Raw genomic sequence first — 72,089 nt, 5'->3', positions numbered from 1 at the left:
GTTTCATTTTGGTACCCTCTATTATGAGTATTACTCACTTGGTACCCTCTATTATGAGGTCTTATTTTTCAAAATTAATTAACCTTGTTAAAATAAAAATAATAATAAAAAAACCAATTAATGGAGGGCAAACTGGTCATTAAAAAAAATTGATGACTAGAATTGACTTGAAGGTACCAGTTTTAATTGATCATCAAAATAGAGGGTACCAAATGAGTAATACTCATAATAGAGGGTACCAAAATGGAACTTTCTCAAAACACTGGGTATTAAACAAGCAAAATCTCGAAAATAAACTCTTAATTTTCCTTTTATTTTTCTTAAGGTTTTAGTCTCTAAAAACTGTTTTAAGAAAATTGCCTAATTTTTCTAAATTAGGAAAACCGTTAAAAATTTCCCATCTTGACTAGTTAATCTTTCTGAAGTCAATTAATCAAGTTTACTTACTAGAAAAATAATTCACTCAATTATTTTCTCAAAAGATAGGGTTTTAAACCCTCTTTTAATTTATTAACTTATTAATAAATAAATTCTTTTATTTTTTGAAAGAATAAAAATTCCTTAATAAAAATAATTCTCACTAAACTCAAAGTGGTATTTTAGGTCAAAATATGTTTTCAAGACTTGCCAAGTTTTTATCTTGCAATAAGAAAATTTTTACTTTTTACCTTAAGTTCCAAAATCTCATTTTTGCACTAAGTGTGAAACCCCTATTTTTCACATTTTTAACTGCATACTTTGTTAGTTCATAACTTGAAATTTACTTACCCAATTATTACCAAAATTTTCCAATTCCATTTTTTGTATGCCTTTTAGGTCTTTGTAAAATCTTAGGTCAAAAGGAGCATTTTTTATTGGTGAAATTATTTTCCAACAATGAGGTAAAAATAACCTTATTTTCAAGTCCTTATTTTTTCCAAACTTTGACACTTAATAACTTTCAAACCGTTCAGTATTTTCTTACCAAATTTTATAGTGGAATACTAGGTTATGCCAATAATATTTCCACCAAATTTTAGAAAAAAATGGGTTCATTTTCCTTATACAGTGGCTGTCCAAACTTGGTCCCGAAATTAAGAATACAAAAAAACAGTTTTTTACCTAAACTTTGAAATAGCATAACTCACTCATTTTTAAACATTTTTTAGTGTTTCAAAAGCTCAATTTTATGTACTCAATCTCAAAAACATCACAATATAATTAAATTTTACAAAATAAATATACAATGGATGCTTGACCCCTTGGAAGTCACAGCTCAAAACATGTATTTTGTTTTAAGGTTTCTAACAAAACCCTTGGGGGTTTTGGTCTCTATTTTCAAAAATCCACACACAAGCATCACAAAAATTCTAAAACAACTACCATAACCTTATTACATCACCAATAAGAAACTTTAAGCATTAACTATACAATATAATGCTTAAAACTAACAATCATACAATAACAACCATAAAAAGTAAACTTTTTACCTCTTTGTTGTTCTTGCTTAAGGTTTGGATCTTCCTATTAGTTTTGGCTCCTTCAAAAACCTTTCAAAACCTTAACCAACTCCACCCAACAACATAGATAATTAGCTATTTGAAAATCTATGGTTAAAACTTTACAAAAGTCTAGTTTATTGAAACTTTACCTTAGGGAAAACCCTTCCTATACCAAAACTTAAATGCTTCCAAGCCTCCTTAGTGCTCTTGAGGTTGAAGATGGAGAGAAAACTTGAGAGAGTTTTCAAAAAGATGATAGTGAAAGTGAGAGAGGGTGTGATCGGTTTTGGGGGTTAGAAGAGCTTACACAACTCTAAAAAATATCATAAAAACACTCAAGTGTTTTACTATCCACTTGGTGCCTTTAACCCTTATAGTTAAAATGGGATTAAACTTAAAACCATTTGGTCCACCCAAATAATTTCCCACATGGCTGGCCACCCTTTTAATTATATATGTATCGTATATTTTTTTATATAAAGGTTAATAAATATTTCCTAAGAAGAAAAAATCCAATTTGACTTCCTATAACCTTTTTCACCCTTATTAAGTTTTAAACACAAAACCGAACTCATAATAATTAAATTAAATGTCTCTCACATTTAATTTAATTAATCACAATAAAATTTAACCTAAGTTCCATTTATGGAATAAAATTCCCCAATTCGGCAAAATTAAGCATTTAACACAAAATGCCCTAAAATTTCCATTTTCTCTTAGGTTTATTATTTTTTACCAAACTTTAATTTTTATGAATTTATTTTATGCCCAAAATATATTTGCCATAGTTTTTCATTTTATTTTCTGAGATTTTTACCCGATCCGGATTTTCGTGTCGGTCCAAGACCGAAAGTCTTATCTTGACTTTTAAATCACAAAATTCATAATTTGGTTAACAATAACTCATGGAATAATTTCCAAAAAAATATAATATTATTTAAAATAATACTCTTCACTCAGGGAAAAAATCCCGACCCGAGTCGTTTAAAGGTACCCAAAAACGCAGGACGTTACATGTATTCCGCTGATTAGTTGAACTGGTTGGATTAAGATGATTATATGCACTTGTTGCTTTTCATATTTTTTGTTTATGGTTTTCTTGCTGGGCCTTGGCTCACGGGTGCTACGTGGTGCAGGTAAAGGCAAAGGAAAATTGGACCAACCATGAGTTGGAGAGCTTTTGGGGCGGAGTGTACATCGTCAGCTGCTCGACCGCCACGGCCGAGGGAAAGTTACAGGAATAGAGCTCTAAATTTGTATTTTTCCATTAGACTGGCTTTTATTGTATCATCTTTTGGGAGTTGTATTTACCACCTATACCATGTTTTTGGGATCCCATGTACCAAACATTTGTTTTAATGAAAATTAACCATTTATGATCAAAATCTTTTAACCCTAACTTGTTAGTTGACTTTAGAATCACATTTATGTTCAAATGACTTGATTAGCAAGTCTTGCACTATTTTAAAATACACAATGTAACAGTCTTGGTTACCCAAGGCATTACAACTTGGTATCAAAGCGGTCTAGGTTTAAGGGTTCCTGGAGACTGGATGGGCATGTACACTTGCTGCTAAAGACAAGCTCGACTTAGGGTTTTGTAACTACATACAAGTGATTGCATGCTTAAATGTTTAAAAGAAATATAAATGTGTTGTTGCATGATTAGTAGGGAGCATGAGATACTAATAGGGCCTGACCCTTGACTACTATGTGAATATGATGATGCATGCTTATTAACATTGCTACTGTATGTGAATACATGTTTAAATGCTTGTTTGCAACATGATTGCATGTCGTTGGTTGAGTTTCAATGATGGACCATGGAAAGAATGTTAACCTGTCATCATTGCCTAACTGTCAAGTCGTTGATTGCATATAGACTTGGATAGATTTGCGTCCAAGGTGATCAATACAACTAACCGACACTAGGTTGAGGCTTGAGATGATGAGCAGGGCCAGAACCCTCCACCAGTCCCTGAGAACTGACAGCAGATACTTGCTGATATACAAGCCAGGCTACAAAGTCAGGAAGAGCATATTCGCCTTTTGAGACAGCAGGAGTGCTGCACCTATTGTACCACCTGCTGTGGCACCAGTTGTATAGCCACCTGAGGTTGGGAACATGTGGGAGCCACTTTATGAATGATTCAAGAGACAACATCCTCCAACCTTTGAGGGAGGACCAGATCCACTGAAGGTTGAACAGTGGATGAGTATGATCACCTGCATCCTGGATTTTATGAGGGTGGAAGGTAATGACAGGGTGGCCTGTGCCACCTATATGCTTAGAGAGAATGCCCATATTTGGTTGGAGGTGGCATCACAGACTCGGGATGTTTCTACTTTGAGTTGGGATGGGTTCAGAGATCTGTTCAACCAGAAGTATTACAACGTTTCCATTAGGGTAACTAAGGTGAACGAGTTCATGGGATTGGTATAGGGCAGCATGGCAGTTACTGAGTATGCCCTGAAGTTTGATAGGCTGGCGAATTTTGCACCAGACTTAGTGCCTACAGATGCAACCAGACAGGACAGGTTCGTTCGAGGGCTTAATGCTATGGTAGCCCGGGATGTGAGGATTACATCGGTACCTGGGCAGACAACTTATGCCCAGGCTGTTGAGAAGGCTCTTACTGCTGAGGAGGCAGAGAATAAGATATGGAGGGAGAATGCTATGAGATAGGATGTTCGTAGGGCAGTGCCTCCATATACAGGGTTTGGTAGGGGCGGAGGCCCCAGTGATCTGAAGAGGAAGACCCCTGACACCTCGACCACTGCTGATCCTGATAGGAGGGGTTGGGGTGTTTAGGGTGGCCGCTAGGGAGGCCGGAGAAATGGAGGAGTTATCTAGAATGTACAAGATGCAGGAAGAGCCATCCAATCGAATATCGGGCAAAGGCTTGTTACCTGTTCGGGGTGGTTGGACACCTCACAAAAGACTGCTCAGCACTGAAGAAAGAGGAACTAGGGAAGGTGGAAAACTTGACTCGAGCTCGAGTGTTCACCTTGACACAGGCAGAGGCCGAGGCTAGTCACTCGGTAGTGATAGGTTAGCATTCTAGCGCTGGCTCTTCATATACTTTATTGATTGACTCTGGTGCTACACATTCGTTTATTTCTAGTAAGGTAATTGATAGATTGTGTATACCTAGTGAGTACTGCACTGCGGGGTTTGGGACTATATTGCCTACAGGGGAACTGGTAGTTTCTAGGATATGGATTAGAGCACTGCCAGTGATGGTAGATAGTAGGGAACTATCAGTAAATTTGATTGAGTTGGGTATGGACGATTTTGATATGATTTTAGAAATGGATTAGTTAGTCAAATGTGGGGCTACTATAGATTGCAGGAAGAAGATGGTGACCTTTGAGCCTAAGGGTGAGGATCCCGTTGTTTTTGTGTGTGCTATGCATGGACCCCGCATGCTCATGATATTAGCATTGAGGGCTAGGGACCTATTACAAGGAGGTTGTATAGGTTTTCTAGCTAGTGTGGTGGATACCACAAGAGTTACACCAGTGGGGCTGGGTGAGACCAGATTGGTATGCGAGTTCTTGGATGTGTTTCCTGAGGATTTACCAAGACTGTCGCCGCACAGGGAGATTCAGTTCGTCATCGAGTTGGCACCGGGTACAGAGCCAGTGTCGAGGGCACCATATAGGATGGCTTCGGTGGAACTGAAGGAGTTAAAGATACAGTTGCAAGAGCTTCTAGATTTAGGGTTTATCAAACCTAGCTTCTCGCCATGGGGTTGTAAAGCCCAAAAATCCCTAATAAGGTTTAGGACCTTTATTAGGAGGCTGAGAGGGCCATAATTGATTTATTATGTCATTAAATGATTATATGCATGTTTATGTGAATTATATTATAATATGATGATAAATGCATGCATATGGGTCCATTTTTAATTATAAGGGCATTTTGGTAATTTGGCCCATTGAGGGCGTAATTGTATATTTTCATGCATGTGGGTGAATTATGAATAACACCACATTATATGTGGATTTGTTCAAGCCATTCGGCATGAGACGATCTTTGAATGTAAGTTATCGGTCTAGCCATAACGCGGTTAGTTTCGGGGCTCGAGGTGAGTCTCGGGGTAATTTGGTGATTAGAACATTACTGGGAATTAAAGGGTAATGGGATGTGATTTATTAGTATTTGAGAATATTGGGAATAATGGGAATTGGAGGACGTTAATTATGATTAGCAGGATTAGATGGGAAAGGACTATTTCACCCTTGGGGGCTGTTAAGGAAAGAAGATAAGCCTAGGGGCATTTTGGTCTTTTTACCTAAAGGATATATATAAATTTAAGAAGTTGTTGAAGCTTAAGAAAAACAGAGTGTTTCCTTTCCTCTCTCTCCCTGATTATCTTCCTCTTCCTTCCTTTGGATTTTTGAAGCTCAAGATGAGGGTTCAATCTCGGGAATTAACGCTTAAGGGTTTAGGCTTGTGTTCAGCCATTGAAGAGGATTCAATTCGAGTTTAAGGTAAGGTTTTAGTTCAATTTTCTGGTTCCTTACTATGTTTTTTGGGTTATTTTTAAGGTTGGAGTTTTGATCATAGGAATGGGAATTTGGTTAGGTTTTGATTGGTTTAAGGCTTAGGCTTTGTTGGTTATATGATGAACAAGTTGTGGTAATAGTTGGCAACTTTGTTTTGTGGAGTTGGAAGTGTTTTAGTGAAGTTTTGAATTGAGTTCGAAGAGGGAAAACGGGGGTTTTTGGCTGGGTTTTGGGTGGGGTCGCGGCTCTGTTCTAGAGCGTCGCGGCCTAAGCTTGATGAAGAAGCAAGTGGGTGCTGGAAGGCCATTGGGCCGTAGCATGGGGAAGGTAGGGCCACAACGCATGTGGGTGGCTGAAGTGCAGGCGCCTCTGTTTGGGGAGGCAGACCACGGCATGGGAGAAGGCTGGCCGCGGCCCTTAGTGGCATTTTTGGCCAGAAGTGTGTTTTCATCGTGGGAATTCAACCTTAGGCCTCGAGATCGTTCCTACTACCTGCTTTAGTGGGATTTGATGTCCCCAAGGCTAGGTCTTGGTCCAGGAACCTTTTATTAATTGATTTTATTGATGGAATCTCATATTTGGTTATGACTAGGTGACCGCTAAGGGATCAAAGGATTGATCGCTCTCAAGGGTCGTTCAATTATTATTTCTCGCTTGAACTAGAGGTAAGAAAATTGCAGCCAGTATGTGATGCATGTGATGCACGAGAAACATGTGGTTAGGGCATGCCATGAAGGTTGAATATGAGATTGATCAGAGCTTAAATCTCTGTGTTTGTGCATGATCCTAATTATGCTAGTAATTATTAAGTAAGCATGTTGAATGCCCTAAATTTGGATATTTGACATATGATATGTACCTGGTAGCATTGCTTACTTGAGTGTAGCACTGACTTACTAGTCAGAATCGGCAATGGTGTCAGAATTGACCGTGAAGCTGTGACTTACTAGTCAAGCTCGACAGCAGTACTGAGCATTGGTCGTATGTTATTGACCTATGAGTCAGGAGCAGCATAAGCGTCATGAACGCAGAGCCGAAAAGATTAGATCTAATCGACATCTACATTGAATGACTCATCATGAGCATTAATGTCGGACCGACTTCAAGTTCGATGAAAACTATAAGCGCTTGTCTAGTTTATGGCTAGTCACTCAGAGCCAGGGCCATAAGGCCCAAGTGACTACATCGTCCCATGGCTAAGGTTACGGAATCCACACTAGTGACTCCTTAGTCACTCATTTGGTTTAAGTTAGTGACTTGCTCATCAATCACTCATCTAAGGGTGCAGATCCCATGTTAGTGACTTACTCCTCAGTCACTCATTTGATTAGGGCTATAAGCCCCAGCATGGTTATCGAAACCTCCAGTGTTAATCACTCATTTGTTTAGGATTGACTTGTTAGTCATCCACACAGGAGGGCAGGGCTCACAACCATCATTATTTGAACTTATTTGCATGCGTGATTAAGGCTATCATTGCTAAGCATGCACATTATGATTTGATGATATGTTACTACTGTTCATGAGCATATTGAGTTTTCTTGCGGGCTTCGGCTCACGGGTGCTATGTGGTGCAAGTAAAGGAAAAAGAAAGTTGGACCATCCTTGAGTTGGAGAGCTTAGGTGACGATGTGTACATGTGCGGCTACTTGACCGCCACTGTCGAGGGTTGAAAAAGGAACTAGGGTTAAACCCTATTTTGCCTCTTAGGTCGGCTGGTTGTAAATATTTTCTTGTAATTAACCTTTAAATTATATTTTTGGGATCCCAATGTATACAGTAAACGTTCTAGTAAAACGTTATATCTTAACCAAAAAGTTTAACCGTAAATCGCTAATCATACTTAGTTGCACGATTATGGCCAAATGACTCGATTAGCGAGTTTAGCATTGTTTAAAAGGCACACAGTAACGATCCCTGGAGTTTAGGGCGTTACAACTTGGTATCAGAGCGAGCCAAGGTTAAGGGTTCCTGAAGACAAGCTTGGCATGTACACTCTTCACTAAAGATATCTTCACTTAGGGAATGGTAACTATTTCTGTAGTTATGTGCTTAATTGCTTAAGTAGAATGCAAATGCTTTACCTGTACATTGTATTAGGGAGCATGAGATTCTGATAGAGCCTGGCTCTTGACTATATGATTACCTGCTCCATGAATATATATAATTGTGATATTTGCATGCTGGAGTTTGAGGCATGGTAGGTATGTTGGAAGAGCATGGATTACGATTGATGTATTAATGTTATGGGCAAGTTTCTAGCACTACAGTGGTTTGTGAATGTAGTGTGGTAAGATTGATCCCGTGGGGAAAGCTCTTATTATGCTCATCATGTTTAATGGGTCAAGTTATGGACTGTTGATTCAGTCAGCAAGTATGTATCCAAAGGCAGATAATGAGGCCTAATGGTGGTTATACTGAGGCTAGGAGTTTCAGCCAGGGGTTGAGTTCTTTATCTGCCCCTCATAATTTCCAGCAGGTGCTTACACATGTGCAATTAAGATTGCAGAGGCAAGAGGAAGATATCAGGTGTTTGAAGCAATAGTGAAACCTGCTGGGGAGCACCTCTTCCTTTGCTATGCCAGGAGTGGCACTAGTTTTGGCTCAGCCTAGGGTTGAGAACAAATGGGAATTTCTCTGTGGAAGATTTCAGGAGTATTACCCTCCAGTCTTTGAGGGAGGCCAAGATCCATTCAGAGCTGAGCAGTGGATGGGCATGATCAGTTCCATTCTTGATAGTATAGGGCTGGTGGGTCACGATAGGGTGATCTGTGCTACATATGTATTGCGGGATGATGCCCGAACAGGGTGGGAAGTAGTATCCCAAACGAGAGATACAGTTGTGATGGACTGGAAAGAATTTAGGCAGCTGTTTAATGAAAGGTATTACTGTGATGCAGCCAAGACTGCTAAGATGAAAGAGTTTATGAACTTGGTCCAGGGCAATGCAACAGTAACCGAGTATATTAAGAGATTTGATGGGTTGGCCGAGTTTGAGTTTGACATGGTACCCATAGATGCAGCTCGAAAGAAAAAGTTTATTCAGGGATTGAATCCAAGAATAGCTCAGGGCATTAGAGTTGCCCCAGTGCATGAAATCTCTACCTACGCTCAGGTGGTAGGGAAGGCTCTTGCTGTTGAGAGCACAGGAAATCAGATTGGGCTGGAGAGTGCTGGAGAGCATGGAGCTTAAGCAGTAATACCTCCATTTATTGGGCCAAGCAAGAAGAGGGAGTGGAGGACCCGCCCAGAATGCAATCGATGCAAGAGGCGTAATCTGGGAGAATGTCGAGCAGAGGCATGTGTTCTTATGTGACATGGTTGGGAATTTCAAGAAGGATTTCCCAAGACGAGCGAAGGATGAGCAAAAGGGGATTGACAACTCGACTCCAACTCGAGTGTTTGTTCCAATGTAGTCAGAGACTGAGACTGAGACTAGTTCCTCATGGGTGGCAGGTCAGCTTTCTAGTTCTGATTTTTGTATTATGCTGACTGGTTTTGGTGCCATGTTGTTTCTTTGTTTGTTGCATATAAAGAATCATAAAGGTGATATGCAGCTCACATGGTTATGTTGTGATGGGAATGTGATACTGTATTGGTGATTTTAAGAGATGAGTTAGGTTATAATAAAAAGGACTCATCAGTGGTTTTGATAAAGTTGGTTATGGCTGGCTTCGGTATGATCTAGGATATGGATTGGTTTAGCAAGTGTGGGGCAATGCTAAATTGCAAGGAAAAGAATAGTAACTCTTAAGCTTGAGAGTGGGAAGCCTTATGGCAGTTGGCAGTGTGCATGGATTTTGTATGCTGATGACATCTGTATCTAGAGCTAGACATCTATTGCAGGAGGATGCATAGAACTCCTAGCTAGTGTGATGGATACCACTTAGATTGTGCCTATGGGGTCAGGACAAACTGGATTAGTCTGTGAGTCTCTGGGTGTGCTTCCAGGGGACTTGTCAGAGTTACCTTTATATGAAGAGATAGAATGGTGATTAGATTGGTGCCATGAATGGAATCAGATCTAGGGTATTGTTTTAAATGGCTCAGCAGAGTTGTAAGAATTAAAGACTCAGTTATTGGGTAAGATGATATTCTCCAAGGTGGATCTTTGGTCTGGTTAGTATCAGCTGAAGATCAAGGAGAAGGATATGTAGAAGACTATTTTTACATTAGATAAGAGCACTGGGAGTGCTGGATGATGTTCTGAGAATATGGTTAACGCTAAGTTATGTTTGGATGAATCACATAAACAGAGTATTCAAGGATTATTTGAATTGAATTTGTGAATGTATTGATTGACGGTATTATAGTATATTCTCAATTGGAGATTTTCCAAGGTCAAGGAACGCCTTAGGGGCAGGAGTTTCCTTGGACGGGCAGAATATTATATGTACTTTGTGAAAGAGTTCTGAGTCTTCTTGTAGATCAGGACCAGTTAGTAGGTTGTTATGACACCTCAGTGACAGGAAAAAAGGGATTGCCTATGCATCATGTTGGTTAAAGGATCTGACCAGAACTAGAGTAAAGTTTCTAGTGGGTCAGGTGTCCAACGGTGTACTTGAGTTTACTCTTGTAGAGAGGATTAAAGGGAAATAGTTAAGTGAACCACAGATAGGAAGATTGAGTGGGAAGTCTTATCTAAATTAGCTAAGGATTTTGCAGTGTCAGGTATGGGCTTATTGTGGTATAAGGATCAGATTTGGGATCCGATGGACATTGGGATTAAATGGGAGATTCTGGATGAATCACATACTACTCTCTTATTCTCTTCATCCAGGCATCATGGAAATGTAACAGGATATGAAAGCTTTATATTGATGGCCTGGGATGGAGAGGGACATAATGGAATACATGGCAAAGTTCTTAGCCTGTTAGCAGGTCAAATCAGAGTATCAGAAACTAGTAAGGCTATTGTATCCTTTGAGTATTTTATAGTAGAAATAAGGAAACATCGCGATGGGTTTCATGGTGGGGCTGCCCACAATAGTGAGTTAGCGTGATTTGATTTGGGTCATTGTGGACCAGTATTTAAAGTGAGTTCACTTCTATCAGTAAGGACAAGTAACACAGCTGATCAGTATTCAGATCTCTATGTGAGAGAGATAGTTCACCTTCATGGAATCCAAAGTCTATCTTATTAGATGAGGACTCAGTTTTTTACTTCCAAGTCTTGAGGAAGGTTGCAGAAGGCCATGAGTATATAGATGGAATTCAGTACAGTTCATTATCCTCAGACTGGTGATAAATCAGAGAGAGAGAGAGAGTTATTCAATTATTGGAAAGGTACCTTATGAGATGAGGTATGATAGAGAATGTTTATCACCTGTTCATTGGAATGAGATTGGTGAGGTGTTGATTTTGGATCCTGAGGTAGTTTAGGGGGACAATTAAGAGTATTAGAGGTTAGAGCTTGGATGCTCACTTCTCAGAATAAATGGAAAAGTTTTACTGAATTGAAAAGTAGGAACATAGAGTTCCCAGTAGAAGATTGTATCTTCCTTAAAAGTATCACCATGGAAAAAGGGTGAGGAGTTAAGGGCAAATTGAGCTCTAAATTGATATGGCCATTTGAATCCTAGATAGGATCAGTCAGGTTGCCTTTGGATGGGCCTTAGTTTTGGCACTGTCAGTTGTATACAGTGTATGTTATATTTTCATGTTGAAGACATGGGTTGGAAGGAAACTCATAAGTTGAGTTATGAGAATTTGGAGATTGAGGCTAAGTTATCCATTAAGGAGTAGCCAATTCAGATATGAGACAGAAATAATAAGGTTCTGAGGAACAAAGTTATACCTTGGGTTAAGGTAAAGTTTTAGAGACAGTGAGGTCGAGGGAATGACCTGGGAAACTGGAATCAGTTCTGCGGAATTCTTATTCCGGGTAGTTCACATAAATTTTGAGGATGAAATTTTTGTAAGGATGGGATAGTTGTAATGCCCCAAAATCCCTAATAAGGTTTAGGACCTTGATTAGAAGGCCGGGATGGCCATAATTGATTTATTATGTCATTAAATGATTATATGCATGTTTATATGAATTATATTATAATATGATGATAAATGCATGCATATAGGTCCATTTTTAATTATAAGGGCATTTTGGTAATTTGGCGCGTTGAGGGCGTAATTGTGTATTTTCATGCATGTGGGTGAATAACACCACATTATATGTGGATTTTTTTCGAGCCATTCGGCATGAGACGATCTTTGAATGTAAGTTATCGGTCTGGTCATAACGGGGTTAGTTTCGGGGCTCGGGGTGAGTCTCGGGGTAATTTGGTGATTAGAACATTACTGGGAATTAAAGGGTAATGGGATGTGATTTATTAGTATTTGAGAATATTGGGAATAATGGGAATTGGAGGACGTTAATTATGATTAGCAGGATTAGATGGGAAAGGACTATTTTACCCTTGGGGCTGTTAAGGAAAGAAGATAAGCCTAGGGGAATTTTGGTCTTTTAACCTAAAGGATATATATAACTTTAAGAAGGTGTTGAAGCTTAAGAAAAACAGAGTGTTCCTTTCCTCTCTCTCCCCGATTATCTCCCTCTTCCTTCCTTTGGATTTTTGAAGCTCAAAATGAGGGTTCAAGCTCGGGAATTGAAGCTTAAGGGTTTAGGCTTGTGTTCAGCCATTGAAGAGGATTCAATTCGAGTTTAAGGTAAGGTTTTAGTTCAATTTTCTGGTTCCTTACTCTGTTTTTGGTGTTAGTTTTGAGGTTGGAGTTTTGATCATGGGAATGGGAATTTGATGAGGTTTTGATTGGTTTAAGGCTTAGGTTTTGTTGGTTATATGATGGACAAGTTCTGGTAATAGTTGGGAACTTTGTTTTGTGGAGTTGGAAGTGTTTTAGTGAGGTTTTGAATTGAGTTCGAAGAGGAAAAACAGGGGTTTTTGGCTGTGTTTTGGGTGGGGCCATGGCTCTATCCTAGATCGCCGCGGCCCAAGCTTGATGAAGAAGAAAGGGGGTGTTGGAAGGTCGTTGGGCCACGACATGGGGAAGGTAGGGTCGCAGCGCATGTGGGTGGCTGAAGTGCAGGCGCCTCTATTTAGGGAGGCGGGCCGTGGCATCAGGGAAGGCTGGCTGCGACCCTTAGTGGCATTTTTGGCCAGAAGTGTGTTTTCATCGTGGGAATTAAACCTTAGGCCTCGGGATCGTTCCTACTACCCGATTTAGTGCGATTTAATTTCCCCAAGGCTAGGTCTTGGTCCGAGAACCTTTTATTGATGGATTTTATTGATGGAATCCCATATTTGTTTATGACTAGGTGACCGCTAAGGGATCAAAGGATTGATCACTCTCAAGGGTCGTTCAATTATTATTTCTCGCTCGAACCATAGGTAGGAAAACTGCACCCAGTATGTGATGCATGTGATGCACAAGAAACATGTGGTTAAGGCATGCCATGAAGGTTGAATATGAGATTGATCAGAGCTTGAGTCTCTGTGTTTGTGCATTATCCTAATTATGCTAGCAATTGTTAAGTAAGCATGTTGAATGCCCTACATTTGGATATTTGACATATGATATGTACCTGGTAGCATTGCTTACTTGTGCGTGGAACTGACTTACTATTCAGAATCGGCAATGGTGTCAGAATTGACTGTGAAATTGTGACTTACTAGTCAAGTTCGATAACAGTACTAAGCACTGGTCATATGTTATTGACCTATGAGTCAAGAGCGGCATAAGCGTCATGAACGCAGAGCCGAAAAGATTAGATCTAATCGATATCTGCATTGAATGACTCATCATGAGCATTAATGTCGAACTGACCTCAAGTTCCATGAAACTATAAGCGCTTGTCTATTCTATGGCTAGTCACTCATAGTCAGGGCCAGAAGGCACAAGTGACTACATCGTCACATGGCTAAGGGTACGGAACCCACACTAGTGACTCCTTAGTCACTCATTTGGTTTAAGTTAGTGACTTGCTCATCAGTCACTCATCTAAGGGTGCAGATCCCGTGTTAGTGACTTACTCCTCAGTCACTCATTTGATTAGGGCTATAAGCCCCAGCATGGTTATCGGAACCTCCAGTGTTAATCACTCATTTGTTTATGATTGACTTGTTAGTCATCCATATATGAGGGCAGGGCCCACAACCTTGATTATTTGAACTTATTTGCATGCGTGATTAAGGCTATCATTGCTAGGCATGCACATTATGATTTGATGACATGTTATTACTGTTCATGAGCATATTGAGTTTTCTTGCTGGGCTTCGACTCACGGGTGCTATGTGGTGCAGGTATAGGCAAAAGAAAGCTGGACCATCCTTGAGTTGGAGAGCTTAGGTGACGATGTGTACATATGTGGCTGCTCGACCGCCATGACCGAGGGTTGAAAGAGGAACTAGGGTTAAACCCTATTTTGCCGCTTAGGTCGGCTGGTTGTAAATATTTTCTTGTAATTAACCTTTAAATTATATTTTTGGGATCCCAATGTATATAGTAAATGTTCTAGTGAAACATTATATCTTAACCAAAAAATTTAACCCTAAATCGCTAATCATACTTAGTTGCATGATTATGGCTGTTTAACCAAAAAATAGTTGTTGATGACGTGGCAAGAATTTTCGACGCGTGGCAGAGATGCTGCTCGCCTATCGACCAAAGGTATTTCCATATGCGAAGTTCAAGTTTTATATACGACCAGCCTGATCGTATACTCTGTTTATTTATGAATAAATCTGTACAGTTGTAATGATATCCAAGAATATCTCTTCATTATAACCTGAAGATCCATTTATTAAGGAAAGATATGAGTAATTGATTCATGTAACCCTCCTTGAGCCTATAAATATACAAGAAATAGCTCAAGGGGGGATCCTTTTGATCTTTTTCTGAATTACATTATTATTATCCATCGTTTGTATTTTTTTCTCATTCTAAGGTCTGTGAAACTCAAGAACCCTAGTTCTTTGATCACACCTTTGAAGCTCAATATTAATAATAGTATCAAATGGACGTAGGTCATTACCAATCATTGGGGCCGAACCACTATAATTCTTTGTGTTCTTTATTTTCCATTAGATTGTTTTCTCAAGCTTTGTACTATTTTCCTGTCGTTTATCTGACTCCGTGTCGTTGATCAAAATGAGGGTCAACATTCTGGTGCTTTCATTGAGAGCTTGACAAAAGATCTAATGGCGAATACTACCAAGAAGACTAGACAGGCTATCGCTGCACCATCCCAGCCTCCTCCCCCAAATGTGGCTGAAGACGAACCTCATTTGGAGTTTGATGAGGAGGAGTTGGATTCTGAGACCCTGAAGACAACACTGGGGGTGCTGCAAGATGAGTTGGCCAATCTGAGAGCCAATTTAGAGAATGCTACCGAGATAATGGCATCACAGCAAAGAGAGATAGAGCGCCAGCGCCAGGAGCTAAGCGAGCGACAGGCGAAGATGGACCGTCGGCAGAGGGATGCCATGGCAGCCCTTGAAGCAGCCATCCAGCTGGCTAGGAATCAGGCTGCGCCAGCCTCCCAGCCAGATCAGCCATCAAATGGGCCACCTCAAAGGGGTCCCAATCCTAGTCCTCCGCTCCAGCCAATAAGCCCTTAGAGGCCGGAGCAGCCACCTATGCCTCAGGATGATGTCCCACCTAGGGATCCTAAGACGCAGCCTCCGTCTCAGGCTGGTCGAGGCAATCCCCCACGCCCGAGGCAGAATAGGGCCGGGCAACAGCCCCGCAGCCCTAGACGCCCAGAGGGTGAAGAGTCGCATCCACCGAGCAGGGGGCAACGTCCTTCTTCCAACAGGAGGAATTCAAAGACAGGCTCTGCGGTCAGGGGCCCCCCACGGCATGACAATGCACGAGGACCCACCGACCAGCGCAGTCCTCCCCCTAACGCTCGGGAAATGCCAACCTAAGGAGGCAACAGAGGGAATAGTCGGTCGCACCATAGCCAGCCACGGTTCAAAGATGGCCACGGCTACAATGAAGCCGACTCAGGCAGAGGAAATGTTGGCCGAAGGAACGAAGAGAGAGGTGGAGGCAGGAGCCCCCCACCTAGAGAAGACTAACCAGCAGGTCATAATGCTGGGGGGCAACCTAGGCAAAATAACGTCTTTAGTCGGCTCAGAGCCAGCGAGCAGCAACGAAGAGACGATGATTTGAGGGATGTACTCAACGACCACAGAGAAAGGCACGATGAGTACATTCCCCCACCATCAGAGGCCCTAGCAATCCCAGAAGCTGTTCAGGCTCAAATCGATGCCCTGAACCAGGTTGTGCAGCAACTGGTCGGGGGGCGAACATCACACATTGAGTACGATCGGAGGAGAGGTACCCCTTTCGTACAGAGGATTGCTGTGGCAGAAACCCCCAGTAAGTTCAAGATGTCGACACTGCCAAATTTCAACGGGTATGGAGACCCAATATCTCATGTCAACAAGTTTGAGATACAAATGGACATTCAGAAAGTCTCTGAAGATGCTCGCTGCAGGATCTTCCCAGCGACACTTTCTAATGCCTCCCAGGAGTGGTTCTTTAAGTTCCCTCCTGCAAGTATAGTATCCTGGGAGATGTTCCTGAAGGAGTTTTACGAACAGTTCTATGGGGGTCATGTGCACCCCACTAAGGCGAACCAACTGGTCAAGATACGCCAGAAAGAGGGGGGGCCCTTGAAGGAATACGTTCAGCGCTTCATGCAAGCTACAACTGGAGCCAAGACTGTGGGTGATGAAGGCAAGATGATGGCCCTAACTGCTGGGGTTAGGCACCATTCTCCCCTCTAGAGTAGCCTCAGAAAGCATGGGGTTAAAAGTACCCAGGAGTTTTTAGATCGAGCTGATCGGTACATCAAGCTCGAGGACGTGATTGCCAATGAAGGGAAATCACCAGCAAAAGACAAGGGGCCCAAGGAAGAACTCGCCAAAGCCGCCAATGGGTCAAAGCCCAATGGCAACGGGAATGGCAATGGTAAGAATGGTGGAAAGCGGGCGAGCAACAAACCCTCGACCTCCGAGAGTAAGCACCCCAAAGGTAATCGGTATGAACCGAGATTCACCAATTACACTGCCCTTGTTGAAAGCCATGCCGAGGTCTACTAGGCGACCAGCTCGAGCGTGCCCTACAAACGACCCGCACTAATAAGGAAAGATAACTCCAAGAGAGATTCAACAAAGTTCTGTCGTTTTCATAACAACTACGGGCACGACACTAATGAGTGTAATCAACTGAAGGACGAAATTGAGTTCCTGATAAGATAGGGACATTTAAGAAGATATGTACGAGCCGCAGGAGGTTCTCAGCGAGAAGCTCAAGGTGGCAACGAGTCGGTGCCTGCACGCCAATGCTTGCCACCTTTACAGCCAGCTGCCGTGGCAGGTACCCTACTCACCATCTGCGGAGGCCCATATCTTGCAGGAGATAGTGGGAAAGAAAGGGAACGATATGCTCGAACCCTGCTCCACGACCAGGACATCGAGATGATGAGTGTTGAGGATCGAGCACCAAAAAAGGCTCGAACATAGGAGGAACTAATCACCTTCTCTGATGACGACGCCCAACATGTGCGATTCCCACACTCCAATCTGATGGTCGTGGACGTATAGATCGCGAACATGATGGTGAAAAGGGTGTTGGTCGATACAGGAAGTTCGGTCAACATCCTATACAAGTCCTCACTGGAAAGGATGAAGTTGTCCGTGAAAGACCTGAACCATGCAACCAAACCATTTATGGTTTTTCCGGAGAAGGGCTCACCCCAGTAGGGACGATTAGACTCCCAGTCACAGCAGGCACTACACCTGCTAACAGGACATTACTCACTACTTTTATAGTAGTGATTGTCCTTCAGCGTACAACGCTGTGATAGGGAGACCAATTCTGGTCAACCTGCAAGCTGTCACTTCTATATGGCACCTTGCAATGAAATTCCCAACGGACGCAAGGGTAGGATGCGTGTTGGGAAACCAGAGGGAAGCGAAGGAGTGCTACAATGCCTCGGTCACCAAGGAAAAGAAGGGTGTATCGAGAGATGCCACCGGAAAGGGGTTGCAAATGGCAACTAATGATCAAGCCCACTCAGGTGATAATCTCACCAAATAGGGCATTGCCCAAAGTGAGGATAGAGACTTAGATCCTCGCTTTGGGAATTTTGAAGAAGAAGTGGGACCCATCGAGGACCTTGAAGAGGTCCAACTCGATGAGGAAAATCCGACCAGAGTTGTGAAAGTCGGTAAAAACTTAGAGACAACAACAAAACAAGCACTGGTGGAGTTCTTAAGGATGAACCAGGACGTCTTTGCCTGGTCGCACAAAGACATAGTCGGAATAGATCCTGCAGTCATCAACCATGTCCTGAACATCGACAAAAACTTTCCACCAGTGCAACAAAAAAGAAGGCTACTCGACAAGGATAGATCAAAGGCCTTGAAGGAGAAAGTCGAGAAGCTGAAGAAGAATGGGTTCATCAGGGTGGCATTTTATCCATCGTGGGTCTCTAATCCCGTACTAGTGCCCAAGCTGAATGGCAAGTGGCATACGTGCGTGGATTTTACAGACCTAAATAAAGCCTGCCCCAAAGACTATTTCCCACTCCCGAGGATCGACCAGCTGGTCGATGCCACTACAGGGCATGAGATTCTCTCATTCATGGATGCATACTCTGGGTATAATCAAATCAGTATGCATCCCCCTGATGAGGATCACACTAGCTTTCGAACTGATACATGGCTCTACTATTACAAGGTGATGCCCTTCGGTTTGAAAAACGCTGGTGCGACTTACCAGAGGCTCGTCAACCACATGTTCAAGGAGTTGATGGGCACAAACATGGAGGTTTACGTCGACGACATGCTGGTTAAGTCAAAGAAAGTAGAAGGGCATGTAAGGGATTTGTAGGAATGCTTCAACGTCCTGAATAAATATAGGATGAAGTTAAATCCCCTTAAATGCTCCTTCGGAGTAGGATCAGGAAAGTTCATAGGATTTATAGTTAACTCGAGAGGAATTGAAGCTAATCCCAAGAAAATAAAGGCCCTGATCGAGATGAAGTCGCCAGTGAAGATTAAGGATGTCCAAAGCCTGACCGGGAGGATTGCTACTCTCAGTAGATTCATTTCAAAATCGACAGACAAGTGCGTCCCATTTTTTAATCTACTCAGAGGCAATAAGAAATTTGAATGGACAGATGAGTGCGAACAGGCCTTTCAAGCACTAAAAACGCATATGGCGCAACCACCCATCCTGTCAAAGCTGGACGATAAAGAGACTTTGTTCATCTACCTGGCAATCACGGACTACGCTGCTAGTGCTGTTCTAGTAAGAGAAGAAGAAGGTGTGCAGAATGTTGTCTATTATGTAAGCAAAAGGTTGATCAGAGCAGAGTTGAGGTATCCCCCCATTGAAAGGTTAGCCTATTGTTTGGTTTTGGCCTCTAGGAAGCTGCGGCCTTACTTCCAAGCTCATCCAATTATGGTCTTAACTGACCAGCCTCTTCGACAAGTCCTAAAAAAACAAGAGGCTGCAGGAAGATTACTAAAGTGGGCAGTCGAACTAGGGCAGTTTGACATATCTTACTTGCCGCGAGCAGCGATAAAAGGACAAGCCTTGGCTGACTTCATCACCGAATTCACAAAGCTCGTGGGTGGCGAGCAGACCGAAGAGCCCAGCGAGCCTGAGTGTCAAATCCAAGCACCCTCGTGGAAATTGTTTACAGACGGTTCATCCAACGAATCCCACGCAGGAGCAGGAGTGATATTGATAATGTTGGAAGGGCATCGATTTCACTGTGCAATCAGATTTGACTTCACTGCTTCTAACAATAAGCCGAATATGAAGCATTACTCGCTGGATTGCGATTAGCCAAGGATATGAACATAAAAGTGCTTGACACCTATAGTGATTCTCAGCTGGTGGTAAATCAAGTCTTGGGAGAGTACCGGGAGTAAGCTTTGAAGATGGTCGCCTATCTGAACAAAGCAAAGGATCTGTTAGCCCAATTCGACAGATACACTCTCCAGCAAGTACCTCGCGATCAGAATTCCAATGCGGACGCTTTGGCAAAGTTGGCAAGTGCGAAGGATGCTGATACTCTGAACATAGTGCCAGTCGAGCGCCTATTGGCACCAAGCATCCAAGTAGTAGAAACCACTCTGGTCATCCAGATGGCAGACACATGGATGGCACCATATGTAGAGTATCTGTCAAGCGGCGTGATACCAACAGACAGAAACAAAGCCAGGACCCTTCAGCGTCAAGCTGCTAGGTATATCCTGGTCGATGGGATCCTGTATCGAAGGGGATACTCCATGCCACTCCTCAAATGTATTACAAAGGAGAAAGCCAAAGAGTTGATGAAAGAGGTGCACGAAGGTTTTTGCGGGGACCACGCTGGAGGGCAAAGTCTGTCAAAAAAGATCCTAAGGCAAGGCTATTTCTGGCCAACCATGAATGAAGACTCAATGGAGTTCGTGCGAAGGTGTGACAAGTGTCTGAGATTTTCTAAAATCCCACGAGCAGCTCCCAATGAGTTAAAGCAAATGCAGAGTCCATGGCCCTTCGTAGTTTGGGGAATAGATCTAATCGGATCTTTGCCTACAGGAAAAGGTGGTGTAAAGTATGCAGTGGTTGCCGTCGACTACTTCACCAAATGGGCCGAGGCTGAGCCACTCGCAACCATAATGACCAAGAAAGTGCTTAACTTCGTAATCAAGAACTTCATTTGTCGCTATGGATTACCAAGGAAGATAGTCTCGGATAACGGCACCCAGTTTGATAGTGATCTATTCACGGACTTCTGCAAACGGCATGATATTATCAAAAGCTTTTCTTCAGTCGCCCATCCCCAAGAGAATGGGCAAGTCGAAGTAGTTAACAAAACGTTGAAGGATACCCTAAAGGAAAGACTTGAAGAAGCTAAGGGAGCATGGCCAGAGCAGTTGCCTAAAGTTCTTTGGTCGTACAGAACTTCCCACCGAACAGCAACAGGTCATACCCCGTTTTCCTTGGCGTACGGGTATGAAGCTATGTTGCCTGTCGAGTTAGATCCACCCTCGCACCGCAGATTGACATACGACCAAGACTCTAACAGCCAGCTATTGATGGAATCCCTAGATTCAATTGATGAGAAACGTGAACAAGCTCAGCTCTGAGTAGCTGCGTACCAGCAAAAGGTCGCCCGGTATTTCAACTCTAAAGTGCGAGAAAGAAAATTCAGTGTTGGAGACCTCGTACTCTGAAGATTTTTTCTAAACACCCGCGACCAAGCTGCTGGAGTACTCGGGCCTAATTGGGAAGGGCCATACCAGATTGATGAGGTCCTTCACCCAGGCACTTATAAACTTCCACGCTTAAACGGAGATCTCGTTCCTCGTTATTGGAATGGAGAACACCTGCGCAAGTATTACCAATGAACAATTCTTCTTAAAGAATTGGTTTGTATAAATTTTACTTTTTACAAGTTTTGAAAAAGTGTAAGATCTTATTGATCACTCGAACAGACATGTTTAGTCCATTTATTACGAGAAATAAAAGGGATTGTGCTCAGCCAGTCATTTCTTACCAACTATTGTATTTATTACAAGTATTTGCTCATTACGTGTGTTGTTTTGCTATATTATAATTCTAATCATATTCCTACGAGCAGTAATGTTCGAGTAAGTTCTGGTCAAGGCAAGTGACCAAGGACCTAAAGCTCCTCGATCACTACAGGGGCATATAAGGTACAAGTAAGCAAAGCATATCGTTAAAAGGTATGTAAACACATGAGCAAAATAAGTGAAAGCATGCTAGGGCACTTAGAGTATTTTTCAAGATTTTGTTATTTTGTTAAATCAAACCAAAGTGTTATGCTAAGTTAGGTCATGCGAACAGATGTTATAATAATATGCAAATATATTATAATATCAAAACGAATCCTTTTACACCGCGAGCAGTCGCTGCTCGGATGTAATTGTTCAAATAAAAGTAAAAGCTGCCCATGCAGCAACGAAAAATATATTGTCTTTACATCACGACCCGTAGGTCGTGTAGTTAAAAAGATAAAATATAAATAGAAAAAGCTTAAGCAGTCGGAGGATCTTGAGGAGGGCCTTGATCGACGACGCATGCAGCCTCGTTGTCTGCCCCATCCATCCCAGCGGCCAGCGAGATTTCAGGGGAAGCAGGAACCCTTGACCTTTCTTCCTCGACCAGCTGAGCAGCGCAGCGAGCAAGCTCGGCATCTCTCGCATTCTTGGGAAGGTAGTCGAAGTTGGCACCCTGGTTATGCTTCCAGAAATCATAGAAGCATCGAAGAGTGGCACTCTTGTACCTTTCCAGGCTGTTGGAGTTGACTTTCTCCAACTCCTCAATCCGACCCTCCAGGGTAATGTTCTCCTGCCTGCTCGCAACCAAGTCCACCTCGAGCTGTTGGGCCGCGTGAAAATTGAAGCGGTTAGACTCCTCAAATTGGTCCCTCTGCTCACGAGCTTTATCAAGAGACTTCTGCTTCTCCTCCAACTCCTTAGCCAGTTTAGCCTTTTCCTCAAGCACCACTGCCAGCTGTTCAGCATATTTTGCCTCAGTAACTTTAAGTTCATCCTTGTGTCATTACTCCAAAGTCCTGGCCTGCTCAGTGACAGCACCCGAGCGGATACGGTCGGCAGTGAGGGTCAGCATGGCCTGCAGTCGGAGTAGAAGTTAGACTAACTATAAAATAAAGAAGGCATGTTTCCGTAGAAAAAGATGACTTACACTGGTGAACTCGTTCAGGGCATGGTTCAGGATCAGGTCAACATCCATCGCCTCTGTCACAGCCATTGCCTCTCGGCAGCAGTCATGCTTCACAATCTTAGCGACCCTCTCCTTGACCAATTTAAAGGCGCGACCAGTCATGTCGTCCCCGGTTAAAGCAGGATCGGCCTGCTGGGTTTGGTCGGTCAAGGCCGCGGGGGGTGGAGTCGATCCGGTTGGAGCAGGAGGAATCTGCTGCTCGCGAGGAGAGGATGGAGTTGTGGTGGCGGAGGGCCTATCCTCCGGAGGTCCTGCATTGCGAGGCTTCTTCGCCTGAGGCGCTTTGCTGCTTTCCCCGTGGTGCCTCTTGCTTGTCTTCTTTTTGCTCGGGGGAGCCGCGGCAACCTCAGGAGTGCTGTAAATATCGAACACATTTACGGAGTCCATGTCTGAAAAAGAAGCAAAATATCTAACAGTGAGATAGCATAAATGACTAAGTATATAACATCAGGAAAAGAAATAAAGAAAGATTACAAAGTCAAATACCCAAGCTATTATTACTGGTCGCTATCCTATAGACTCTATTAGTCTTAAACTCACTCTCTGACATGAAGAAGTCTGGGCCTAAATTTGGAGCATATTTAAAATTGCCGTCCCCGTCGAATAGGTGACAGGGAATTGGAAAGCTATCTAAAAGCGAAATAACTGTACCATTCTCATCTGAGGACTCGTCCGAGTGTTCGACAGGCTCGATGGCCTTCTTCTTTCCCTTCCCCAGGTGGATAGAGGGCCTCTCTGCTGGAGGTGTGCCAGCAGGTTCCCTGATCGTGACCCCGGTCGGCCTCCTTCGTGGAGGCGATGCTGGTGGTTGCTGCTTGGGTTCCTCTTCAGCTGTGGCACTCCCTGCAATTGACTCCCTCATGTCCTGATGAGGGGCCAAGAGGCCAACCAGCCTGAGATTTGCCTCTGTAACCAGATGCTTGACGCTTTTTTCTACGTCAGTCATGCTGGCTAGGAGCGCCGATCTCAACTCCATGTCCAGAGTTGGGTCTGGTCGCAGTCATGGGCCTGGAAGACATTAACAGTTTAAGAAAATGTGGAGGAGAACACTAAGTGAAGAAGTAACAGCTAGTGATACAAAGGTTTTACCTCCTTGAGCAAAGGCCAGGTTGTCTGCGATCATGTCAGTTGTGAGGAAGTACTCCTGGTAGTACCTCCCCACATTTGATATATGGGTGGTGTCAGTCAGGAAGGTGCGACCGGTTTCCTGATGACAGAAGTGAAAAAACCCCGTGCCTTCTTGGTTGGGATTAGACTTGAGATCGAACAAGTAGTTGACCTCATGAGGAGTTGGCACAGGCCATTTCTTGTGGATGTACAGGATATAGAGTGCAGCGAGCATCCTATATCCGTTTGGGGTTATTTGAAAAGGGGCAACTCCGAAATAGTTGGCCACCCCTTGGAAAAATGAGTGAAGAGGCAAGGTAACCCATGCCTCGATGTGAAACCTCGACCAGACGCTAAAGGAGCCTCCGGGCAGGTTCGCCCTTTAGTCTTGGTTAGATCGGATTAAGGTCACACCCGTGAGACCGTACTTCTTGATATAATTAACGATCATCCTGATCGTCACTCTGCTCTCAGGAACTAAATGCCACTCAACATTTGGCTGAATGGAATGTCGGGGTCGAGCGTGTCTTTGGATGTTGGGATCGAGAGCATTTTCGGCTCGACCACTGGTCGAGGGAGTTTCAGCCCGAGGAGCAGGCTGATGTGAAGGAGTGGGGGTTTTCTTTTTCTGAGCTTTGGTTTTGGCACGAGCCATACTTTGAGTGAGGACGGGTGAAGTGTTTGGATTGACACGAGAGAATGGGATGTCAGGAATCAGTGATGATGGTTGCTCTTTGTCCTCGAGCAGTTGAGCCAATAGGTCATCGTCTATAGGTCTTTCTCCTCCCCAGGGATCTTTCACGTAAACTGCGAATAGAGAAAGGAGGAGATAAGACGCACAGCCTGGGAGCTTATGTTGAAAGTTGGAATAACGTTGCCCGTGTCTACGACCAGCAGCATTCTAACGGAAACACTAAGTTCTATGCGAGCAGTTTGAAAAACAGATCAAAAAGCGGAAATAATTTTTTTTTGGAAAAAAGCTTTTTCGACTCTGAAGGGGTGGGAAAACCCCAGTTTTTCAGCTAGCTTAAAAATCGAATTTTTACTTCGATTTTACGCCCTAAACTTTCGATCTTGACTATCAAACTGGCTCCTAACTCCTACAGAGCAAAACTACACTACCCTGTCAAGCATCAATCAACATCCCCACAATCCTCATGCATTTCTACCCAAGAACACAAAATTCAGAACTCAAAACAGTCGTATAGCAGTATGCATGGTATGTCAAAGGGCTTGAAAGTTGAAGAAATTTACCTAGATGAAGGTTGGAGGTTCTGAAATGAAGCGACTTTGGACGTGTGAACGGAGGATCCTTAGAACATCGATGAAAGATCTTCGAAACTTTTGAGCTCTGAGATGGAGTTCTTGAAGGTTCTTGGCAAGAAAATGGCTAGTAAAAAGTTAAAAGGTAAATTCGGGGATTATTTATAATGGCTGAGATATGTTGAAAATGGGTAATCATGAGTTACCTTTTTCAAGGCATGGGGGAGTGTAATAGCCGTCAGAGGGATTACTTGGAAACCGAAAAGGCGTGATTGGACGTGATTAGATCACAGTGCACGAGGGACTAGAGCTGTAAATACGGGCCAGGCTTTTGAGCACGGCACGAAACCGGCACGAGCCCGGGAGGCACGAGCACGACACGGCACGAAAAAATATGGGCTTGGGCCAGGCACGACACGAAAAAATATGGGCTCGGGCCAGGCACGGCACGACACGGGCTTAGCACGGCACGACAAGCCCAAAGGCACGACACGAAAGCACGAACAAACTAGCCCGAAAGCACGACACGATAAAAAACCCGATATTTTGACATTAATAATCATAATAAATTTTTATTTGTCAATAATTAATAAATTAAAATGATAATATATGTCTTATTTTTTTTAATGTTTATATTTTTATAATTATATTAATTTATTTTAAGATTTGTTAGATAAATTTTTAGCATTTATTACGAGGTATTAAAATTCTAATAATTATCTTTGATATAATTTTGTGTAAAATATTGTTAAAAAGTATATAAAAATATCTAAAATTATAATTTAAACAAAGAAATGTATTTGGTTTGGCGGTAAGTCCATTGATGGTGAAAGAGGAGGTGGAGTGTTCAATTCTCCATCCTCACATTTTTTGGCAAAAAAAAAGTGGGCCTAAAAGTGGGCCCAAATTTGGGCCCGAATATAGAAAGTGGGCCGGCCCGAATAAGGAAAGTGGGCCGGCCCGACTTGGGCCCGGCACGAGCACGGCACGACATGGGCCGGGCCCATGGGCCGTGCTGGGCCTACTCTTTCAAAAATGGGCCGGCACGAGCACGGCACGAATTGAATATGGGCCGGGCCGGGCCCGGCCCGAATTTACCGGAGGCACGAAAAATGTGGGTCGGGCCGCCCACATTTACAGCTCTACGAGGGACTCTGACAGATTTCGTGGGGCATACGAAAAGTTAGTTTCCTAAGTTTACTTATTGCTGGTCGCAATAAATAAACTTGGGGGGCAAATGTTTATCCAAAAAATAGATGTTGATGACGTGGAAAGAATTTTCGACAAGTGGCCGACACATGGCGGAGATGCTACTCGCCTATCGACCAGAGGTATTTCCATATGCAAAGTTCAAGTTTTATATACGACCAGCCTGGTCGTATACTCCGTTTATTTATGAATAAATCTGTACAGTTGTAATGATATCCGAGAATATCTCTTCATTATAACCTGAAGATCCATTTATTAAGGAAATGTATGACTAATTGATTCATGTAACCCTCCTTGAGCCTATAAATATACAAGAAATAGCTCAAGGGGGGATCTTTTTTATCTTTTTCCGAATTACATTACTAGTATCCATTGTTTGTATTGTTTTCTCCTTCTAAGGTCTGTTAAACTCAGGAACCCTAGTTCTTTGATCACACCTTTGAAGCTCAATATTAATAATAGTATCAAGTGGACGTAGGTCATTACCAATCATTGGGGCCGAACCACTATAATTCTTTGTGTTCTTTATTTTCCATTAGATTGTTTTCTCAAGCTTTGTACTATTTTTCTGTCGTTTATCTGACTCTGTGTCCTTGACTAAAACGAGGGTCAACAATGGCCAAATGACTCGATTAGCGAGTTTAGCACTGTTTAATAGGCACACCGTAACAGTCCCTGGAGTTTAGGGCGTTACAGGAGTGCTCCGGTTTTATTTGTGAAGAAGAAGGATGGGACTCTTAGGATGTGTATAGACTACATGGAATTGAACAAGTTGACCATCAAGAACAAGTACCCCCTACCAAGGATCGATTACTTGTTTGATCAGCTGTAGGGAAAGACGATATTCTCGAAGATTGATCTTCGGTCTGGTTATCACGAGCTGAGGATCCAGGACGAGGATATTCTGAAGACGGCCTTCTGAATGAGGTATGGGCATTATTAGTTCTTGGTCATGTCGTTTGGTTTGACCAATGCCCCAGCAGCATTTATGGATATGATGAACAGGGTGTTCAAGGACTTCTTAGATCAGTTTGTGATTGTCTTCATCGACGACATCTTGGTTTACTCCAGTTTAGAGGCAGAGCATGAACAGCATCTCCGACAGGTATTACAAAGATTGAGAGAGCATCGGTTGTATGCCAAATTTAAGAAGTGTGAGTTCTGGCAACCAGAAGTGACATTCTTTGGACATATTGTTGGTGGAGATGGGATTAAGGTGGATCTAGCTAAGTTAGAGGCAGTTAGGGATTGGCTGAGGCCAAGGAACACCTCAGAGGTTAGGAGCTTCCTTGGGTTAGCCGGATATTACAGACAGTTTGTGGAAGGGTTTTTGAAGATTTCCGCACCGATGACAGAATTGACACGGAAGAATCTGAAGTTCATCTGGTCAGACAAGTTTGAGAATAGCTTCCAGGAACTGAAGCGGCGACTAATTACTGCTCATGTGTTGAGTCTTCCTTCGAAGGGAGGAAAGTTTGTGGTATACTGTGACGCATCGAGGTTGGGGTTGGGATGCGTGCTAATGCAGAATGAGAAGGTTATTACTTATGCGTCAAGATATCTAAAGGAGTATGAGCAACGGTATCCTACCCATGATCTAGAGTTGGCAGCGGTGGTATTCACACTGAAAGTTTGGCGACACTACTTATATGGAGAGAAGTGCAAGATATACATCGATCATAAGAGCTTGAAGTATTTCTTCACCTAGAAGGATTTGAACATGAGACAGAGATGTTGGCTGGAATTGGTGACGGAATATGATTGTGATATCCTTTACCACCCAGGGAAAGCTAATGTAGTGGCAGATGCATTGAGCCGGAGGGGCCAGGGATAGTTATTTAGCTCTAAACAGGTATAAAAGGAGTTGGCAGAGGAGATGGCTAGAGAGCTAGTTGTGGGCCGATTGGCCAATATTACCTTATAGTCGACCCTTCTAGAAAGGATAAGAGAGGGTTAGATGGATGATACACAGTTGCCGGAGGTTAGAGGGAATGTCCTAGCTAGAGTGGCTAAGGATTATTCCATTTCAGAGAATGGGTTACTACAGTACAAGGATCGGATCTGTGTTTCGATGGATATGGGTATCAGATGAGAGATACTTGACGAATCCCATACTACACCATACTCACTCCATCCAGGCACCACAAAGATGTATCAGGATCTATGAACTTTATATTGGTGGTCGGGGATGAAGAAGGACGTAGTTGAGTACGTGGCCATGTGTTTAACCTGTCAGCAGGTGAAGGCTGAGCATCAGTGACCAACGGGATTGCTATAGCCTTTAGGTATTCCTGAGTGGAAGTAGGAAGACATTACCATGGATTTTGTGGGAGGTTTACCCAGGACAGTGGGGCTACATGACTCAGTGTGGGTGATAGTAGATAGATACACCAAGTCATCTCACTTTCTACCAGTGAAGACGACCTATACTGTGGATCAATACATTGATTTGTACGTGAGGGAGATTGTATGTCTCCATGAGGTTCTTAAATCTATAGTATTGGATCGGGATCCCATATTTACCTGCAAGTTTTGGGGTGGTTTGCAGAAGGCTATGGGGACTCAGTTGAAGTTTAGTACAACCTTTCATCCTCAGACAGACGGACAGTCAAATAGGACAATTCAGGTATTGGAAGACATGCTTAGAGCGTGTGTTTTAGACTTTGAGGGGTCTTGGAATAAGTACCTCCCGTTGATTGAGTTTTCGTACAACAATAGTTATCAATCAACAATTGGAGTAGCTCTATTTGAGATGTTATATGGAAGGAGATGTAAATCGCCCATTCATTGGGATGAGATGGGTGAAAGAAAGTATTTAGGACTAGAGATGGTTCAGAAGACTAACGAAGCTATTGAGAAGATCCAAGCTCGAATGCTCGCTTCACAGAGTAGACAGAAAAGCTACGCTAATCCCAAGCGTAGGGACGTGGAGTTCCAAGTAGGGGACCACGTGTTTCTGCGAGTTTCACCGTTGCGAGGGGTAAGGAGGTTTAGGAAAAAGGGCAAGTTGAGCCCTAGATTCATAGGACCTTTTGAGATCCTGGAGAGGATCGGGCAGGTAGCCTATAGATTGGCTCTACCACCATTGTTATCAGGGGTTCACGACGTATTCCACATCTCTATGCTTCGGAAGTACGTCTCAGATACGACTCGTGTGTTGAGATATGAGGATATGGAGTTACAAACAGATTTTTCGTATGAGGAGCGACCGGTACAAGTCCTAGAAAGGAAAGATGAGGTTCTACGGAACAAGTCGATTCCTCTAGTCAAGGTATTATGGAAGAATAGCAGGGTCGAGGAAGCAGCTTGGGAACTTGAGTCAGCCATGCGGGATCAGTATCCCGATTTATTTAGGTAAATTTCGAGGACGAAATTCTCAGTAGGAGGGGATAGTTGTAACGACCCAAAAATGCTAATAGGGTTTAATACCTTGATTAGCATGCTAGGGGGCATAATTGGATATATGTGTGTGTTTAGTTGGTTAAATGTATAACTATGTGGCATGCATGATTTATATAATTATTTGAATACATTGTATGCATGTTTATGAGTACTAGATATGCATGTGGGCCTTTTATTGTTTATAAGGGCATATTTGTAATTTGGCTCGTTAAGGGCATAAATGTGATTATATGTGGTAAATGGTTGAGACCACATTGTTATGTGGATATATTTGTAGTATATGGTTCGAGGTGATCCTAGTGAGCAGGTTAGCAGAATAGTCACAGCGGGGTTTAATACCCGGCTCGGGGGGAGCCTAGGGGTATTTTGGGAATTTAGAGAATATTTTGGGATTTATTGAATAATGAATAAGTATTTGGTAATTATTTGGACACGACGGGATTAATTGGAAATTGGTAGGATGACTCAAGGAATTAGCGGGAATCGGGAAAAAGACCATTTTACCCTCAGAAGCTATTAGAAGGCTGGGCAAGCTTGAGGGGTATTTTAGTCTTTTTGGCTAAGGTATATGATCATCTGAGGTTTAGAAAGCCACCAGAATTAGTGGGAACACAATTGATATCTTTCACTCCCTCACATACATGTTTCTTTTCCTCTCTCTAGAACTAAGGGGAAATCTGAATTTTAAAGAAGAACGTGAGATAACAAGCTGGGAATTGAGTTGAAGGGGAGTGGGAAGCTAGGGCAACCAAGAATTTGTTGAGGGCCTAAGCTGCAACTTGAGGTAAGGTTTTAAAGTTCTAATCACTGAATTTTGTTATATTGTTGCTAGAGTTTAGAGTTTGCATGAATTTTAGGTTGTGATTGGTTGTGTGTGTTTGATGGGAGTAAGGAATTGTTTATGACTGAATATGATGTTTAGGATATAAGGATAGGAATTCTGGGCTTGAATCTGGGTTTGGCTGAAGGTTTAGGTTGGATTTTAAGGTCAAGGCTCGAGGGAAACACTGGAAAAAGAGGGAATTTCTGAGATTGGGGCCTCGGGTCGCGGCCCTGTTTTTCAGGCGCCATGGCCCGCGTGCTTAAAGAGGCTGGATGCCTCTGGTTCTTCAGGCGCACCGTGACCTGGAGAGGTGCAAGTCACGGCCCATGCCCTCTAGTAGGGAGGGCTGGACCTCTGTCTAAGGGGCGGGTCGCGGACCTAAATAGGAATTAATGGGAAGCCAAGGTTTTAGGCTCGAGGATTCAAACCTAAGTGCTCGGGATGAATTCTACTACCCGGTTTAGTAGAATTTGATGTCCCAGAGGCTAGTTTTTGTTTCCTAAACATTTATTTGGATTAGAGATTGATAATTATCCGTTGTTATTTGTGACTAGGATTACCGTTAGGGCTCATGACTGATGATTGTGCTCAGGACCACTCTTAATTTATTGCTCGGGATTTGAGGTAAGAAAACTGCACCCATGTGGTTGTGCTTGTGACTAAGGTTCCTTGTAATTGAATATATGTATTGTGACTGTATGGTGGTTTTATGCAATATGAAAGTATGACCTAAGAGTGTCGGGGCTGATGATAAGTGTACTAAACGCAACTCGGCCTAAGCGAGCTGGGGTCAGCTATATATCGAGAGGGTTCGGCCTAAGGGCGTCGACACCTAGTTGTTTGTGTTATTGATTGAAATATATGTTGAAAGTGTATGTTTAACACTGTATAGCTTTGTATATTTATTCTGTTGATTAGTTGAACTAGTTGGATTAAAGATGATTATATGCTCTTGTTGCTTTTCATATTTTTTGTTTATGGTTTTCTTGCTGGGCCTTGGCTCACGGGTGCTACGTGGTGCAAGTAAAAGCAAAGGGAAATTGGACCAACCATGAGTTGGAGAGCTCTGGGGGTGGAGTGTACATCGTCAGCTGCTCGACCGCCACGGCTGAGGGAAAGTTACAGGAATATAGCTCTAAATTTGTATTTTGCCATTAGACTGGCTTTTATTGTATTAGCTTTTGGGAGTTGTATTTACAACTTATACCCTGTTTTTGGGATCCCATGTACCAAACATTTGTTTTAATGAAAATTAACCGCTTGTGATCAAAATCTTTTAACCCTAACCTGTTAGTTGACGTTAGAATCACATTTATGTTCAAACGAGTTGATTAGCAAGTCTTGCACTATTTTAAAATACACAGTGTAACGGTCTTGGTTACCCAGTGCGTTACAATGATTATGCCTGTGAATTATTAATTAAGCATATTGAATGCTATGTATATGGATATTTGTCATATGATGAATGCCTGTTAACATTATATAATTGATAAAGGCTTGACTTATGAGTCAAGGACGATAATTGCGTTGAGCGCTGGTCGAAAGACATTGACTTATCAGTCAAGGACGACAATAGTGTTGAGCGCTGGTCGAAAGGCATTCACTTATCAGTCAAGGACGACAATGGCACTGAGCGCTGGTTGAAAGTCATTGACTTATGAGTCAAGGGTGGCAATAGTATGCTGAGCATTGGCAGATATGAATAAATCAAATCAGGAGCGCATTACACGCTTGTTTGACTCAATGGTCGTGGAAAACCAAAGCGCCAAGTACGCTGGGCCAGCTCACAGGCTCGTTATACAGAGGATAGGGCAATGGGCCCCAGGGTGACTTATTAGTCCCAAATCCTAGGGCGTTGAGCCCCAGTATGATTTATTAATCATGTACTTGGGCAACGGGCCCCGATATGATTATGTTAATCATTTAATTAGGGCATTTGGTTCCATATGACGCTGTAGTCATTTATATGAATGGTATATATGCATGAGTAGAGTTATTACTGCTGGACATGTGTATTATTATATGAAAATGTGTTATTCACTGCTTATGAGCATGTTTAAGTTTTCTTGCTGGGCCTTGGCTCACAGGTGCTATGTGGTGCAAGTAAGGGGAAAGAAAAGCTAGACCAGCCATGAGTTGGAGAGCTTAGGTGGCGACGTGTACATATGCGGCCGCTTGACCATCACGACCAAGGTTTCTTAGAGGAACTAGGGTTAAACCCTATTTTTGCCACTTAGGTCGGCAGATTGTAACTTTTGAGTTGTAATGACCCTTTTGGAACTGTAAACAACTTTGTAAACATTATTATGGGATGCCATGTACAGTTTAGTGTTTTAATGAAACATCCATTCCTTTTAACCGAAATTTTTAGCCATGAACCAATAATCACATATAGATGCATGTTTATGGCATAATGACTCGTTTAGCAAGTTAAGCACTATTTAAAATACACAGTGTAATGGTCTTAGCTAACCAGGGCGTTATATATGGACCTATAATTTCAAGCTCCAATAAATTTAGATTAATAGTTATGACTCTTTAATATAATAACCTTAATTTATTAATCTCAATATTATTCTACTAAAAATATGAGATTGCACTCTTATAATTATAGACATTTATTTATTGAGTACTTTTAAATATATAAAAAATGTCCATTGATTTAATCACTACATACAATTCAATTATCTATCAATGGTTCATAATTAAAATAGGAATCAATCACCGTTTAACCTCTTTAATTATATCTTGTTTCCTCAAGTACCATTAACTTTACTAGTGAAGGTTAATTCATAAACTGATTTATGAACTTGAGCTCAATAACCTTTTAGTTCCAAAAGTCAACCCTTAAGCAGACCATTATTCAATTCATCTTGGAAAGGTATAGATTTCATATCTGTATATTATGTCCCCAGCCATTTACATCAATGAGTTCCTAAAACAAAAGTTTTCAGCCTGATCATTCTGACAAACCATAACGAGTGAATCAAAGAACTCAGATGACATAAATATGAATTCATAATAACTTAAGGATTAAGATCAATTTGTATATGATCATCTTATTGATATGTTTAAATAATACTTATAAATTAAACAATATTATTAAGTATTAATAACATATCGGGTCTTGTTCATGCACTTTATACAAAGTGCCTCCACTAAGATGTCCTACTACATCAGTAATCCGGATCTAGATTACATGTATTCATAATACTAGTGAAATGTACTTAGAGTATATAATCCAAAGATTCCACATAACTTTGTTCTACTGCAAGCTGTTTAAATTCGTTCCCTACAATCTTAATCTCTCGTACCAATACAAGATTGTAATCACAAAAATGAATTCAGGAGTTTTCTGATATTCATATAATATTATTCTAATAATAATAATAAACAAACAATGTACGCAAAAATTTATTTCGATTATTTATTTCATAAAACATTGTTCAAAACATATGCTTTAAAGGGCATTAATCCCAACAGCTATTGGACAAAGAGCCCTCTGGAAAGGAGGTCGGAGAGTGTTCACAATACACACGCTCAGAGGCAGGAAATCGACCTATAGAATTGTAATGCCCTGGATAGCCAAGACCATTACACTGTGGGTTTATAAAGGAGCAAGACTTGCTAATCAAGTCATTTAATTAGAAACGTGTTACTGAAACTACAGTTGAACTAGGGTTAAAAGATTTTGGTCTCAAAAGTTACATTTCTTATAATCAAACATTTTCTTTTACATGGGATCCCATAAGTAGTAAAGTTATAAGACAGTTTACAAAATTTCAGGATTAAAATACAGTTACTAGCCACTCTAAGGCAAAACAGACAATTAGGCTTTTCTCGTCCTGTTCCACTCCTCGGCCATGGCGGCCGATCAGCTGATTATGTACATTTAGCCCCGAAGCTCTCCATCTCAGGACTAGTCCAACTTGCCCTTGTCTTTACCTGCACCACGTAGCACCCGTGAGCCAAGACCAAACAAGAAAACACAATAACAGAGCATAATCATCAAGCAAACAACCAAATAACTCATACAGTATAAACATGTACTCAACAGTCTAAACATTCATGTTATTCAAGTATTCAGCATACCAAGTACATCATTTCATATCAATAATCAATTCACATATGATAACCAGGGTTAATGCCCATAGGCCGCACCCTCTATTTATCCCACTGACTCCGGCCCGCTTAAACCGAGCTCGGTGAATATTAAGCTATCCTCAGCTACTAGTGGCCGAGCCGCGCCCTGTGCGCAAGTATTATTTACGGCACCCTTAGGCCGTTTATCACATGTCCCATGGCATAATACCATCTATGATATCATACAGATATAGGGAGCTCTTAGTCCCATCACAAACACATAACCGGGTGAAGTTTTCTTACCTTTAGATTTTGATAGCTTTGTTCAATTCGATCCTCAAGCATGATCCTGTCTGAGCCCTAGCGTACACCTAGTCGCGGTCACAAGTTAGAACCAACTCTAAACCTCAATTCCAAAACCTAGCCTCAGGACCAATCCTGAGCCCTCCCCTAATTCCACCAAATGGGGTAGTGGAATCAAACCCCGAGCCCCGGGCGAAAACCCTAAGAAATAACCCAAAAACCCCTTTTTGGGTACAGGGTAGCGCTACAGCGCTACAAACAAAGCCATCAGGCTCCCAGACACCCAAGCCTAGCGATGTGGCACCCTAAGGCTAGCGCTACAGTGCTAGTCACAGCCAGGCAATACCCAGATTTCTCCTCTTCGAACTTCCTCGAGCCAAAACCTTCCAAAATCCTTCCAAACCTTAACCAAACTCCAAAACAAATATACCAACATCTATATCTCACCCCATAAGTCCCAACCATACAAAACCCAACCACATCACCCCAAATCAAAGAAACCACCATAGCTGAACTTAGAGCTCAAAAACTCAACAAGAAAAACAACTGAAACCACATAATTCAAGTGACCAAGTTCACAACTTCTTACCTTCAACAGAGATGTTCAACCTTAGGCTATCCTCCACTCTTCCTTAGCTTTCACTCCTCAAAACTCCAGCCTCAATTCCCTAGAATTCCCACCAAAACCCAGCTCAAAATCCATACTAACACTGAGAACCAGAAACTATGTTACAACCTCAAAACCTTACCTTAATTGGATGCCTAACCCCTGCTGAATTCTCAAACTTGATCAAGATCTCAAGTGCCAAGCCTTAGCCAAGAGCTCCTCTAAATTTTAGCTCTAAAAGACCCCAAGGATTGAAGAAGAAACCCCAAACCGTACAAGAGTAGTGTCCTGTTTTCCCTTCTTTCTTTTCTCCTTTTCTTTTGTCTCAATCCTTTTCAGACCTCTACTGCCTTCTACACATTCTACTAAGGTATAAAGCTTAATAATACTTATCCCTACTTTTAACTCAAATGACCAATTTTCCCTCCCATTTAAAACTAAGCTCTTAAACTTCCTAAGGGCATTTTAGTCATTACACCCAATTCCCGCTAATTCCTCGAATATCTCTAATATTTATCGCTTATTTCCCGACACCTGAATAATTACCAATATCAAAATAGACTCCAATATATTCTCTAAATTCCTGGAAATACCCCCAGGCTCGCCCCGAGCCGGTTATAAATCCCCGTCGTGACTTCTTCGCTGAATCGCTCACTATGATCGCCTCGAGTCACATATTACAAATATATCCACATAACAATGTGGTCTCAACAATTTATCACAATTACTTACATTTATGCCCTCAACGGGCTAAAATTACAAATATGCCCTTCTAACCTAATCGGGGCCTACATGCGTACTAATACACATAGTCATGCATCACAGATATTAAATCACATATAATCCAGTTATGCCCTCCCAGCACACTAATCAAGGCCCTTAAGCCTTATTAGTGAATTTGGGTCGTTAGAAGAATCATCTAAATTCAGCTCAAATTTTCTACTCTAACCATCAGTCTGACCTGCGCAATCACTTAAACGCTCAGCGAAGATAGCAATTTCGCGGCAACGAGCTGAGTTATACTCAGACTAGGGAAAATCTACCGATGATGCGTGATGATGGGAATGTCTCAATTAACCGAGTTTAGGCCCGGAGGGACGATAATCTTGATAACGCACAGCCCGGGGTGGGAGCTAATATTCAACTCTTAAATAACCTGGTGGTGAGAGATCCAACCCTTAAGTGACTTGCCATGATGGAAGAACAAATGAAGCGTCTCTTGTCGGGAGGAAACCAAGACGACTGTGATTCTGGTGAGGAGCTCGAGCCTTTCACTCCTCATATCGCTGCAGCACCATATCCAGTAGGTTCAAAATGTTGCACCTGGCTACCTACGACGGAGCAATTGACTCATCGAACCATATTGGGACTTTCAACATGTTAATGAGGGCCCATAACATTAATGTCAACTTGCATTGTGTCCTGTTCCCAACCACTCTAACAGGTGCGGTTCGACAATCCAAGCTGTGGTTCGACAAGTTCAAAAGACATTCGATCACCTTCTGGAAACAATTGTCGTCAGAGTTTAAAAAGTAATTCTGAGTTGCAAAAGAGGTACAGGTGGAGGCCAATTCCTTGGCCAATATTAAACAACAATCGGGCAAGTCCCTTAAGGCTTATATAAAATGGTTCACTAAATAGCAGCTCGAACTAAAGACGTTGATGATAATGCCAAGCTCATGGCGATGCGATCAGGGATCACCGTGGGAGGTGAATTATGGAAAGAACTCCAAAGGAAATGAGTAAAGAACACTGATAAGTTCGTGGGCCTAGCTCAAGAGTGGATAAACCTCGTGTTAGGATTAATGCCCTAAAAGCATGTAAATAAATTTTATTGGTTTTAAATAAAAGTACAATTTTATTATATTTTAATGTTATAATTATTGTTTGAAATAATTAGACAATAATATCAATGAAATTCCCTATTCATTCATGAGAATATGATCTTGTATCAGTGCGAGAGAATTAAGATCATATATAATGAGTAAAATAGTCAGTAACATATTAAAGTAAGAAATCTTTAATGAATGGTTACTAGTACGGTTTGCTAAGCATACGAGATGCAAGTAATCTAGATTCAGATTACTGATGTGGATAAACATCTTAGTAAAAGTGTTGTATATAATAGAGATTATATATGACAGGACCGATGAGAATTAATTATCTTTATAAACTTGCCATTTGACATAAAGATTTAATTATTGTCATAACAGATGACCATTTATAGATCAGTCTAAATCATGAGTATTCATGAACTCCTGTTTATGTTTATTGGATCTTTTGTTTCACTCGTTAAGGTCTCTTATAATAATGAGACTAATGACTTTTGTTTTGGAGATTCAATATCATGGATGGTTGGGAACATGAATTACAATATTTGAATCCATGCTTTCCTAACAGATCGAATATTGGTTCCCTTAAGGGTTGATTCTGGAACTTAATAGTTATTGAGCTCAAATCTATAATTAGATTATAGATTAATTATTCGCTAGTGAATTAATGATACTTAAGGATCAAGAGTCAATTAGAAGGGTAAAACGGTAATTTTGACCAGCTCTAATTAACGAACCAATAATGGAGGATAGAACTACATATATTGATTATATCAATGGACTACTAGAGAAAACTCTGTAAATATAATTCTATAAATACTTAGAGTGCAATTCCATATTTATAATGGAGTAATCATGTAATTAATAAATAAGATTATTAGATTAAAGAGTTTAATTAATAATTTAGTTTATTGGAGCTTCGTATTATAGGTCCATGGTCCCCAGATCAACTATGTCCTACAATGTCAAGGGTAAGGATGTCGAAAGAAAGATTTGTTAAGAGAAATGACTTAATTACAAAGGAATTAATTTTTCATGGCAAGGAAATAATTATTTGATAATTATGGGTAATTGATTAATTGTGAATTAATTAATTATTTAACTATATAGTTTTTATTTTGAAAAACTATATGTTAAAATTAATATTAATCTTGTTTGGATTAATATAAAGAGAGAAAATAATAAATATCTTATTTATAATATGATATTTATTTATTTTAAAACTGATATTTTAGGATAAAATTAATTTTAAATTAACTGATATTTATATTGGAATAAATATCTTGTCTTAAAAGTTGATTAAATAAACAAATGAGAAAATTTGGGCAACCCTATTAGGGCTGGGCGACACACACTGTACAGTATAGTGTGTGGCGCCTAGCTTCAGGGTTTTTATCCCTGAGATTTGAATTTTGAATTTCAAATAAATTTATTTAATCAGTTATTTAATTATTCTTTTTAAATATGATTTAAATAGATAATTAAATAAAAATATATAATCAGTTTTAATTTGAATTATATTTTAATTAAATAAAGATTATTTAATCAGATTAAATATCTTTATAAATTTGATATACGTGATATTCAGAAAAAGAATGATAATCATACTTTCTCTCTCTAAAGCGATAGTTTTCTCTAAACCTGAAAACTATTCTAAACCTTCTCTCAATCAAAACTCTATAAATCTCATGTGTTAAATACATCTAGGAAGTCACATAAATCAACATTTTGAATCCTACGTGCCCACACACGTCCTTGTGTGTTTGAGGATTAGTCTGGAAGATTAGGGTGTGAGATACCAGAACACTGGATAGGAAGATCATTGATTTATACAAAAAGACTCAAGGACACTTGATAGGATACAAGAGGTAATCCATGATCTATTTGTATGTGATTTAATATTTATATATGTATATGATCTTGACTGGTATTAATATTTATTAAAATTGGTTCATATATTCTGATGCGTACCTTTGATTTGTTCATTTAATACCAACACCTCGAGGAGGTCGAATCCATAATGGCAAGAACTAGCCAAATTCCCACTCAGCCCGCTAGAGTGTTAGCAAATACTGCAGCTACGACTCAGCTTGCAGCCCATAACAACCAGGCGGGAAACAATAACAAGAGAAATGGAAACAATGAAGGCAATCAGGCAGGGTCCAAGAAAAATAAGGATGGGGACAAGTACGCCTTGATATTCACCGCATAGACCGACCTAAAGGATACACGTGAAAACATATATCGAACGATTTTTTCTCGCCTTCCATGGTAAAAGCTAGAGCCCATGAGGAATCAACAGGCAAAGAGAGATCCGACCAAGTTTTGTCGCTACCACAACGACATTGGCCACAATACTGACGCTTGCCGTCAATTGAAGGATGAGATCGAGACTTTCATTTAGGTTGGACTAACGTAGTACGCCCGAAATCGAGTAGCTCCCAACTAGTCGACCGTGTAGAATCCACGACCAGCTCCTACAAATCTAGTGATTCCACCACCCGCTCTTCCAGCTCCGAAAAACCAAATCATCCCTCCCCCTTTCAAGGGAAGAGATATTGCCACCATCGCAGGCAGACCTCATTTGGCGGCACAAGCAATGGGGCCCAAAAAAGGAGCATCCAGGAGCTGAAGACCCATGATGGTGCGGTATTCACTCCCCAACAACGTCTATTAAAGCAATATAAATTGGATAAACAACCCATCATTTTGACGGATCTGGACAAGAGCCATGTCCAATTCCCGCATAATGATCCGCTTGTCATAACCATTGAGCTTGCAAATCGGAGAGTTCGGAGAATCCTGATTGATAAAGGGATCTTCGTGAACGTGCTATTCAGGTCCACTCTAGGGAAGATGGGGCTATCAGTGGCTGACTTGAAGGCTTCCTCTACAACTCTATATGGGTTTTCAAGTGAAGGAATGGTAGCCGTTAGCAACTATAACCTAGAAGAGAGTACTCAACTTTGTGATAAAGAACATAATCTGACATTTCGGACTCTCGAGGAAGATCGTGTCAGAAAACGGGACTTAATTCGATAACAACCTGTTCACAAACTTTTGTAAAAAATATGGGGTGATTAAAAGCTTTTCTTCAATGGCGTACCCTCAAGTTAGCGGACAAGTCGAGGCAGTGAATAAGACCCTCAAGACCAACTTAAAAAATAGACCATATGGAAAACATATATCATATACATATACAATTTACATTTTATAAAGAATTTTTAGCTTTTTGAATAAATACATGGTCCAAAGGTTAATTTTTAAAAATAAAGGATCAAAATGGGTAATCAATCACAATGTAGTGTTTAAATAATCGATCAATCTATTCCTATTTTTAACCTTTTGACAAAACTTGAGGTCCACAAGTTAATTTTTAAAAATAAAGGGTCCCAATGGATAATCGGCTAAAATAAGGGTTCAAAATGGTGTAAACCCTTAAAGAAAATTAAGGTTGTACACGGTTTGGTTTAGTGTGGTTTAAAAGAATTTTGAAACCAAATTGCTCATTCGATTTTGTCAAAATTGAAAACCAAACCAAACTAATAAAAATAAAAAACCAAACCATAAATAAATGATTTGGTGCGGTTGGTTATAACTATATAACCAATATATTAAAATTTTAAACTTTTTTTATTAAAAAATAATTAACTTAATAATTATATTTAAAAATAATAATAATTTTAACTTTACTTTTAAGACCATAAAAATTCTACAAGAAGCTTAGTATCTTTGTTGTTAGAAATGTAAGAATTTTAAATCATTTTATAGAAGAGGGAAATGAAATTTTTTACTTTCTAAATAATGTTGGACTTTACAATTCTCTTTTCATGTATTAAATACCACTGAAAACATATTCTTAATAATTAAATTGCTTTGCTTGGATGGTTGGATAGATTTTCTATTAACTCAAGGGTAAGAGTTCAAGCCCTTGCACCCTCATTTCTAAAAATTTATTTTTAGAAAAACTCAGAGTCTCGTCTGGTTTAATTGGTCTTCGAGAGTTAGAAACCGTGACCGAACCATTTAAAGTTGAACAGTCCGGTTAAACCAAACATTTTAAAAACGGTTTCACCGATTACAATTTTTTGCGGTTCGGTACAGTGCGGTTTGGGTGCCAAACAGTGGATTGCAGTTTATATGAATACCCCTAAAGGGAACATAAATTATATAAGGAATTTTTAACCTTTAATTTGAATAAATACATGGTCCAAATGTTCATTTTTAAAAATAAAGGGTCAAAACGGGTAATCGGCCAAAATATAGTGTTCAAATAATCGATCTATCTATTCTTATTTTTAACCTTTTGACAAAACGCAAGGTCTAAAAGTTAATTTAAAAAAAAATAAAATAATCAAATAGGTAATCGGCCAAAATAACCCTTTTACAAAACATAAATTTTCTTATACATAATTTAGACTTTTTATTAATTATTAAATAAAAACACATGTATAACAAACAATTTAAACTTTGTTTTCGGCACTTTGCTTATTCAGAATTTCTCGAAAACCTGCAGGATGTTTGCTATACAATGAACACCATCATGAAAATAAAATTTATGGTCAAGACACCCTTACGTGTTCATATTCATATAAGGAGTATGTTGTACGCAAATGTGAAAAAGAAATTCCTACCACACAATCACTTAAAAAATATTTTAAAATATATAATTTTTAATTATTACAAAAAAATTGCACGAACAAAAATTATGTATAATTTTTTTTTTAATACAAAAGAGATAGAAGAAATATTTTTTTTTTAAAAAATGAAATTATTTAATATTTTTAAAACATTTAAAATTTTTAGCCTAGTCCTAATTAAGTATGGAGGAGAGTTTCCCGGCCTTCCAATAGAAAATCTAACTTGCCCGGCAATCTAAAACCCTAAGAAGGGGTTTAACGGTCTTCTACATCTCTAATGGCGGTTCAGAGTTCCAGTTCAATCGAAGCTCAAGCTTTATCCACCAGCATTACTCGCAATTATTTCTTCAGTCAGTAAAAGCTTTTAATACTGTCTAAAACCTTTTACTGTTCAAATTTGTCTTCAGCAGGCAGTTTCATATGTTTTATTCTTTCTCTTTTGACACAACGATTATAGTATGGAGAGAGTTTATTTGGGGAGCCATTGCTGGGGCTTTTGGGGAAGGGATGATGCATCCCATTGACACCATTAAGACTCGTATTCAAAGTCAGGCTATTCTTAGTGGAACTCAGGTACAAAATTATAATTACAACTCTTTTTTTTTTTTTTGTTCTGAGCTTGGAAAATGAAAGTGTGCTTACAAATGATATGTTTCTCTTAATATGTTGCAGAACCAAAAGGGCATACCTCAAATGATCAGAACAATCTGGGTTGCAGATGGATCTAGGGGTAACTAAATATTTTTCTTTATCATTTTTTTGTCCTCTTTACAATTTAATAATTTTGTCGTGGCATGTTAGTTGTAACTATGATGTGTATAAGCCAGCCACCAATCACCATCATATGGTATCAACATTTGATATTAGATTTCTATTAAGGACGCGTAAAAGAATGTCTTAATATGATCATGTGAGTAGGAGTTTGAACTAAAAAAAAATTGTTTCAAGACTTTGTATGGTGGTAAGTTTACAAGATTGCTTGCTAGTCTTGAACTAACAATTGTTGTAGGTTTTTATAGAGGTATAACTCCTGGAATCACTGGGTCTCTTGCAACGGGAGCAACATATTTTGGCGTGATAGAGTCTACCAAAAAGTGGATTGAAGAATCACATCCAAGCCTTGGTGGTCACCGGGCCCATTTCATTGCTGGAGCTGTTGGTAAGTTGCCCCTTCTAGTTCTTCCAACAACTCTTCTTCAGTTTCTTCTAGCATTATAGATATGGTTGCCCAATGACATCAAACAAAGGGTTTCTATTTTTTATTTAATGACATTGTAATCATGGAACTAGGTGCTTTAATGACATTACTTAACTGAATTTGTTTGTTGCAAAGGGTGCTTTCAAGTTACATTTTCCTTAGGTATTTGAGTTTCCTAATGCAATTTTTGAATGAGTAGACAAGCAGTCTTCATATTCTTTTCTTTTGTGTGGCTGCATACACTGATTCCTAGTTAAAGGCTAGCTCTAAATTCTTTGTTTTATTGCTGTTCTACAAAACATGGTGCAAAGGTTGTGAACTTGAGTATTTGTGCTTCAGCAGCCATCAACACCTCAAGGGACTCATAATTTTATCTTCTTTTCTTATGCATTTCAGGAGATACACTGGGTTCTTTTGTGTATGTTCCGTGTGAAGTGATGAAGCAACGCATGCAGATTCAGGGTACAAGGGCATCATGGAGCTCTGTTATGATGAAGGACACTTTTGCTAGGAAGCCCAGTCTCCAAATGTATGGTTACTATACAGGAATATTCCATGCTGGCAGCTCGATATGGAAAGAACAGGGACTAAAGGGATTATATGCAGGGTATCTCTTGAACTCAACTTTATAGTCTTTGTTTGGTATAATATTTTTCCAATAGAAAGCATGCTGGAAGAGGGAAGAAGCTAATATAGGAATAAAAGGCATGAATATTATGTTGCTTCTCCCTGTTTCTTCTGTAGGTTTTTCATAATCTACTATGACTAAAGAAAAGCTCTTTCTCTATTTTATGTATACTTTTACCATCAATATTGGCATGAGTAATATAAAAATTAAGAATTATTGAGGCCCATTTTCCTGTTTTTATTATTTGGATTTCTCTGAATTTTGTTGAATTCAATGCCAGTATACTGTGAAACAAGTTTGAGTCATAATGAAAAAGCATTCAGTTTAATGGGACTAATGAGTCACTATAAGTACTGTAAAATTTTCTGTTTTGCCTGCTCAAGCATTTGCATAGATCATACAATGCACATGCAGACATGCTGCGAGCTGCAGACCTGTATTTTCTTGCATTATTGATTTTGTTTCTTTGATAGATTCTGGTCTACTCTTGCAAGAGATGTTCCATTTGCTGGCCTTATGGTACGTAATTGCTTCAATTACTTTTTCCTTTGCTACCAATTTCTTTGATAATTAAATCTTGCTATAACTTTCTTTAGATTATTATTATTATTTATTTATTTATTATTTTTTTTTTTTATCAAAAGAAGAATTTTATTCCACTCAAAAAGAGCAAACCAACAAACAACCTGATCACATATTACAAATAAAATCAAACTTAAACTGATCACTTTTAGATAGTTTCCTCCTATCCAATAACAAAATTCTAGCTTTAACAGCTTGTTTTATCAACCCATCAATATGAGAAAGTAAGAATACTTTTCCTTAAAAAATGCACATATTTCTATTCCACCAGATATAGTAAACAGTAGCAGCCATGGTTGCTGTGGTGATGGCTGAAATCACTGCGTGCTTCCTCTTGGTGTTCACCCATTGAAGCCAATCTGCATGACTTGTTGGCCAAATCTCAATGCCGGCCACGCCTGAACCTGCCTAATAACTTTCCTTGAGTAAAGACAGTCAAAGAAGAGATGTTCATGACATTCCCTACCAGAACCACAAACAGAGCAATCCAAAGAATCTACAACAACTTGCCGAATACTCAAAATATATATAGTTAACAGATGATGATTTATAGCTTGCCAAAGAATGAATCTATGTTTAGGCATTGCCAATCTACACCAAACTACTCCATAACTATCACTCTTAGCAAAGTGGGAAAGGAATTTATCATAGATTTTACTAATCCGAAATTTACCACTAGTACCAGCTGCTAAGATGTCATCTCGAGTGAAACTGTCTTTGAGATGAACCAGTTTTCTCCAATACCAACTCACATCCGCCTTCACCACATAGTCCCAGAAATCCTGGTTCTTTAAATAGATTGCATTTATCCATTTCACCCAAAGAACATCTTGTTTCATTGACAGAGCCCAAACATATTTAGCCATTGAAGCTTTATTATATTTACTCCCTTCTCGGAATCCCAGACCACCATAGTTCTTGGGCTTACAAACAAACTCCCGAGAAGCATAGTGTAATTTACTAGTGTTTCCTTTTCCACCCCACAGGAATATTCTGCAGATTTTGTCAATTTCCTTAACAACCTTTTGAGCAAGATAAAAATACTCATCCAATAACTTGTGATGCCAAGCAAGACAGAGTGAATGAGTTGAGCTCGCCCTGCAAAAGGCAAATGCCTGCTCGCCCAACTATGCAACTTTAAATGAAGCTTGGTAATAATATGAACATAGTCAGCCTCTTTCCATTTAATTGGTCTCAATGTGACTCCCAAATACTTAAGCGGAAATTTTTCCTCTTCGAAGTTAACCATAGCAGCTATACATTGTTTCTCCGATTCTTTATCTCCCCCATAATAAATATGGGATTTGGACTGATTAGCTATCAAGCCCGAGCATTTGCTAAAATCATCAAAGGCCTCCTTGAGAACCTTAATAGCCTTGCTATCCCCTTTGCAAAAAATAATACGATCATCAGCAAAGCACAAACTCACCAAGCCCAGGCGCTTACCCAGGCGCTTACCCAGGCACTTACATAAAGGATGAAATCTAAAATCAGCCGAACAAGTAGCTTGGAGCAGCAACCTTGTAAGGAACTCCATAACCAGGACAGAGCAATGGTGAAATCGGGTCACTTTGTCGCAACCCATTTTTTCCATCAAAACTACCTTGGACTCTTCCATTCATAATTAGAGAATAAGAGGAACCCCTTAAACAAATCATTATCCAATCTATGAATTTTGAAGGAAAACAGTAAGCTTTAAGGAGGTCCTCCAAAAAATTTCAATCAATGGTATTGTTATTCCCAAAATTTGAAAATGATGATGTAGCAATAGAAATGACAAGTGGCAAGGAATGGTTGGGTGACCTGGCTCAGGAGTAACCCAGTAGACCGATGAAGAATTTTGATTGGCTTGAGAAGTGTCATGACCGACCAGGCATGACCTTGTCCGATCAGTCACGTGTTTGTCTGCCCAGGCATGACCTTGTCCGACCAGTCACGTGTTTGTCTGCCCAGGAATGATCCTGCCTGCCCAGGCATGACTTTGTTCAACCAGGCATGAACTTGGCCGATCGGTCATGGCCATGTCCGACCAGCTAAGTGCACGTCTGCCCAGCTAAGTGCATGTCTGCCGAGTCAAGTGCATGACTGCCCAGTAAAGGTGTGGCCGACCAGACTGAAAGTGATATGGATCAACTAGATAGAGCAGGACTACGTCAAGATTCCCAGAAACGGCTTCAACAAGAATCGGTCTTGGCATACGAGGGAATCTCTTATTTATCCTACAAATTTAGTGTACTGTTACATTTTGAATATTGTTGTAATTTAAATATAATGAGAATAATAAAATATCCCGATGATGGGGATATCATCTGTACGATCCTAAGCCTATAAATACAAGGCTTATGGCATCATAAATAAGACTTTTGGAATTTTGAACTTTTGATCTGAATTTTCTAGAGAGAGAGTACTTGTATTTGAGAGAATTCTTGTATTCTGGTAATCTACACTGAAGAAACTCAGTTGACTCAGGTTCATCTGATCTTAAGTGTAGATATATAATCATAACTCTAAGTGGATTAGGCTATTACCATCACATTGGGGCTGAACCACTATAAAATCGTCTGTCATTTATTTTCTCTTGAAGGTTTTATCGTTTTTGACGTTCTCACGTCGTTGGCCAAAAATGCGGTAAACATTTTGGTGCTTTCATTGAGAGCCCGAAGAGGAAGACAGACGGTCCTTGAAGTATTATGGCGCCTAAGAACACCAATGCGGCCTCCAAGAAGACAGGCTCCTCTAAAGAGCCTGCCAGATCAGAAGGTCCTAGCCTTCAAGATCGTGAATCTGAGCCTAGAGTCGTGCTCGAAGATGTAACCCCAGAGGTTGAAGAGCTCCAGGAAGCCATGAGCGCCTTCCAGGAGGAGTTGGCACAGTTCAACGCCAGACAGGAGGCGTTTGCTGAAGAAATGGCTAGGCAGAATGCCGCATTCGAGCAGCAAAGACGGGAAATGGACGCCAGGAGTGAGGAGATCCGGCGACAGCAGGAGGAGGCCGATAGGCGACATCGCGAGGCTGCACTCGCTCTGGAGGCAGCTATGTAGCTGACCCGGGCCAATGCCCAAGCTGCACCTGGAGTGGCAGCCACCCCAGGAGCAAGGACCACAAAAGCTGGTCGTAAGAACACTGATAGACCCCACTCTCGCGGACCAAGCAGGGGTGGTAGTAACCCACTTGGTTGTGAGGAAGATGGAGTTCGGTCGGACACTGCCTCAACTCAAAGGGGGAACTCCAGAACCCCCTCAAGGAGCCACCGATCAGAGACTTCCAGGTCAGGAAGTCATAAGTCAGGTAGCAAGAAAACACCTCCTGAGCAGGAGCACAATAGAGCTCCTCGAGGTAAAGAAACTTCCCACTTCAAAGATGGGCATGGGCGTGATGAAGCTGACAGTCATCACACTGACCAGTCGAAGGAGAAGAATAATGATAACCATCGAGGAGGAAAAGATCGCCCAGCTCAGACAGGAAGGCCACCACTGCATCCCAACCAGCGCAGTGGCAAGGAGCATGTTCCACCCAGCAAACCTTCCGAGAAGACTCGGAGTACGGTATTCGATCGATTGGGAAAGCACACTACTCAAAAGGATCTAAGGGACGTCATTGCTGATAGATTAAGGACCGTCCCGGTCGAAGGGCAAGAGCCAATCCGACCTACCAGTTGAGTAGAAATACTTGATGATGGTTTGCCGGATAGGAACGCCCGACCAGGCGGTCCCGAAAATGAGTCCCTAGCAGTGGCCCCAGGCATCCAAGCCCAGCTTGATGCCTTGGCAGCAGCAGTTCAGAGTCTGTCAAAACGACCATCTGCGATTGATCCGGTAGACCACAGGTGTAACGCCCTACTACCTTAGAGTCGTTACTAAGTGAGGTTAAAATGTGCAATCAACTCGTTAAATGAGGTTTTTAAAACAAAAGTGTGATTAAGTGAAAATTCTAGGCTGTAATCTTTTAAAAGTACTCTATTTCATTAAAAGTCCGAGAGTTTAACATTCGGATCCCATAACTCAGTTTATAAAATATTTACAACTCAAAGCAAGATTATAAGTATTTAACCATCAAAATTAGGGTTTATACAGCCATTTCTCAAAAATGTCCCCAACCAAGACAGTCGGGCAGACCGAACATGTATGTGCTGCCCCCACGCTCTCCGTACTCATGGCTGGTTGACTTTCTCTTTGCCCTTACCTTCAACACAGAGCACCCATGAGCCGAAGCCCAGCAAGAAAACTCAAACAGTACATAGCACATGCATAAAATACAGTCAATACAGCAAGAATCTAACACATATACGGCCATGCCGTCCCAGAAGCGTTACCAAAGCCTGGGATCCCGATCCACACCGTATGGATATCCCATGTATTCACTGGGGTCTCACCCTAGCCACAAGCACTCCATGTGCTAAGTGGTATTCCCGGCCCCACTGCCGTTCTCGACCTTCACCATTCTCGGCCTTTCGCCGTTCCCGGCCCCTCGCCGTTCGTTCTGCTTTTACCACACTAAGCATTCTCAAATAACAACCAAATATACAATCATTCATATTTAGCTATATCCTAACAATGATACAATTTAGGGCCGCGCCCAGCAACAATTCAATGGGCTCAAGCCCTGCAACACGGGTGCTACAGTTCTCTTACCTGTATCCCGAGCTTTCCAATGCACCAAGATCACAAGCACGGTCCTCTATCCCGAGCCCTTCCGAAAACCTAGTCACAACACATGAAACACCCTTTAATGCTAACCAATCCAAAACCACTTTCCGGGGCTAGTCCCACACTCTCGGAACTCCCAAATCCCTAAAACAATATATCGAAGACATCCCCCGAACCCCTGGAGCAAAGGCCCAAAATTGCAAAATCTTGTGTTTTGAAAATGGCCTAGCGCCGCGGCTGAAAATAGCCTAGCGCTGCGGCGCTGCCCTAGAGGGCCGCGACGCCCAGCAAGTCAGAGAGCTTCCCCTGCCCAGAATCAGCCTCGCGCCGCGGCACCCAAGAACAGGGCCGCGACGCTCCTTCGCGAACCCAGAAATCTGGGTTTTTCCCATGCATTTCCCCGAGCCAAAACCATTCCAAATCATCCCAAACTCATACCTAAGCCCCATAACCAACTCAAAACCCCAAATAGACCATTCAACAACCTAAAAACATCACAATCTAGCTCAATTACACAGCCACTCCCAAAATTCATACTTAAGTTTCAGATTTCAAACACTTAAACCAAAACTTGAGAGAAGTGCAAACCAGACCTCTAAATTCTTAAACCATAACGGTTATGGGTTTTCAAACATGTTTAATACTCTTACCTCAATCACAAATTCAACTTGAGCTCCCTCCAATCCAAGCTTTAAACCGAATTCCCCCTTGAAAAACCAGCTGAATTCTCATGCAAAACAATCCATGGCTATCTTTCAATTCTTTCCAAAATCAAGTTCAAAACTTAACAAAAACAGAGACTAAATCCTTACTTCAGTGTAAACCTTGATCTGTGTTTGATTCCACACCCTTAAGCCCTTCACTAGCCTCAAAGAACACAGCTCACCTCCTCTTCCACTTTGCCTTCTAAGTTCTTAATTCTCCCTTTTCTTTTTTGATTTCTCTAGCCTTCCAAATCATAATTTCAGTCATACCTAGCATAAAGGATCGTGTATATCCATTTTCCTCAGCCAAAGCTATCCAAACCACTGCCAAAAAACCATCCTATCCCTCCACTAATATTCCTTCCTAACTAAACCTCAAGGGCACTCGTCCTTTTACTTACATTACAATTATACCATTTCTCCATCAAAATCTGTTACTCTTAGCGGTTACTAACAGTTACACAAGTTACCATATTACCAGTTACCATTATCTCTTAAGAACTAAATTACAAAATCCCCGAAATACCCCTAGGCTCCTCCCGAGTCGGGTATAAAATCCCGTTGTGACTTTTGAGTTATCTAGCTCTCTAGGACCGTTTCGGCACGTGCATCATATTAATATCACCACATCCACGTGGTACAAATCACATAATATAATTATCACATTTATGCCCTCAACGGGCTAAAATTACCAATTTACCCTTATCATGCAAACGGGGCCCGCATGCATATTTATACTACCTAAACATGTATTCTAATCACATATTCATTTAAATTCACATATTATCATATTAATTCACTTATTGCCCTCCAGACACGCTAACCAAGGTCCTAAACCTTATTAGCAACTTAGGGTGTTACAATTATCCCCTCCTTACAAGAATTTCGTCCTCGAAATTACCTGAACAACTCGGGATGCCGCTCCCGCATCTCGGACTCAAGCTCCCACGTCGCCTCCTCAACCTTGCTGTTCCTCCACAGCACTTTAACCAAGGCGATGGTCTTGCTCCGCAAGACTTTGTCCTTCCTATCAAGAATCTGAACAGGCTTCTCCTCGTATGACAAATCCTGATCCAACTCCAAATTCTCATAGCTCAACACATGGGTAGTATCTGATACATATTTCCGGAGCATAGACAAATGAAACACGTCGTGAACTCCTGATAGAGCTGGAGGCATCGCTAACCGGTAAGCTACCTCACCAACTCGTTCCAGAACTTCAAAGGGACCAACAAATCTGGGACTCAGCTTGCCCCGAACACCGAATCGTTTCACTCCTCTTAGGGGTGAAACCCTGAGGAACACATGATCGCTGACCTGAAACTCCACACTCCTGCGTCTCAGATCCGAGTAACTCTTCTGACCACTCTGGGAGGCAAGCATACGAGCTCTAATATTCTCAATTGCCTTATTGGTCCTCTGAACCATTTCAGGACCTAGATATCTTCTCTCCCCTGTCTCGTCCCAGTGTATCGGTGACCTGCTCTTTCTCCCATACAGCATCTCATACGGAGCCACTCCGATAGTCGCTTGGTAACTATTATTGTACGAGAACTCAATCAATGGGAGATACTTACTCCAAGATCCCCCAAAATCTAACACACAGGCCCGAAGCATATCTTCCAGTATCTGAATCGTCCTCGCAGACTGCCCATCTGTCTGAGGATGATAGGTGGTACTAAACCGTAGCTGTGTGCCCATTGCTTTCTGCAGGCTCTCCCAAAACTTGGAGGTGAAGGTGGGGTCTTTGTTGGACACTATCGACCTCGGAGCCCCATGAAGTCGAACAATTTCCTTTACATAAAGCTCAGCATATTGCTTCACAGTATAAGTTATTCTCACAGGTAAAAAGTGGGCGGACTTAGTATACCTGTCTACAATCACCCACACCGAATCATGCTGACCCACGGTCTTCGGTAACCCAACCACAAAGTCCATCGCAATATCCTCTCATTTCCACTCAGGAATCCCTAGAGGCTGCAACAACCCTGCTGGCCTCTGATGTTCAGCCTTAATCTGCTGACAAGTTAGGCACCTTGCCACATAGTCCACCACATCCCTCTTCATGCTTGACCACCAATATAAAACTTTCAAGTCTTGGTACATCTTCGTAGTACCCGGGTGTAAAGAGTAGGGAGTGGTGTGAGCCTCATCTAGAATCTCCCGTCGAATAACTGGATCAGTCGGAACACAAATCCGTCCCTTGTACCTCAGTAGGCCCATCTCCGAGATAGAGAAGTCCTTAGTCGTTCCAGCCAGGACATTCTCCCTACACTCAACTAACTGGGGATCCTTTCCCTGTGCTAACTTAATCCTCTCAAGGAGCGTGGACTGGAGAGTTATGTTGGCTTACCTACCAACCACTAACTCAATACATGCCCTGGCCATCTCCTCAGCCAGTCTGTCTGATACCTGCCTCGAACCATACAACTGACCTGGGCCCTTCTGGCTCAGCGCATCAGCCACAACATTAGCCTTTCCAGGATGATATAAGATGTCACAATCGTAATCCTTTACCAACTTTAGCCACCTCCTCTGGCGCATATTCAGATCTTTCTGGGTAAAGAAATACTTTAAACTTTTGTGATCAGTGTATATCTCGCACTTTTCACCATACAGATAATGCCTCCACACCTTAAGCGCGAATACCACCGCAGCCAACTCTAGGTCATGTGTGGGATACCTCTGCTCATACTCCTTTAACTGCCTTGATGCATAAGCTATTACTTTCCCAGCTTGCATCAACACACCTCCCAAACCTTGTCTAGAAGCGTCACAGTAAACTACAGACTTCTCATTCTCTGTCGGCAGACTCAACACTGGTGCAGTAATCAACCGTTGCTTTAACTTCTTAAAGCTATTCTCACACCGATCTGTCCACACGTACTTAGTCTTCTTTCTTGTCAACTCTGTCAATGGAGTAGCAATTCTGGAGAATCCCTCCACAAACCGTCGGTAGTACCCTGCTAAACCAAGAAAACTTCTGACTTAGGAACGCTACTCGGTCTAGGCCAATCTCTCACTGCCTCTATCTTACTTGTGTCAACCAGTATCCCCTCCTTACTAACGATATGGCCCAAGAATGTCACTTGCGGTAACCAGAACTCGCACTTGCTAAACTTAGCATACAGTTTATGCTCTCTCAACCGCTGCAATACCAGGCGCAGATGATGCTCATGCTCTGTCTCTGACCGGGAGTATACTAGTATATCGTCAATAAACACAATTACAAACTTATCTAGGTAATCCTTGAAAATTCTATTCATCATGTCCATGAAAGCTGCTGGGGCATTGGTTAATCCAAAGGATATAACCAGAAATTCATAATGCCCGTACCTTGTCCGAAAAGCTGTCTTCGGTATGTCCTCCTCCTTAATTCTCAACTGATGATAGCCTGACCGAAGATCGATCTTTGAAAACACCATATTCCCTTGAAGCTGATCAAATAGATCATCAATCCTAGGCAGTGGATACTTGTTATTAACGGTCAGCTTATTCAACTCCCTGTAGTCAATGCACATCCTAAGCGACCCATACTTCTTCTTAACAAACAACACTGGAGCACCTCATGGCGAGAAACTCGGTCTGATGAACCCCAAATCCAATAGCTCCTGTAACTGAATCTTCAGTTCTTTTAACTCTGCTGGAGCCATTCTGTAGGGTGCCCTAGAAACTGGCTCCACCCCCGGTGCCAACTCTATGACGAATTCAATCTCCCGCTGTGGTGGCAACCCCGGCAAGTCTGCTGGAAATAAGTCTGGAAACTCACATACTAATCTGGTTTCATTCGGTCCCGCTGCCACCACCTTAGAAGTATCTACAACACTCGCCAGGAATCCTATGCAGCCTTCCTGCATCAGGTCTAGCCTTCAGTGCTGAAATCATAGGCACTCGCGGTCCATTTACTGTCCCCACAAATACAAAAGGTACCTCACCTTCCGGTTCGAAAGTCACCATATGCCGGTTGCAATCAATCGTTGCTCCATACCTCATTAACCAATCCATCCCTAATATCATATCAAAATCATCCATATCTAGTTCAACCAGATCAACAAACAGTTCCCTACCATCTATCTCTACTGGTAATGCTCTAACCCATCTCCTAGAGACTACCAGTTCTCCTGTTGGCAACAAAGTCTGAAAATTCCTAGCATATACAATACTAGGTCTTCAAAGCTGGTCTATCACCCTAGCAGATACAAATGAGTGGGTAGCCCCTGAATCAATCAATGCAATATACAAAGAATTAGCGCTAGAGATCTGACCTGTCACAATTGAAGGACTAGCCTCCGCCTCAGTCTGACTCAAAGCGAATACCCTGGCAGGAGCGAGACTGTCTCCCTACTTTGGCTCTTCCTTCTTAGCTTGTGGACAGTCCTTCTTTAGATGGTTGGCACTCCCATAGATAAAACATGCCCTAATCCGGCACTCACCCTGATGTCGTCGCCTGCACCGAGGACACACTTGAAAACTCCTCCAGTTGTCACCACTGCCCTGACGGCCACCAGCAGAACCTCGCACTCTCCTATCAGAACTAGGAGGAGTAAATGAATCAAGTAGGAGATGAGTAAAAGAGATATGAACAAGTTCTGTCGCTTCCATGGAGACAGGTCACGACACGAATGAGTGCAATCATCTCAAAAATGAGATAGAGTTTCTCCTCCGGTCGGGGAAGCTAAAGAAGTATTGAGCAGAAAAGACCCAGGGAGAGGGAAGTAACAACAATCCTGGGTTCAAGCGGCAATGATCCCCACCTTTGCAACCTGAACCTGTGGACTTCACACTAGATACCATATGTGGAGGTCCACATCTTGCTGGAGATAGCAATAAGGCGAGGGAGAGGTATGCTCGCACCCTTCGTCATGAGTTGGATGCAGCATCAACATCCGAAGTTATGACGGTGGAGGAGCGACCACCGAAGAACCCAAGATACGAAAGTGAGTCCCTCACTTTCACTGAAGAAGATGCTCGACACGTGAGGTATCCTCACAATGACCCTCTTGTTGTGATAGTCCAAATTGCCAATATGAAGGTGAAGAGATGTCTGGTCGACACAGGGAGTTCTGTGAACATTATTTATAAGTCATCATTCGAGAGGATGAAGCATCTATCAATGACTTGAAGCCGTGCTCTCAAGTCATTTATTGGTTCACTGGAGAAGGATTGTCACCAGCTGGAACTATCAAGTTGCCAGTTACGACGAGGGAGGCTTCCAAACATGAGACAGTAATGACTGAGTTTTTTTATTGTTGACTGCCCGTCCACCTACAATGTGGTTATTGGTCGACCACTGCTCACAAACTTACATGCGGCGGTCTCAATCTGGCACCTTTCCATGAAGTTCCCGACTAGTGCGGGCATAGGCTGCGTCTAAGGAGACCAGAGGGAGGCTAGGGAGTGCTATAATGCCTCAGTAGCTAAAGCAAGGAAGGGGGCCAAAGAGAGCAACATGATTGTATGTGCTGAGAGAGAGGAGGTGGACGAGATGGATGTTGACCTGAGTTTTGCAGTTGTAACCGATCGAGAAGAGATGTTAGAGGAGTTTGGCCAAGAGAGCATTCTTGGTTTAAAAGAGCAGAAAACCCCATCCGGTGATGAAGTCACCAAATAGGGCGTTGCCCAAAGCGAGGGAAGGGACTTTGATCCTCGCTTTGGGGATTATGAAAGTGATGTGGGACCGTCTGAGGAGTTAGAGGAGGTCCTTATAGATAAGAATGACTCGACGAGAGGGGTCAAAATTGGAAAAAAAGTTGAAAGCAGAGGTAAGAGCACAACTGATAGAATTCTTGCGAAGGAATCAAGATGTCTTCGCCTGGTCTCACAAGGATATGGTGGGTATCTCGCCAACTGTGATCAACCACGTGCTCAATGTGGATGAAAGCTATCCAGCATTGCAGCAGAAGAGGAGGTTGCTTGACAAGGATCGAGCAAAAACTCTCGAGGAGGAAGTAGAGCGGTTAAAGGAGAATGGGTTTATCAGGGAAGCATACTACCTTGCCTGGGTTTCAAACCCAGTGTTGGTGCCCAAACCCAATGGGAAGTGGAGGACTTGCGTAGATTTTACTGATTTGAACAAAGCATGCCCAAAGGATTGCTTTCCTTTGCCAATAATAGACCAGTTGGTAGATGCTACGTCTAGTCATGAGACATTGTCTTTCATGGATGCATATTCGGGATACAACCAGATCAGCATGCATCCTCTTGATGAAGAGCATACCAGCTTCCGAACAGATATAGGGCTATACTGCTACAGGGTCATGCCCTTTGGGTTGAAGAATGCAGGAGCTACCTACCAGTGTTTTGTAAATGATATGTTCCGTGACTTAATCGGCAATGGAGGTGTACGTAGACGATATGCTGGTAAAATCAAAGGAAGTTGAAGGGCATGTGCAAGACTTGGAGGAGTGTTTTGCAATACTGAGAAAGTACAGCATGAAGTTAAACCTCCTCAAGTGCTCATTTGGAGTGGGTTATGGAAAATTTCTTGGGTTTATTGTGAACTCCCGAGGAATAGAAGCAAACTCAGAAAAGATAAAGGCTCTCATAGAAATGAAGTTTCCGGCCAGAATTAAGGATGTGCAAAGCTTGACTGGGCGGATTGCAGCTCTAAGCAGGTTTGTCTCTAAATCAACGGACAAGTGTGTCCCGTTTTTTAACCTGCTTAGAGGAAACAAGAAGTTTGAGTGGACGGTAGAATGTGAGCAAGCTTTCCAAGCCATAAAGGAACATTTGGCCCAACCTCCTGTTCTTTCGAAGCCCGTTGATAGAGAAGACCTCTTTATATACCTAGCAGTCATGGAGCACGCTGTTAGTGCTGTCCTAGTACGAGAAGAGGATAGAGTGCAGCACCCGGTGTACTATGTCAGCAAACGGCTGATAGGAGCAGAATCCCGGTATCCCATGATCGAGAAGTTGGCTTATTGCTTGGTACTTGCATCACGAAAATTGCGGTCGTACTTTCAGGCACACCTCATTAAAGTCCTAACTGACCAGCCTCTACGCCAAGTCTTACAGAAGCCGGAGTCGTCTGGTCGGCTACTTAAATGGGCAGTTGAGTTGGGCCAATTTGAAATCAAGTACCAACCGAGGTCTGCTATTAAGGGTCAGGCTTTGGCAGATTTCATTGCTAACTGTACCGGGATCGCTGATGTTCCCGACCAGCAAGAGCGTGTCATTGAGCAGAAAGATGAACTTCCTACTTGGCAACTTTTTATTGATGGGTCGTCGAATGAGCATCATTCGGGAGCTGGGATTATATTAGTCACACCAGAGAAGCACCGAATTCATTGTGCACTGAGGTTCAGATTCAATGCTTCTAATAATGAGGCAGAGTATGAAGCCCTCCTAGCAGGCTTGCGCTTGGCTAGAGATGTGCGTGCCCGGTCGGTGGAAGTGAACAGCGATTCTCAATTGGTGGTCTACCAAGTCTTGGGGGAATATCAGGCAAGGGGCCTACGTATGGTGGCATACTTAAATAAGACCAAGGATCTGCTAGCACAATTCGAGGAGTACACCATCAAGTTGGTACCACGGGAGCAGAACTCTAACGCAGATGCTCTAGCAAAGCTAGCTAGTGCAAAAGATGCCGAAACTCTGAACATAGTACCGGTGGAATACCTGGCAGAGCCAAGCATTAATGAACAAGAAGCCATACCTATCACAATAGCTGACACTTGGATGACACCCATCATTGCTTACCTTGAGCAAGGAACCCTCCCAGATGATCGAAATGAAGCAAGGAAGATTATGAGGCAAGCTGCTAGGTACACTATGATGGATGGAGTCTTGTATAGAAGAGGGTGCTCTTTGCCTCTACTCAGGTGCATAACACCCGACCAGTCAAAAAATTTATTAGCTGAAGTGCACGAAGGGTTCTGTGGAGATCATGCTGGGGCAGAGTCTATCTAAAAAGATTTTGCGGCAATGATTTTTCTGGTCTACAATGAACGAGGATTCTATGGAGTATGTGAAGAAGTGTGATAAGTGCCAGAGATTTTCTAAAGTGCCCAGGGCGCTTCTGAATGTCTTAAAGCAAATGCAGAGCCCATAGCCTTTTGCAGTGTGGGGTATTGATCTGATCGGGAAATTGCCCAAAGGAAAAGGAGGAGTGCAGTTTGCAGTGGTTGCAGTGGATTATTTCACTAAGTGGACTGAGGCCGACCCACTAGCCACGACCACCTCAAAGAAAGTGTTGGACTTTGTGGTTAAGAATATAATATGTCGCTATGGTCTGCCCAAGAAGATAGTGTCTGACAACGACACCCAATTCGACAGTGACATATTTACCGATTTCTGCACTCGACATGGCATCACAAAAAGTTTCTCCTCGGTGGCCCATCCACAAGCCAATGAGCAGGTTGAAGCCGTAAACAAAACTCTGAAGGACACTCTGAAAGTGTCTGGAGCGAGCTAAGGGTGCTTGGGTGGAAGAATTGCCAGAAATCCTTTGGTCATACAGGACTACTGCCCGGACAAACTGGTCATACCCCATTTTCCTTGGCATATGGGTATGAAGCCATGTTACCTGTGGAAGTAGACCCACCATCTCATCGAAGGACCATGTACAACCAGGAGGAGAATCATCAATTGCTAGCAGAATCTTTGGATTTCCTCGAGGAGAGACGAGAGAAGGCAAGCCTGAGAGTTGCTGCTCATCAGCAAAAAGTGGCGCGCTATTTCAATTTCAAAGTCCGAGATCGAAAGTTCCAGGTCGGAGATTTGGTCCTCAGAAAGGTGTTCGTCAGAGACCCGGCAGTTGTCGTACTAGGACCAAACTGGGAAGGACCGTATCAAATTGAGCAAGTCTTGCCACCCGACACCTACAAGCTTGCTCGGTTAAATGGAGAGCTGATCAGGAACTACTGGAATGGCGAGCACTCAAGGAAATATTATCAATAAATACTGCTTACAGAGTAGTAGCTTTGTATCAAGTGCTTAACTTGTTATTTAAGATTGTTTGTGAACTGACTATTTGCTAACCAGTCATGTTATTTTGAACAATGTTATTTTGTTTGAGACTCGTTATTAGACACGTTTTGTCATTTATTTTTACGAGTAATAAAAGAGATCACGCGCAACGTGGTTGAATCTTGCTACAAATTTTGCATATGTGTTGATTATTCTTGCTTGGCAGTGTTCAACTGTCATTACAGTTTAAACAAAAAAGGTCTTCTAAAAATAAATATACATATATACCGGGCAGTGTTCAATTGGTCGGTATCCATCAGATGAATGACCAACGTTTAAATAGTTGCATGTTTTTGCAGTGGTTAACTGCTGAAATATGTTGGTATATTCTATGTGTTTCACGAGTAGTAACTGTTCGGACAAATTCGGCCAAGTAGCAAGTGATCAAGGATTTTTCAACCCTCAATCACTTGGGGGGCACATAGGGTATACTGGCGTGCACTTCAACACAGGCAATAAGAGCACGAGCAAAAATATCTGTTTTTAGGCTGACTTGTAAATTTTTGAAGTCCAAAAAGGCCATTAAGCTAACTTGTTTGACAAAGCTTAAGTAACTTGGAATTTTTAAAATTTTAAGTTAGAAGCAGAAATTCGTGTGATAATAAATGTTATGCTCATAAAATGTTAGAGCAATAAGAGCGTGAGAAAGTATATTTAGTATGGACTTATGAAATGTTTAGAATTTCTAAGTTAGAAAACTAAGTACTCATGTGAAAATAAATGGCATACAGAGACTTTACCATTCACAATAAACTTGTAATGTTTTAAGTGTAAAAAGACTTAAATGTTTCAAGTTAGCTAAAAAAGAAAAGTAAAGTGCAAATGCCAAACAACTCGATCATACGAGCAAAAGTGTATATAACAAAAAACAAAATAAAGTATGATAGAAGGCTGGTAGGATAACAACTTGTCTGGTCGGGCAGAAGCTTCATTGGTAGATGAGAGATCACTGGTCGGCTCTAGTAGGTTGATCAACCCCCTCCTCGGCATCAACTGCTCCCTCCGGTCGGAATGATAGCGTAGGGGAAGCAGATATAGTGCTGGCAGGATTAGCAGCTTCCTCAGCAGCCCTGACCTCACATTTGGCGAGCTCCTCTGCCTTAATCTCCTCGGTGAGAAAGTCGAGGTTGAGAGGCTTGTTTAGCTTCCACACCTGATAAAAACAATTGAAGCAGATCTCCTCGTAGCAAGTCAGATCAATTTCCTTCTCCTGCTTCAGCTCCTCATTCTCACGAATTAGTCCCTCGTTCTCGCGAGCTAACCCCTCGTTCTCACGAGTCAGTCTGTCTAGCCGATCAGTCAGTGACTTGTTGGCTTGGGTTAGTTGGTCATTCCCATCAGCCAACCCCTTAAGAGACTCCTCTTGCTCAGCCACAGTCTTCTCTGACCGCTCCAACTTGGATTGAAAAGCATCCACCTTAGCTTGAGCCTCCACTAGTTGATCATTTAAGACCTTGATCAACTCCTTGTAGTTGACTGATCGGTGCTGGGCATGACAGATGGTCATGAGTGTGCATGAAAAACAAAAGGTTACTACGAAGTATGTACATAAGTAACAAACTATCTTGTGGTAGAGCACTTACATTCGCCAACTGAGCAATCCCTCTCTGTAAGACGATATCAACACTGAGTCGAGGGAAGGATTCAAAGCCTTGAATCGTTGAAGCGTCGTGGAGGGTCTAATCAACTGCCCCCTCCCAGTGGTACTAGCAGTGCGTAGTGCCTCGCTCGGGCCGGTCGGACGAGGGGGGGTTAGGCTCGCTGAAGGAGGAAGCGAGGAAGGGGTCAATTGCAGGATCGTAACTAACCCCTCAGGTTGTCTCCCTTGGCTGGGCGGCATTGTCCTCGGGACCTTGCTCGAGGAGTGGAGCCACTTCCTTCTCTAGACTTCCTCTTTGGGGCAGGAGGAGCGCTGCAGTGCCTGAACATCTCTGGATCTGCAAAAGAGGAAAACACAAGATTTGTTAGAAAAAAAAAATATAAAGCAATATGTGGATCAGTAGATTACTACAACAGTTCTATTAATCTCATATCACCAAGTTATCAAACATATTGCTATGACTACTAGACCTGAGTTGAGCATCTGACCGAGGAAGTCGTCCTCGTCATCGGATGATAAGCTGAGGTCCATCTCAGGCTGGATGGCCTTTCCCTTCCTGGACTGGGCGGGAATAGCAGGACTGCGTTGATACTCAGGCTGAGGTTCCCTAATGACGAGATTGCCTGGTCTACAGGAGTGAGGAGATGGCCCAGGAGAAAACTGGTCAGTCACCACCTCAGTCCCGGCGTTGGACTGATCGGTCGCATTATTCTCCTCAGTGGTACTCTCCACTGTAATGTTTTGATTACATGGAAGCAGGCCCACCATCTGAAGGTTGTCTACAGTAACCAAAATTTTCACGTCCTTCTCCTCAATACACATGTTAGCCAACTCCTTTGCTCGCTTGAACATCTCTTGAGTGGGCAAGGGTTGCTTGAATGGACCCGCATGTGTAAAAGCCAAGTTGTTGGCTTTGATGTCTGATGTGAGGAAATACTCTGTGTAGTATTTCCCGGGGTTCGACTTGTGTGTGATACCACAAAGGTATTTAACTCCCTTTTGCCTGTGAAAGAGGTGGAAAAAACTCGTGTTCTTATGGTTTGGGTTAGTCCTGAAGTCGAACAAGTAATGTACCTCATGAGGAGTAGGCTCATCCCAGCCTTGCAGATAGTAGAGAATGTACAGCGCAGACAACGCCTGAATCCCGTTCGGAGCGATCTAGAAATGGGAGACGTTGAAATAATCCGCTACAGACCGGAAAAAAGTGTGTAGCGGGATTGTCGCTCCTGCGTAGATATGGTGCCTGGACCAGGCACAGTATGGTCTGCCGGGCCTGTTGGCTCTCTGGTGAGGGCGCGGACATATCACGTTCACCCCACTCAAACCCAAGGCTTGGATGTGTTTATCGAACATCCCGGGATTGAGTTTTGTAGGCTTGGCAGTGAACCAGGAAGGTGTTTCTTCTCCTTCCTTCCTTGGTTTTTGGACGGCCAAGTGTTGGACCTCGGTGGCAAACTCCTGGGTGATTCGTCTCCGAGTCTTGCTTGATTTTGACACCTGAAGAGGTGGTCTCGAAGAAGCTGCAGTGTGGGCCTCACTGCGTTCCACCACTTTTTGCACCGCTCTTCATGCAACTTGTGGATCTTGGTCCTGGGGGAGTCTATTGGAATTCTTCACCCTCATGGTCGACTGTTTAGCTTGTTGAAGAAACTGCTCTTCGTGGAGAAAGTACAAAGCTGAACGGGGAAGGATCTGCTTGAAGCGGCGGAGGCGATCCTCAGGAGTGCGACTGGTGGAAGACTTTGATGAGGAATTGCTACTTTGAGGGGTCTCGATTGACTGCGGGATAGACGTATCGGAGTCCGTGTGGTTGTCACCTCCCCTATAGTCAAAGCGATTCATCTACAAAAAATAAAAAATGGGGAGGTGAGTAACCATACAGATAAAATTCAACAAGAACAAAATTTATTTTTCTACTTAGAAAAATTTATCTAAGTAGTAAAAATATAGCATGCATGGGAAAAAAAATAAATTTTGTGCCTAAAAGTACCTAAAGTGCCTAAGAAGTGTCCGTGTGTGCGTGCCTAAGGGGCTGTCCAAGGAGCCCGTGTTGTGGCCGAGCGGATGCCCATGTCCGAGGAGCCAAGCATCATGCCTGGTCCGATCGGGTGCGTCTGGGCAGCTGCCTGTGTGCGTCCGAGCGGATGTCCGAGTGGTGCGCCTGGGTGCCAAGGAGCTGCCTATGTGCGTCCGAGCATTGTGCCTGATGTTCGAAGAGTTGGCCAAACGTGTCCGAGTGGTACGCCTGGTCCGATCGGACACTTGATGTCCGAGAGGCCTAGTCCAAAATTTGATGCTAGCATCCGGCGGATGCTAGCTTGAGTCCGAGGAGTTCATGTGTGGTCCGATCGGACCACACTTTTATAAAAAAAAAAAAAGAAGCATATGGCCAAACGGCCATACCCCAAATATCACCACAAACCCATTCCGAAAAGACAAAAGCCTAAAATCCCTAACACAAACATATTTTCTCATCCAAAACACACAACTACAAGATCAAAAAGGGGAAATTGAAAAGTTTTTCAATGTTCTTTAAACCACATATGCCATCAAAAACCCTAAAACCCATGTTCATGATTTAGGTTAAAATGACCTATTTTTCTTTAAATTCCTATGAAATTGAAGATAATATTGGGTTACCCATAATCTAAACAACATCAAAACAGCCACCAAACACATTATATCTCCAACATTCATGGGCAAATTCAAGAAAAATCCCCTATAGAGTTTCGGCCACTACATGTTTTTTTCATGAAATTTTTGGAAAAAATAACACAAGTAAAGATGGAAGAGAAGACTTACCCAACTTTGAAGAGTCCTTGATTTCCTTGGAGAATGCTTGAAGAGATGCGAAGCTCCTCCTTGAAAGCTTATGAACTTTCAGCCAAGAGAAGAGAGGTTGAGGGGTTTTGGCCAAGGGAGGAAGAAAAAGATGAAGGGTTTTTGCAATCTGATTTTTTTTTGTGTGTGTGTGGGAATGTGTAAGTGTAGGGGTCTATTTAAAGGAAAAAAGCGGGAGTTACCACTTATTTTTGGACCCTTGAGATTCCCGGGATATTTTTTCTCCCCACGATTATGAGCAGTTATTTGCAGTGATCGTGGTCTGTGGAGTTGTGGTCTGCTGCATGGCGGGAAGATGAACAGTTATTTTTTTTTTTATATAGTGCCGTCAGCTGTGGAGAAAAAAGTTTATTATGTGAGCTATCATATAATAAACTTGGGAGACAAATGTTATTCCCAAAATTTGAAAATGATGATGTGCCAATAGAAATGACAAGTGGCAAGGAATGGTTGGGTGACCTGGCTTAGGAGTAACCCAGTAGACCGATAAAGAATTTTGACTGGCATAAGAAGTGTCATGACCGACCAGGCATGACCTTGTCCGACTAGTCACGTGTTTGTCTGCCCAGGCATGACCTTGTCCGATCAGTCACGTGTTTGTCTGCCAAGGCATGACCTTATCTGCCCAGGAATGACCTTGTCTGCCCAGGAATGACCTTGCCTGCCCAAGCATGACCTTGCTTGCCCAGGCATGACTTTGTCCGACCAGGCATGAACTTGGCCGATCGGTCATGGCCATGTCCGACTAGCTAAGTGCACGTCTGCCTAGCTAAGTGCATGTCTGCCCAGTCAAGTGCATGACTGCCCAGTAAAAGTGTGGCCGACCAGACTGAAGGTGATATGGATCAACTAGATAAAGCAGGACTACGTCAAGATTCACAGAAACGGCTTCAACAAGAATCGGTCTTGGCATACGCGGGAATCTCTCATTTATCCCACAAATTTAGCGTACTGTTACATTTTGAATATTGTTGTAATTTAAATATAATGAGAATAATAAAATATCCCGATGATGGGGATATCATCTGTACGATCCTAAGCCTATAAATACAAGGCTTATGGCATCATAAAGAGGAATTTTGGAATTTTGAACTTTTGATCTGAATTTTCTAGAGAGAGAGAGTACTTGTATTTGAGAGAATTCTTGTATTCTGGTAATCTACATTGAATAAACTCAGTTGACTCAGGTTCATCTAATCTTGAGTGTAGATATATAATCATAACTCTAAGTGGATTAGGCTATTACCATCACATTGGGGCTGAACCACTATAAAATCGTCTGTCATTTATTTTCTCTTGAAGGTTTTATCGTTTTTGACGTTCTCACGTCGTTGGCCAAAAACGCGGTCAACAGGTATCATAGGCTTTACTAAGATCAATCTTCATAAGACATCTCGGGGAAATACCTTTCCTGTTATATCCCTTAAGCAAGTTTTGAAGAATAAGAATGTTATGGGCAATGGATCTATTTTTGATGAAGGCCTTGATTACAATTAACAATCTTTGGGAGAACCAGGGAGAGTCTAGTACAGAGCATTTTGGAAATGCATTTGTAAAGAGTGTTGCAACAGGCAATCGACCTATAGTCCAATGCTTTAGATGGCTTGTCCCCCTTTGGAATCAGAGACAACATAGTTTTGTTAAGTTGGGAAGGAATCTTCCCTGTCTCAAAGTAATTTAAAACAGCGTTAGATATATCCCTTCCAATGTTAGACCACATCACTTTGAAGAACTTGGCTACAAAACCATTTGGCCCAGGGCTCTTCAAATCATGGATATTGAACAGGGCCTGCTTCACATCCTGGCACGTAAACGGTTTAATTAAGCTGAGTTGTTGAGATAAATCGAGCTTTTCGCCAAATTTCATGCAACTTAGTCTAATCTTGGCTTGGGGAGAGCTGGAACTGCCCATAATGCCTCTAAAGTAAGAAAGATAATGATTGACAACATCCTCAAAATCATCAAACCAAGGTACCTCGAGTGGAAACACACCAGGCTATTCGATTTTCTTCTTTTCTCTTCTTGATGCTAGCATGAAAGTAGGCAAAATTTTCATCACCAAATTGCAACCAAGTAATTTTACTACGTTGTCTTAGAAAACTTTCAAGCATCTTAGACCGAAATTTAAGATTCTCAAAGGCAATCCTATCCTCATGAAGAAGCCGAGACGAGGAAGACTCATGCTGACGCTTCTCTTGAATTAGCTGATAATGATTTTTAGCAAGGTCAAATGATTGTTGAACATCACCAATGACTCCCTTGTTGAAATCCTTTAAAACTCTTCTCAGACGATTCAATTTAACCATGATCCCGAAAAGACCCGAACCCCTTCCAGGCAGATTCCAATTTTGAAGCACAGTCTCTCGAAATAGCTCATGCTTTGTCCAACAATTGTCAAATCGGAAAGGCTAGTAGCCCAGAATCCCTTGCTTCAGACTTTTGATCAAGCAAAAACAATGATTTGAAATATGCTCCCAATGGAAGAAAGCTTCAGCTTGAGGGTGCAGTCCAACCAAGTTTCGTTTTTAAAGACTGTCAATTTTCGAGTAAATGCGATCCCCTTTTTCACGTTTATTACACCAAGTAAAAACTGAACCAGTGCTTTTCAATTCATCAACCCAACCATTTGCAAGCCAACTAACCGAATCCTCAATATCAGCATGAGAAATAGCACAACCTCTTATTCTATCCATCCCATCAAAAACAACATTGAAATCTCACAAAATTAACCAAGGTTTGACGGGAAAGAATAGAGTTTCGCCCGTAGACTACTGTGAGACAGAAATCATGATGCATTCCAACCTGTCTAACCACACATTGCAGAAATTAAGCATTCTCCTCCAAAATATCAATCTTCACATAAGTATTCAGCCAACAAAGGAGGATTCTCCCTTCTATTGTAGAGCCAGTATGAAAGTTCGAGCCAGTAAACATAGTCTTCATCATATCAACAACTTTATTTCCATGCATTTTTGTCTCTAAGAGCATACAAATAACAACCTTATTCATTTTGCAGTCTTCTAACTCCCTCTTGCTTATTCTTTTTATTAAGACCCCTAATGTTCCAACACAGCAGATTGCAACACTCCATAAGAAGAAACTTTAGCAGCATCTCCACCATCCTCCCTAGCCTAAGCATAAGGAGCTAGGGTAGTGGTATGACTCTTACTTCGGCTTCCTTTCCGTTTTGGAGTTTCCCAAACACCCCCTAGCTCCTCCACATCCCCATGATTCCTCTGTTGTAGTTGATTCCCTACGTCTTGTTCTTCAGTAACCCCAACAACTGATGTAGCAGGACCAACCAAACCTCCTGTTGCATCGCAAGTAGGAACTGAGACCGACATCGGAACCTCCCCCTTAGCTTTTTGTCGCCGAACCTGTTTTTGCACCTTCCTACAACTCCCACCATCATGCCCATAACCTCCACATTTAGCACATTTAATAGGCAGCCACTCAAATTCAATCGGACCTCTATAAGTTGCCCCCATTCATTCATGAAGATAATAGAGCTAGAAATTGAATTAAAAATTTCCATATCAATAAGCACTCGAGCAAATTTTATCAACGACCTATCTTTAGTAAATTTATCAATCATTATATGCTTTATGGTGCTGACCAAAGCACTGAGGCAATTGGTATCCTAGTATTGCAGTCCTAAACCTTGCAAGAGAACCCAAACTGGAACTGAACTAAGGGGAATCGAAATCAGTAGTCCAAGGCCTCAAAATGACAGGTTTGCGATCAAAGTGAATCCCTCTTGCTTCAAGAACAAGGTCACGCGTTACTTCATCGTGAAACTTCACAATTGTAACTCCTGACTTCACCCTCACAACCTTTTCCACACCATAATTTCCCCAAATCCTTCGAACAAATCCCTCAAAAACAGTGAGAGGAGGATTTGCCCCCCAAACCCAACAAACCAACGTTGTGTTCCAATATTCTGATTCAATTTCAACCTCATTCAAATCCAGTTGAGCAATGAGTTTACCTTCCTTAGCAGTCAGAGGTTGGTAGTGGAGTTTCATCCCCACGTTACCAACCGTGGTATCAAGCTTCGCCCAGTGCGCCTTGGACTGTGACTGAAACCTATGTGTAGAACCATCTCTAGGTTGACAGCCTGACTGGATCGAAGCCAGCGCCTCATCGCGTTTAACTCTGTCGATAGCCTCAGGCTCGTCGTTCAGGGAAGAGAAATCACCATCCATTGCATCCATGAAATCGATCTGAGCTTCATCCTCTGGAAGTTGATCCGTGACTTCGAATTTTTGGCTTGAAGGGGGCTCTTGCAAGGGCAGCCTAGAAACGGGCTTCTGACCAGATTTCTTATGCTTCACCATGGAGAGAGCGAAAGACCAGCCTCACCCCCTTGAATTTTGTTTCTTGCTTAATATTTATTATTATTATTGTTATTGTTATTGTTGTTATTTTGTTATCTTATATTTAACTAGGGATAATTGTGGCATAAGTACCCAATGTTTGGGTTTTGTACGCGGCATAGATCCAATGTTTATTTTTAGTGGCAAAAGTACTCAAAGTTAGTAAAACTGTAATTCCGTCAGTCTTCTCCGTTAGGCAGACACGTGTCACGTTTTTATTGGTCCAAATCATAATTATTTTTAAACATTGGGTACTTATGCCGCGTACAAAACCCAAACATTGGGTACTTATGCCGCAAATATCCCTAATATATTATTGAGTTGGACCAATCACGAAGTGACACGTGTTGGTCCAGTCATCACGAAACGGAACCTAACGGAGGAGGCTGACGGAATTACAGTTTTACTGACTTTAGATACTTTTGTCACTAAAAATAAACATTGGGTCTATGCCGCGTACAAAACCCAAACATTGGGTACTTATGCCGCAACTATTTCAGTAAATTGATTATTAGTCTATTCACTTTGCAGGTTATGTTTTATGAATCCTTGAAAGACATGACTGAGTATGGGAAGCAAAGATGGAATATCAATTCAAACTGCCATGTTAATAGTTCTATGGAGGGGCTTGTATTAGGAGGATTTGCTGGTGGTATGTTTTCTGGGTAGCATTTAGTATTTTACAAAGGCTTCTTGTAGTTCTATAACATTAAAGAACAATTCATAGCTTTGTAACATTGTGCAGGTTTTAGTGCATATCTCACTACTCCCCTAGATGTCATCAAGACAAGATTACAAGTACAGGGATCAACTTTAAGGTATCCTTCTACAAAATTTTGTACAGAAGTAGCTTATAGATGAGAAAAGCATTTCCTGTTGCCCATTTGTTTTTAGGGAGTTTTGTCTTTGCCCTGGTTTTCTTCAATGAACATAACAGTTGGTTTCCATTCATGACTAAATAAATGATGAAATAACTTATTCGATTTTCATGAAGTTTTCAGGTATAAGGGTTGGTCAGACGCGATTTGTCGAGTTTGGAAGGCAGAAGGTCTGAAGGGTATGTTCAGAGGAAGTATCCCCAGAATTACATGGTATGTTCCAGCTTCTGCTCTCACATTCATGACTGTAGAGTTTCTCAGAGGCCACTTTAACGAAGGAGAGAATGTAAAAGAGGTAGCCTCATCAGTAGACAAAACAGTATCTTCTTTGCCCGGGGTGGCTTAGAGAAGAGACTATATTAGAATTAGGTCAACGACCCACAAATTTTGATTCGAAATGGGGAATTGTATTATACATTCATACGAGGCTCATTATATTTGCACCCAAACTTTGATTAAAAATTAATATATAATATATATTTTTCTCAACTTGTACTCATATTTTTTTAAAAAAATTTCTGTCATATTCTAAAAAATACACATAAATAATATATATTTTAAAATTTTAAATAAAAAAATTAAAACAAAAAAATATATAAAAACTTGTTAAAGTAGCGGTTTTTTTTTTTAAGTTATACATTATTATTTTTTTAAATTATGAAAATAAGATAAAATAAAATTATTAAAAAAAATTAAAGAATGTCAAAAAAATATTGAGAAAAAATGTTAAAAATGATTTTAATAATAAGGTATTTGTAGTATAAATATAAAATGTTTTACACATCACAATTAAATACTTATTTTTTTTTATTTTTACGGCAAAAATACTCAATATTCAATATATGTTAAAAATAAATATCTAATATGTTTTTTTGCAGCAAAAATACTCAAAGTTACTAAAACATTGTTTTTATTCGTACTTCCTCTGTTAAAATTGTTAAGTGTTGACTCATTGATATGTATCACTATGTAATTTGAGTATTTTTGTCATCAAAATATGTATTTTTTAAATTTGAATTAATTTAAAATGTCTTAATTTTTTTTAATTTTTTATGAAATGATCCGATTGCAGAGTGACAAATGTCTGCTTAGTCAATATGTTTAATAGTTTTAACATAGAAAGTGCTAACAGAAGCAATGTTTTAGCAACTTTAAGTATTTTTTCCACAAAAAAATAGATTATGTACTTATATTTAATATATATTGAATATTGGATATTTTTGCCGTAAAAATAAAAAAAATTAGATATTTAACTATAACTAGTGTGAAACAATGGATATGTATGTAGCAAATACTCATTTAAAAGTTAATTATTTTTAATTGATGGGGTAACTATATACATTATTGGAGTCTAAATATAACGCCCCTAAATAAAAAACTCATATATTTACAAAAAATAACGCCTTGTGTTCTTTTAGGTTTCATATTTCATAACATGTACTACAGCAAGGTAGAAATTCTCTTGTAAAAAAATTACTTTTTATTCACATTTTAAAATGATTACAATAATAGTATTTAAATAAGAAATATTTTATTATTATAGACGTTATTTTTAGTTATTATTCTAATTAAAAGTCATAAAAATTGTTTTTATTTTATTTTTTATAAAATCAACAAAAGTTAAACTTACCATTGATTTTGTTCATTTTTTAAATATGACTTTATATCTTTGTTCTAATATAATTATAAATGTAGTTATATACACTTCTTCTCACCATAAGAAAAGTCCCAAAATTTAGATCCTCTTCCCCCAAGTAAAAAAAACAAACTAATAGATTAATAATCGTTTTCTTAAGTTTATTCAGATCAGGAACTAGGAAGCGAGTTTTGCGACTGGCAAGGTGTGTACTGAACCTCATTGGTTGCTGCCGAGGCCTGGTAGAGTGAGGATCTTCTTCGATGTAGCTTTTAAAGATGGCAATGGAACCGCGGGTGTAACGTCCCAAAATTCTTAATAAGACTTAGTGCCTTGATTAGTGGGCCAGAAGGGCAATATTGGACTATTATGTGATTTTAATTGATTAATTATGTGATTATGTGAATTGCATAGGCTGTATTATTATATAATTGATTTTGCATGTTTAAGTGTATTAAATGTGCTTATAGGCCCGTTTTTTGTAAAAATGACATTGTTGTAATTTTAGCCTGCTGATGGTATATATTTGTGATTGTGTGTGCTATGTGCTTGAATCCATAATATTATGTAGGTATATTTGAGATATTCGGCAGGAGATGACTCTTATCTGGAGAATTTTGAGTATAGAACGGGATTAGAGAGGAGTGGGTTGAGTGGGGGTATTTCGATCATTTGAATATATGAGTTAGACTGAGTTCATTAACTCAGAAAACTCAAACAAACACACACTCTCTCTAAACTCCTCATTGATTTTTGAAGACATCTTGAGTTCCAGAGCTCGGATTCAAGCGGGGTAAGAATCATAGTGATTCTAAAGAAGTCTAGAAGCTTTTAAGCATAACTTTCAAATGGGAAACAATTTTATCAGAGGTAATTTAAGGTTTTAAATTATGAGTTTTTTACAGTTTTCTTTGAATTTTGAGTTTGGTTGATGTTTTGTTAAGTTTAAGGGTTGGGTTTTGATGCTTGTGAGCTGCTGAGACCATTTATGTGGTCAAATTGTATTAAAATCGTGTTTTGAGACGATTTTGGGGAGTTTAGAAATCTGGAAAACGCTGAAATTTTGGGTTCGCGGGGTTGCGCTGCGGTGCTGTTCTTGGGGCGCCGCAACCCGCATGAACTCAGAGGCGCTGTGGGTTCTTCTAAACCGCCTTGGTACTGCGGCGTGTGTCCTGTGCCTTTGTGGCTCTGGGCTCTCTGCTTAGAGGCACACCGCGACTCAAATTGGGTAAAGTGGCCAAATGAGGTTTTGAGTTGCGGGAACTCAAACCTAAGGGGCCCGGGATGGATTCTACTACCCGGTTCAGTAGAATTCGATGTCCTGGAGGCTAGGACTCGGTCCGGGAGCCTTTATTCACTCATTATTGATGTTATTTGTTATTATGGTTGTGACTAGGGTTCACTGATTGGCTCAAGAGGAAAGGGTCGTGCTCGGGGTCGTGATACGTGTCTCGTTAAGGACCTAAGGTAAGAAAATTGCGCCTAGTCTGTGGTTAGGGCTTGAGCCCGATTATTGAACATAGTTATAACTATGATTGAGATGTTTTATTAAACATGTTTGATTGTATTGAGCATATCTATGATAAATGATTTATGTTTGTCTGCATTATATGGTTGAAAGACTTGACTTATGAGTCAAGGACGACAATAGCGCGCTGAGTGCAAGCCGGCATGGTTAGGCCTATCCAGGAGCGTGATATATGCTTGAACGACCTTATGGTCACTTGGAAAACAAAAGCGTTAGGTACGCTTGACTAGCCCTATGGCTAGTTATCAGTAAAAAAGGCTACAGGCCCCGATGTGACTCTATAGTCACTTAGTGTGACTCTATGGTCACTTAGTTGGATTGAATGCATGTTTGGGTAGAGTTATTACTGCTAGGCATGCCATATAAATTTTGAAATCTATTGTTAACTGCTTATAAGCATGTCTAAGTTTTCTTGCTGAGCCTTGGCTCACGGGTGCTATGTGGTGCAGGTAAAGTAAATGGTAAGTTGGACCATCCATGAGGTGGAGAGCTTGAGGGGCGACGTGTAC

General features: G+C 41.4%; 1 protein-coding gene across 2 annotated transcripts; it reads left to right on the top strand.

Annotated features, from left to right (window-relative positions):
- The first annotated feature begins 42,184 nt into the window (after positions 1–42,184).
- On the top strand, positions 42,185–68,905 carry LOC133830684 (uncharacterized). Of its 2 annotated transcripts, none has more exons than XM_062260721.1 (9): positions 42,185–42,346; positions 42,454–42,569; positions 42,669–42,726; positions 43,006–43,155; positions 43,591–43,801; positions 44,296–44,341; positions 68,070–68,190; positions 68,284–68,356; positions 68,533–68,680. In XM_062260721.1, the coding sequence occupies exons 1-9, from the start codon at positions 42,274–42,276 to the stop codon at positions 68,543–68,545; spliced, it is 861 nt and encodes a 286-aa protein (XP_062116705.1). In that variant the 5' UTR covers positions 42,185–42,273; the 3' UTR covers positions 68,546–68,680. The 2 variants fall into 2 exon arrangements, with proteins under 2 accessions (XP_062116705.1, XP_062116704.1); XM_062260720.1 differs by having other exon boundaries at positions 42,186–42,346; positions 68,540–68,905.
- Positions 68,906–72,089: the final 3,184 nt, after the last annotated feature.

Source organism: Humulus lupulus, chromosome 4, assembly GCF_963169125.1.
Source record: "Humulus lupulus chromosome 4, drHumLupu1.1, whole genome shotgun sequence".
Classification (NCBI taxonomy): domain Eukaryota; kingdom Viridiplantae; phylum Streptophyta; class Magnoliopsida; order Rosales; family Cannabaceae; genus Humulus; species Humulus lupulus.
The sequence above is the reverse complement of the archived record's forward strand: the minus strand, read 5'-3'. Positions and strand labels throughout refer to the sequence as shown.

Excerpts from the sequence above, each read along its gene's own strand:
- LOC133830684 (XM_062260720.1), top strand. The coding sequence starts at position 42,274 with ATGGCGGTTCAGAGTTCCAGTTCAATCGAAGCTCAAGCTTTATCCACC. Across the intron at positions 42,347-42,453 it reads TACTCGCAATTATTTCTTCA|TATGGAGAGAGTTTATTTGG; the intron begins GTCAGTAAAAGC and ends CAACGATTATAG. Across the intron at positions 42,727-43,005 it reads GGTTGCAGATGGATCTAGGG|GTTTTTATAGAGGTATAACT; the intron begins GTAACTAAATAT and ends CAATTGTTGTAG.